This window comes from Pleuronectes platessa, chromosome 12 (genome assembly GCF_947347685.1).
Source record: "Pleuronectes platessa chromosome 12, fPlePla1.1, whole genome shotgun sequence".
Classification (NCBI taxonomy): domain Eukaryota; kingdom Metazoa; phylum Chordata; class Actinopteri; order Pleuronectiformes; family Pleuronectidae; genus Pleuronectes; species Pleuronectes platessa.
In genome coordinates this window covers 22,096,125-22,158,211 of record NC_070637.1, presented here as the reverse complement: position 1 = coordinate 22,158,211, position 62,087 = coordinate 22,096,125, and the positions used below count along the sequence as shown (strand labels likewise).

Genomic DNA, 62,087 nt, shown 5'->3' with positions numbered 1-62,087 from the left:
ACATGCTTATTATGAGGGAATTATTCTGACCCGGACTAGAATGTGAAGGCATGAAATATGAACAGTATGAACGGGTCAATCCGCACAATGTACCAATAAACTAACCCAGTGATATAATATAAAACAGAGCGGGACAGGCTGATGAATGCATTGATCATAATGTTATGATCAGTGTTGAAATTGTGGAGTCATGTTTAAACTACAGATGTGTGTGTGTGTATGCGTTTGTGTGTGTGTGTGTTTGTGTGTGTGTGTGTGTGTGTCTCACACAAACAAACAAGGGAATAACTTTGCATATAAGCCTTATATTTAGGGAGGAGATATCATTGCTATATCTCTGATTGGAGACATTTTTACTACTGCATTATTACTTTTATTTATCATTTGTATGCATGGTTGCAGTGAACTGAGATGTGGACCAGGTGCTCAAACACACACTGAATAATCTGCTCACTCACTCACTCGCACACGCACACACACAAACTGACACAGAGTGTTGGCCAATCAGAGGCAGGATAGGAAACGGACTAACGAGAAACTTCTTTTTACTTTCGGTTTAATCTCGATCCGTCTGAAAACTGACTCAGTCGTAGAAATAGAATCGTCTTTAAACTCTGAACTCTAAATAAATGTGCTGTGATATATATTTTAAATGATTCGAATTTAAATCAGGCACAGACACGAAGAGCTGAGGAACCATCGGTGCCTGGTGATTTTGACGCCGGACGGAGAAGGGCGGTGCCGCGCTAACGGAGGTTCGTACTTCCACAGAAAAGAATCTTCATCAGCGGAAGGAAACTCAGGGAGTGCCCGCCTCACAGCTCGTTTTCTGAGGCATATTTGAAGTTTGAGTCGCTCCGGTTCCGAGTCGCGGACATGGATGGACACTCGAGTTCCGGGCCCGTCACGGTGCTGCTGCTCGCCGCCCTCACGAGCTCCGCGCTGGGCCAAGGTTCACTTTACTTCGAGGAAGGAAAACCCCTGGTCCTGACTCCTCCGAAGCACGGAACCGCCATCACCGGCGTAGTGTGGCAGTTCAACGGGAACCTGGTGCTGGAGTGGGCGAATATGAATGACATTGTGTTCTTCGGCTCGTTTAAAGGACGGACCGAACTGGACCAGAGCACCGCACAACTGACCGTCAACAACGCCAAGCAAATCGACGGGGGAGATTACAAGGTGGAGATCAACGGCGAAATGCAGAGTCAAGTGTACACGGTTAGAGTGATCAAGAAGGTGCCCAAGCCCAAGGTGGAGGTGAGGACCCCGTCATGTGACCACACGTCCAGCCAATGTACCCTCACCTGTCAGGGAGACACCTCCGGGACTCATCCCCTCACCTACAGCTGGAGGAAGGACTCAGATGAGTGGGGGCCGGAGCAGCAGAGCATGGACTACATCATCTACAATGACGAGAAGATGAAGCATGTAAAACAAATCTCGTGCATGATGAAGAACTCTGTCAGCGAAGAGGAGAGCGACCCTCTTGATAACCCAATGCATGATGGGGGTTTGCCTCCAGGCGTGCTGGCAGGAATCGGCGTCGCTTGTGCTGGGTCAGTGGGTGTAGCTGCACTTTTATATTGGAAGCGAGAAGTCATCAAGAAAAGGTTCTGTGCAGCTTCAGGGGTTGTTTAGTGGAGGTCTGGAGTTCTGCTTTAAGTGAAAGAGATGGAAGTCCATCTGTTAATCGACCCCTGAATGAAAAGCCAAATTAGAGAGATTTACATTCCTCAACCAAGGCCATCAGTCTGTCTCACTATGAAACACAGAGCAGAAGAAAAAATGCTAGATTATACCCCAAAATGAACTGAGCTCTTCTTTAAGTCGTGCCCCCGCCCTCCTCTAATCTTCAAAGGACTCTGTTCGGTGGTTTCTTCGTTTTTCTGCTAAGGAGCAAACGCAGGTAAAACCACGACCTCCGTCCAGCTGATGAAGCTCCAGCATCACATCTGGTCTCTGGTGCTTTGAAAAACTCATCTATTCATTCCTGAATTCTTCCTGCTGCAGAGCTCTTTTCATTTTTTTTTTTGTGATAAAATCAGAACCTTAGAGTTGAGGGCAGAAGCAAAAAATTTAAAAATCTGACTATATTGTGTTTTTTTTTTTTTAAGTAACCAACTCTGTACAGGCTGTAGCTGTATGGTATTAAAAATATGAGACGGGTGAGAAAAAATAATTCAGTGACTGTCTCAATTCATAGTATGACAGTGGTGGAAGAAATAACGCTTCTTTTTTTTTAAACCAAAGAAGTAAAAACAGTTTTGAAACATTATTTAACTATTATATGTAAAGTCAGGGAATCAAAATGAACTTGAGCTGCTTTCAGACCTTCACTTAACTGCTATTCAGATGAAATATTCTGGAAGTTCTGTATGTGAGAACAAATGTCTGAGCCAGTGTCTCCATGCAGCCTCTGAGTAAAATGTATTCAAAAATAATTTGGTATGAAATGTTGATGTTTGAGGAAGAGTTAATTTTAATGACATCACATGCTTCAGCTTGTGAATTCATATCTTAGCAGACACGTTTCCATGGACACCAATATTCTGACCTTTACCAGAATAAGACAATCAGAATAAGGCACTGCATGTAAAGGGCATGTTCTGATGAATTGAGCCTGAATGAGATCATACTCAGACTAATCAATTATCAAACTAAGAACAATGGAGTATTCTGCCTTTAGCCTCATTATGTTTATGTGTTAATCTCATTATAATGTCCCATTGGAGGTTTCACAGCATTTTTTGCTAGGGACAGGCAACAGTTACCAACTGATGACAATGTGTGTCCTGGATTTGAGTGTAAACAAGATTAAAAAAAAACAGCATTGTAAAGTTTGTTTAAACCAGACAGAAAATTCTCAGAAGGGTAAATTACAGAAGCGGACATTCAATAATTCCAGTTTGGAGTTTTAAAATTCTAGTGGGAATGTAAGAGGAATGATATAATGGACTCAATGTTGACATGTGACATCATCAGTGTAACAAGTTACCAGGATTATGAAATATTCGATTAGCTATTTGTTTCAAAATTATATTCATATTATTTTCTTATTCTGAAAAAAGGCCAATAGTAATTTTTTGGTGTCCATGTAGACGCAAGTACTGATATTATAACTTCCTAAATAATTTGTTGATGAAGTATTATTGTGATGGAAACTGGAATAAGTAATTCAAAGTTGACCTCCTCAGTAACTGATCTTCATTACCTTCCACCGCTGCACAACTATGACTGAACCATGTACACTGAAGGTGAAAATAGTTCCTGGCTCATTGTATGCTATCTTATGTATGTTGTTAACTAATGTTTCTTAATTTTATCATTTTTTATCCTTCACTTGCGGCAGTATAATTGAATGTATTTTTTTCTGACTCACGCAGCTTTTCGTACAGTGTCAATGTCAAACATTAAGATGCATGTGTGTGTTTAAATTCCACAACCAAGTCATACTCTAACTATCACCATGTCTTATGCACTGACGGCTTCTGTGTATTTAAAGTTAATCCCTGTCTGCTGTGAAAAACAACTTCCTCTCTTTGCAAAATGGAAATCTGTTATGAAAACCTCCATTTTGTCTGTGTTATTGATAGTTTCTCACATTTCAAATGTTTGACGCTGTAGAGTTGTGTGCCTTGAAATAAAATTTATTTTGTTCAAAGTATAAAGTGTAGTGTTTATTTCACTTGAACTCGTGGGATTCAGGAGGGAAACGAACCCGGAAATACACGGAGGTAACCCTCCCACGTTCCGTCGGTAATGAACTTTAGCTCCCGGTACCGGAGGCCCGGGGATGGACGTGGACGCAGCCTTCCTGGTGGTCGGGGAGCTCGGGCCGTACCAGAAACGGGCGGTGGCGGTTCTGGTCGTGACTCAGGTCAGTGAAGCTCGAACTGTTGTTGTTTTTTATAAAAGAAGAAGAAAAAGAAGAGGAGTCCATGTTGGAGGCGGCAGAACGACGTGGCTCTAAGGTTCTACTGCTGGTTCATATTTCACCGTTTCACCGGGGCCATTCAACTTTATATTCAACTTATATTAATGAATTGAACTTCGGACACTTTTGTGAAGTTAAGCTAGCGCCACAAGTGCGTCCTTACAGGGTTGATAACACCAGACCTCATTCAAATAACGTTCAAGAATAGATTTAACTTACTTATCCTCTAGCTTTAAAATAACTCAACCCATAATATAATGTACAATAGTAATGTATGTGAGCTAATAGTGAATTCGGCCGATAGCAGAAACATTTAAACACGAGTTAAAACCATTTAAGTCTTATTCTAGCACAGCATGTTGGCTAAAACAACAGCTCCGCCCCGGACTCCTGCCTTGACGAGCATCTGCGTAACATCTCAACAGAATGCACATTTATGAAAGGAAGTAACACACATGGGCGTCAAACATATGCCGAATTCATCCTGACAGCCTCTTTATTCATATATGTCGTAGATGTTTCGCCCTTCGCTGTGTGTTGTCTCCAGTGTGACGTTTAATGTCAGTATCCACATCGGTAAATGAGGCTCGTCATTGTACGCAGTGAGGTTTAGCCAATCCCGTTAGCTGGTTAAACGTCACTAAACTAGTTGACTGAAGTTCCTACAAACACATTAATAACATTTTCTTCATTCCTCTTGTTTGAACTCATCAACATGTTTTTAACTTCTACATTATATCACATGACTTTAAAAACCTGTTGATCCAAAACTCTGAGAAACCAGCCTGAGGGAAGGAGCTGCTCAAAGCCTCTTCAGTTAGTTTCAAAGCTTTAGATTTCATCAATAATAATAATAATAATAAATAATACAGAACCTCAGACACATAGAATTTAAAAGAAAGATTCACGATATTTGCTTAATAACTCAGGGCATAGATGTGACGGGCAGATAAAGGATATGAAACGTGCACTTAAACCATAAAAATGTCTGTGCTGGATCAAATGTGCTGTTAGGAGCTTGTGAGAGGTGAACAAACAGTTTGAAGGGAAGTTCACATTAAAAAATTCTAATTCGAGTGGAATGTAAAATTATGTTAATTGGTTATTAAGTGATGATGTGTTTGGGACTTTCCGAGTTCCTGTTCCGATTTGAGATAGTGTTCATTTGAATTTCATGTCAATCATGACACATGGACGTTTGAACAAACATCAATGTGATAAGAAGAACTACTTCAACGTCTACTCTGATTTTCTTTTAGTTTGGTGCATGTCCTGTTTGCTAACATGGAGGAGGTGGGGTTTATACTGCACCCAGCCACCAGGGGACGATCAAGATGATTTGCCTTCACTGTCAGTGAGCCGTCATGTCGTCCATCTCTATTCACAGTGTGTGTGTTACAGTTGTGTTCTGTGTGTTTCAGGTGTACATGGCGTTTCAGGCCATGCTGATTGTTCTGGTTGGTTCTACATCCGAGTACCACATCGAGCAGCAGGACGACGCCGCGGCCGGACACCAGGAGCTGCACCAACAAGTCACCTTCACTGAGGACATCGACTCCATCGTGACCGAGGTGAAGGAGATAACATTCACAGTCGCTCTTACTGACCCGACGCCTCTGGATTCCTCGTGTGTGCTCGTTTAGATCTCTATCTTCAATGTACAGAAACAAAATTGGTTTGTGTGTCTGTCCCTTGTCGCTCCTCAGTGGTTTCTGGTCAAGCAGCAGGCCTATAAGGTCAGTCTCGCTGGATTGCTGTTCTTCTGGTGGGAAACATCGTCTTTGGGCCGCTCTCCGACAAGATCGGGAGGAGACCGGTCTACTTGACGGGTGAGAGACACCACAGAGCATTGATAGACGAGCAATGTTTGTCCTGGGAACAGTGGAAATTATCTCTGTCTGGAAAATTCTGAAAAAAATAGCTTTTCTTTAAAAACTGGACTTTATTCAGTTAATTCACAAAAGATTTTAATATTTTTTTTCTCGTCTGCTACTGGCAGTAATGTTATGTTAATGTTATGTTATACAATGATTGTGTGTCAGAGTATTGACTGCTGGGAGACACCACAAGTATCAACTAGAACTGGGAATATCCCGCGGGTGTGTTACGCTGCAGGAGACCTTTTTTTTCTTTTTCTTTGTTGTGTAACAGGTATTATCTTTGTTATTTAAAAAAGTTTTTCACTACATTGGTTGAATCTGTAGAAACCCTATTGATATCTTTTCAGAAGAGTTGTGGTTTATATAGATTTAATTCGTAGCCTGAAAAGAAAGTGTGTGTTTACCTGGAGCTGTAAGGGATCATTGGTTTGTGCCATTAGGATAATTCAGCCTAATCACTTATTCATTCAGTTTTCCCATGAATCCATAATGATCGTCTCTCTCCCTCCCAGGTCTGTTGTTTGAGGTGGTCTTTTGTTACATGACGGCGTTAGCCCCAAACTACAAGATCTTCGCCGTGTCCCGTCTTCTGGTGGGACTGATGAACGGCGGCATCGGCCTGGTCTGCTTCGTCCTCACTCAGGAGTACGTGGGCAAGTCCTACTGGGCCACGACAGTCAAGACGACACCACAGAAAAATTGTCATTCTCCGTTTTCTACGCTGTCTTGGTTTAGACCACCTGCCTCTGCACCATGTTCATCCCTGAAAACTCAGGTGAGAGTGATGCAGCTGTCATGGTGGGAAGCAACCATAGACTGTGTATATATGTGGACATAGTGTCCGTGACGTCACCCGTTTGTTTCTGAAAAGTGACAATGAGGCTCGCAGTGGGCGTTCACCTGGCGCCCTCTTGCCGGTTCTGACTCCTCCTAGTTACTGGCTAACCAATAAATGAGCAAAGAGGAGGAACCTGAGTGAAGACTGACAGCTGAGCCACGCACGCAGAGCTCAATGTTACCTGGTTAGCTCAGGCTCAGGAGCTAGGCTGACGCTGCGGTGATGTTGCTTCTGGATTGTCGCAGTCTTTACAACGAACTCACTAGAAGGTCAGTAATTTTTTAACTATACAGCAAAACCTATTGCTTTATCTACTGTCATGATCACGTGCTTACATGCCTCAAGTGGTTTTTAATATGTAATTGTTATAAGTTACCGTTAATTTAAAACGTCTAATGAGCATATTGAACCAAATTAACAACATTACTACAGAGATGGTTTTGGGTTGTGACTTGAAAGAGTAGAAAGACATTTAACTATTTGTACGATGTTTTATTTCTTTCAGTACATTACATTTCATTTAGCTGACTCTTTTATCCAAAGAGATTTACAATATGTGCATTCAGCCATAAGGGTACAAACCCAGACCCCAGTACATCGGTTCTATCTGAATCTGTGGTGCTTCCACCTGCTGAGCACAGAATAAACTGTAAGAACCAGTCTTGGCTGGAACATGCACAACATAAAACATTTCTTATAGGGAGTTTCTTCTTTTCCTTACATGAAGAACTGCAGCAGCTCATGTCCTCAGCAGCAACATGGTGGAGATCGGCAGCTTCAGGCTGGTCAACATGAGCACGACCTGCACTAGCTTCATCTGCACAACACTTGATGTTTTCCTCCCTTAACTAAAGCTCGCTCAAAACTGTTTAGAGTTGGCAGTCATTGCTAAGTGTCAGGGATAATAGAGTTCATTTCTATATTCATTATGGTTGGTTAAAAAAAAATGAAACCCTAACCCATCAGAACAATGATTATCTTTTACTTTATGACTTGATACACTTTAGATATATACAAAGTGTTTTATTTTTCTTCTTTGCCATAAGAGACAGAACATGGTCAGCACAGCTGTGTCCTTCAGGCTCGTCAGTCCCTGATAAAATGACAGGGAACATAAAAGTATGGCATTATTGTAGAGGAAGTGTTACTCATGAACAAAGTTTGTGTGGTGGGAATTTGTATTGAATTCCCTGGTGAGGAAATAAACCATCAGACTGAGTGATCAATTCAATGATATCAAAGTATTTAATTAATGGTCAAGAAACAATTTACAGTGAATAGATTTGAACACAAACAGAGTTACTGAGCAAACACTTGGCCGAGCTGGACAGAATCCTCAACACCACTGCAGGTATCAAGGATCTGACAAGTGGTGAGTGAGAAGTGCCAGCCTTTATGCACAGCTCAAGAGTTCCACGTCTTTTCGATATCATGCAGGCGGGACGTGTCCAGTGGTCAGACTTTGTCAGAGAAGGGGCCAATGCCCCTCTCTCTCCTGAGTGTATTTAGACACTGGGCAGAACATCAAGTAGTCACAAGGGCATTTTGGCTCAAACTAACTAACATTTCCTGATATCAGGCAAATGCAAACATTAAGTAGAATTTATATAATGATGTTTTTTCAGGTCAATCCAACTGAACTTTCAGCATAGCTGTCAGGACAGGAGGATCTCTTAAATTTCAGAAGTGGACAGTTAGATTCAATAATTTCCAGGACAGTTTGTATCTTTATTTTCTGTGGATATTCAACTATGTATTTGAATATGGTTTTGGTTTAAACAGTGCACTACCAAGACAATGAATGTACAGTATGGAGTTCTTCCACATTAAAAGTATTGCATATATAATTCAACGCATTATGTATTATGTGCAATTCTTTGCTTTGATTGTTTGTAAGTTTTGAAAACAGGTCTATACCTGGAGTCAATGTTGAAGTGATGACTCACTCCACAGTTGTGTCTCATGTTGGACATCCACAGATGCAGGCTGTCTGAGTCACCTAGAGGAATATTCATCACAAATACACATATGTTAAGTCATACATGTGCCAGGTTAACTCCTTAACAGACTTTTACATGGTAAAAATAAAAGTGTATTACTTCAAAGCTCGTCAGATCATTATCAATTCACTTCAGGTTCAGCTTCAACTTCAAAAATGAAAAAAATGTAACTTCAGCTACCGAAATAGTTGGTGGACATCAGCCTCAGGTTCACTATGTGACTGTCTATTTTAGTAAAGTTACACTTCCTATAATTTATTTATATTCGACCCAAAAATAAATTATTCTGCATGTCCACTTATACCATAATTCAGGGAAGTCTGCCTAAGATTAACAATGTAAAAACTGAATGTAGCAGACAAGTTTAGTTTACACTGTAACACGTTACAACAACTCACCAATACTTTGAATAAAGAGCTTTAGGAGACGTAATGCTGCTTTAAACAGCTGCTCTTAAAATAAATATGTAAATTTAAATATTCATGTTTCAGTTGATCAGAGTAAATCTGTTTCTGCAGAATAATAATCTTTGTGGTACAAATGTAAACTGTTTGAATTCAAGTTTACATTACAGCCACAATAACAAAGTTCAGCTCAACCAGTTTCCCACTGCAGCAGCTGCACTGACGTTATTGTACAATAATCTAATATGACATTAATACTGAAGTTACTAATAATAACGTAGTCAAGTCAAATGGGATGGCAAGTGAAACAACTTTACATAACATTAGATATCTAACGTGGTGGAGCTTATTCTCCAAACACACACAGTCTCCTGTCTCAGTTCAAATGATTCTTCCTCATGAACTCTAACGCTGCTCTTTGCTGTGTGGACCGGTTCATGTCGGTTTAATAAATCCCGTACGTGCCTGGCTTGTTGCCTTGGCTCCGCATTGGCCTCATCAGTCAGCCCAGGTCGTTGTTGACCGTTCTTCTGATTGGCTCATCATGATACTCACCAGACCCAATCAGACAGGAGGCCACACTGTCGGCCAATGGGCGGAGAAGGGCTCTGAGGCATAAATGAAGTTAGAGACACTCCGGTTCCGAGTCGCGGACATGGATGGACACTCGAGTTCCGGGCCCGTCACGGTGCTGCTGCTCGCCGCCCTCACGAGCTCCGCGCTTGGCCAAGGTTCACTGTACTTCGAGGAGGGAAAACCCCTGGTCCTGACTCCTCCGAGGCAAGGATCTGTCATCACCAGCGTCGTGTGGCAGGTCAACGGGAACCTGGTGCTGGAGTGGGTGAATATTAATGACATTGAGTTCTTCGGCTCGTTTAAAGGACGGACCGAACTGAACCAGAGCACCGCACAACTGACCGTCAACAACGCCAAGCAAAGCGACGGGGGAGAATACAGAGTGGAGATCAACAACCAGCAGCAGAGTCAAGTGTACACGGCTAAAGTGATCAAGAGGGTGACCAAGCCTAAAGTGGTGGTGAGGACCCCGTCATGCGACCCCACATCCCAAGAATGTACCCTCACCTGTCAGGGAGACCCCGCCGGGACTCATCCCCTCACCTACAGCTGGAGGAAGGACTCAGGTGAGTGGGAGCCGGAGCAGCAGAGCATGGACTACATCATCTCCAATGACGAGAAGACGAAGGGTGTAAAACATATCTCGTGCATGATGAAGAACTCTGTCAGCGAAGAGGAGAGCGACCCTCTTGATAACCCAATATACTTGGAGGGCGCGGGATATTTCTCTCCAGGTGGGCTGGCTGCAGTTATCACCTCCTCCGTCTTAGCTGGGGTCTTGATTGGAGCTGGAGTTTGGAACCGAGAAGCCATCAAGAAATTGTTCTCTGCAGATTCAGGGCCTGAACCTTCTTCAGAGGAAGAGCCGTACAGGTAGAAGACGAAGACGTCAACTTGGAAAGATGAGGAGGTTCGAGAGCTTTGGGTGATGAGGGCTTTAAAGTAACAAAAGTACCTTTTACTTTGAATTGAAATGTTGATGTGTGGGGTAGAGTTAATTTTAATGACATCACATGCTTCAACTTAGCCTGTGAATTAATATCTTAGCAGACACGTTTCCATGGACACCAATAATCTGACATTAACCAGAATAAGACAATCTGAATAAGGCACTGCATGTAAAGGGCATGTTCTGATGAATTGAGCCTGAATGAGATCATACTCAGACTAATCAATTATCAAACTAAGAACTATGGAGTATTCTGACTTTAGTCTCATTGTGTTTATGTGCTTATCTCATTATAATGTCCCATTGGAGGTTTCACAGCATTTTTTGCCATGGACATGCAACAGTTACCAACTGATGACAACATGTGTCCTGGATTTGAGTGTAAACAAGATTAAAAAACATAGAGCATTGTAAAATTTGTTAAAACCAGACATTAAACTCTCAGAAGGTTAAATGACAGAATCGGGCATTAAATAATTCCAGTTTGGAGTTCTAAAATTCTAGTGGGAATGTCAGACGAATGACATAGTGGACTTAATGTTGACATGTGACATCATCAGTGTAACAAGTCACCAGGATTATGAAGGGAATATTCTATTAGCAATGTGTGTCAACATAATATTCATATTTTCTTATTCTGAAAAAGGCCAATAGTCAATTTTTTAGTGTCCATGTAAACGCAAGTACTAATATAACTTCCTAAATCATTTCTTGATGAAGTATTATTGAGATGGAAACTGGAATAAGTACTTCAGAGTTGTACACCTGAGTAAATCATCTTCATTACCGCTGCACAACTGACTAAACCATGTAAACAGAAGGTGATAATAGTTCCTGGCTCATTATATGCAATCTTATGTATGTTGTTAACTAATGTTTCTTCATTTTATAATTTTTTATCCTTCGATCAAGGCAGAATAATTTAATGTATTTTTTTAAACGCAGCTTGTTGTGTGTCAGAATCATTTTTCTGATTATTTTCCCCACAATATGCACGTACAGGGTCAATGTGAAACATTAAGACGCATGTGTGTGTTTAAATTCCACAACCAAGTCATACTCTAACTATCACCATGTTTTATGCACTGACTGCTTCTGTGTATTTAAAGTTAATCCCTGTCTGCTGTGAAAAACAACTTCCTCTCTTTGCAAAATGGAAATCTGTTATGAAAACCTCCATTTTGTCTTTGTTATTGATAGTTTCTCACATTTTAAATGTTTGACGCTGTGGAGTTGTGTGCCTTGAAATAAAATTTATTTTGTTCAAAGTATAAAGTGTAGTGTTTATTTCACTTGAACTCGTGGGATTCAGGAGGGAAACGAACCCGGAAATACACGGAGGTAACCCTCCTACGTTCCATCGGTAATGAACTTTATCTCCCGGTACCGGAGGCCCGGGGATGGACGTGGACGCAGCCTTCCTGGTGGTCGGGGAGTTCGGGCCGTACCAGAAACGGGCGGTGGCGGTTCTGGTCGTGACTCAGGTCAGTGAAGCTCGAACTGTTGTTGTTTTTTATAAAAGAAGAAGAAAAAGAAGAGGAGTCCATGTTGGATGCGGCAGAACGACGTGGCTCTAAGGTTCTACTGCTGGTTCATGTTTCACCGGAGCCATTCAACTTTATATTCAACTTATATTAATGAATTGAACTTCGGACACTTTTGTGAAGTTAAGCTAGCGCCACAAGTGCGTCCTTACAGGGTTGATAACACCAGACCTCATTCAAATAACGTTCAAGAATAGATTTAACTTACTTATCCTCTAGCTTTAAAATAACTCAACCCATAATATAATGTACAATAGTAATGTATGTGAGCTAATAGTGAATTCGGCCGATAGCAGAAACATTTAAACACGAGTTAAAACCATTTAAGTCTTATTCTAGCACAGCATGTTGGCTAAAACAACAGCTCCGCCCCGGACTCCTGCCTTGACGAGCATCTGCGTAACATCTCAACAATTTGCACATTTATGAAAGGAAGTAGCCCACATGGGCGTCAAACATATGCCGAATTAATCCTGACAGCCTCTTTATTCATATATGTCGTAGATGTTTTGCCCTTCGCTGTGTGTTGTCTCCAGTGTGACGTTTAATGTCAGTGTCCACATCGGTAAATGAGGTTTGTCATTGTACGCAGTGAGGTTAAGCCAATCCCGTTAACTGATTAAACGTCACTAAACTAGTTGACTGAAGTTCCTACAAACACATTAATAACATTTTCTTCATTCCTCTTGTTTGAACTCATCAACATGTTTTTAACTTCTACATTATATCACATGACTTTAAAAACCTGTTGATCCAAAACTCTGAGAAACCAGCCTGAGGGAAGGAGCTGCTCAAAGCCTCTTCAGTTAGTTTCAAAGCTTTAGATTTCATCAATAATAATAAATAATACAGAAACTCAGACACGTAGAATTTAAAAGAAAGATACACTAAAGATTAAAAGTCAACATTAAACAAGGTCGGTGCAGTCGCTGATGTGTTGGAATACTGAGTTTTAATAGAAACATGATTGAGAAGGGTTCTAATTGGCAGGAGGGTAGAGGATGTGTTTAAAACATGGACGTTGTGATCGACATGTTGAAACTCCAACTAGACGACTCTTTATAATATTTACTTAATAACTCAGGGCATAGAAAAGGATCAGATGTGACGTGCAGATAAAGGATGTGAAAGGTGCACTTAATCCTTAAAAATGTCTGTGCTGGATCAAATGTGCTGGTAGGAGCTTGTGAGAGTTGAACAAACAGTTTGAAGGGAAGTTCACATTAAAAGATTCTAATTCGAGTGGAATGTAAAATTATGTTAATTGGTTATTAAGTGATGATGTGTTTGGGACTTTCCGAGTTCCTGTTCCGATTTGAGATAGTGTTCATTTTAATTTCATGTCAATCATTACACATGGACGTTTGAACAAACATCAGTTTGATGAGAACTACTTTAAGTGACAGAAACCATCTTTGAAAAAACATTTATTTAACGTCTACTCTGATTTTCTTTTAGTTTGGTGCCTGTCCTGTTTGCTAACATGGAGGAGGTGGGGTTTATTCTGCAGCCAGCCACCAGGGGGTGATCAAGATGATTTGCCTTCACTGTTAGTGAGCCGTCATGTCGTCCATCTCTATTCACAGTGTGTGTGTTACAGTTGTGTTCTGTGTGTTTCAGGTGTACATGGCGTTTCAGGCCATGCTGATTGTTCTGGTTGGTTCTACACCCGAGTACCACATCGAGCAGCAGGACGACGCCGCGGCCGGACACCAGGAGCTGCACCAACAAGTCACCTTCACTGAGGACATCGACTCCATCGTGACCGAGGTGAAGGAGATAACATTCACAGTCGCTCTTACTGACCCGACGCCTCTGGATTCCTCGTGTCTGCTCGTTTAGATCTCTGCATCTTAAATGTACAGAAACAAAATTGGTTTGTGTGTCTGTCCCTTGTCGCTCCTCAGTGGTTTCTGGTCAAGCAGCAGGCCTATAAGGTCAGTCTCGCTGGATCGCTGTTCTTCGCCGGCCTTTTGGTGGGAAACATCGTCTTTGGGCCGCTCTCCGACAAGATCGGGAGGAGACCGGTCTACTTGACAGGTGAGGGACACCAGAGAGCATTGATAGACGGGCACTGTTTGTACTGGGAACAGTGGAAATTATCTCTTTCTGGAAAATTCTGAAAAAAATAACTTTACTGGGCTTTTAAACAGTTAATTCACAGAATATTTGAATATATTTTTGCTTTGTGCCATTAAAATAATTCCGCCATATCACTTACTCATTCAGTTCTCCCATAAATCCATAATGATCGTCTCTCTCCCTCCCAGGTCTGTTTTTTGAGGTGGTCTTTGGCTACATGACGGCGTCAGCCCCCAACTACGAGGTCTTCGCCTTGTCCCGTCTTCTGGTGGGACTGATGAACGGCGGCATCGGCCTGGTCAGCTTCGTCCTCACTCAGGAGTACGTGGGCAAGTCCTACTGGGCCATGACAGGCAAGACGACACAACGGAGACATTGTCATTCACCGTTTTCTAAGCTGACTTGGTTTAGACCTGCTGTTAAATTATTGGCAGTGAAATTGTTTGTTCATCAGGTGAAGTTCAGGTTTTTGTGGGTGGGATGGATTTGTAGCATCGGACACTAAAGCCGTTTTCAGATATGACCTCCAGGTAAAATCCGGAGGCGAATATCTCCTCCAGAGAAAATACGGAATATCTGAAAGCAGCTTAAATGACCCTGTTCTCACTTCTTTGTTTCTTCAGGGACATTGACCAGTATGACTTTTGCGATCGGTATTGCTCTATTCGGAGCTCTGGGATACTTCATCCGGCCGTGGAGGAGTCTCGCCACGGCAGCCAACTCGCTTGGCGTCCTGTTCTTCCTTTTGTCCGTGTGAGTGTTTACCCTCAGAGTCAAGTCTCTGTCTGCATCCACAGCAAACCAAAACAAATACAACAGAGTGGGGGTTGGTTTTTGGAACTCACAGAACAAGGTGTATTTATCATTTACCATGGGTTTCTATTGTCTATTTCTACAAATAACATATCATGACTTCTAAATATAGAGCACATATCCACTTCCTCCCGTTGTACAAAAATGAAGTTAATGTACCTCAGGTACGAATCTTGTGTTCTTAACGTAATATTGAGGCAGACCTTGTGCAAACTAACTTTAATTAAAGTTAATGGAAGTTTCTAAGATTAAGTCTGTCACAATTTTCAAAAAATTAAACTATGTGGGTAAAATTATATTTCCTCTCTTGTCATCTCCAGAACTCTTCCAGAGTCTCCTCGTTGGCTGTTTTGTCAGGGTCAGACAGAGCGAGCTGAAGAGGTGAATGTTTTAATACAGATGTTGTTCTTGAGTTGACCTAGTGTCAGTTTATTCATTTTTTTTCATCTCCAGTTCAACAACAGAGTTAAATGAGTGGTCAAAAACATGCTTCTTGTTTTTTAAGATTTGACCTCAGTGGAAAATCTAAATGACAAATAATGTTTGAGAAAGAAAACCAAAGTTTCATACACAATGTCCATCTGAAACATATTTATAAATATTGTCATGGAGAGGAATCATGGAGCAGTAATCTTCAATTTCGTGGAGTTAATAATATTCCAAAAAACACTATTACTCTGAAATGTCATGGTTAATAAATGGATACATCATTAAATGAAGTCAGAAGCTGCTCTGGTGTTCACTCGTCTCTGTCTGTAACTGTGCTGTCTTCTGATTGGAGGTTCTGCGCTACATGGCGCTGAGAAACGGTAACTCTGCCAACCACCTGGTGCTGAAGCGAGTCGGCACCGCTAAAGCTGCTAACCATGGCAAGACGGGCACGGGTGTCTTGCAACTGGTCCTCCATCCGGTCCTGCGAATGAGGACCATGGTGCTCATGTATGTCTGGTGAGTGTACCACTTGTTGATGGTTGCTGGTTCAAATCCTGCTCCTACCACAGATTCAGTCATTTCTGCTTGTTCTGCAGCTACTGTAGTATTACTATTACTACAACTACATCTTCAGGTTCTGTTAATTCTCTAAATCTTATGATAAAGAAATGAATGTTTCCTGAAGATCAAATTGTAAATATTTGTGTCTACGTATTTTGTGTGAAGGTCATTTTAATACAGACGAATTGATCTGGTGAGTTCTCTATCTAAAAATAACTATTTGACTTCTTAAAATACAGGAATGAATTTATTGCAATTAAGTTAAATTAAAGTGTGTGTGTTTTGCAGGTATGCGTGCAGTCTGGTGTACTATGGTCTGACTCTTGGGGCCAGTCAAACCTCTGGTAACCGTTACGTTAATGTGGCCATGTACGGTTTGGTGGAGCTGCCTGCATACCCGCTCTGTATATACTTCATCAACAAACACTGGTGAGACACACAAACACATACAAAACACACGTGTGTGAAGAGTATCAGTTCATTCCTGAGTTTTGTGTTGTACAGGGCTGGGAGGAGAAAAAGCATGGCTGGTTTCCTGTGTCTGGCCGGTACCGCCTGCCTCTGCACCACGTTCATCCCTGAAAACACAGGTGAGAGTGATGCAGCGGTCGTGGTGGGAAGCAACAGTCTGAATTCGGATGTTTTGATATTTGACTGTTTTCAGTGATGGCGAAGCTGAAACGTTTTTTTATCTTGTGTCTGCAGGGACGTTGCTGAGCGTCACGTCGTTGGCACTTCTGGGGAAACTGATGGTCAGCGCTGCGTTCAACATCGCCTACATCTACACGTCGGAGCTCTACCCAACAGTTATCAGGTGAACTGCATGTTGTAGCGAGCGTTAACTCTGTAGCGAGGATTTTAATAAAGTTTTGATCTAAAAGAGTTTTCACTGTTTTATATTGTAATCGTGTGTGTTTCAGGAACGCTGGTTTGGGGGTGTGTTCAATGTCGTGCAGAGTTGGAGGAATTCTAGCACCTTTTGTTCCGTCCATGGTAAGTGTGTGGGTGTGTGTGTGTGTGTGTGAGAAACAGATTAAACAAAAAATCTGTGTCTCAATTGCCCCCTGGTGGCTGGGTGTAGTGTAGGTCATAAACTCCTCCTCCATAGATGTTTTAAGACCTGACCAGCAGGTAAAATCAGAAAAAGAGTTTGTGTTTCAGACATAAGCAACAAACAAGCTGGTTTCTGCACTATTCAGGTGAGAGGTGGAGCAGCCGGGTGAAGCAGACAGAGACAGGAAGGGATTATTAACTTCACTGCGGAGATCACATGCTTTTATAAACATCATCCTTGTGTCAGCTCTTATCTCCACAAACTCTCTTGACATCTTCTTCTGTGTCTTCTAAGGGTAGGTTGCACTTTTTCACCATGCAATACTTGATTTATCTTCGTTTTTTTTTTTCACTTTTCCTTCTGCTGCACGTTACAAGCGCCATCAAGAACTCACTCCTTACCGACTCACAACTATGTCGAGGGGAAGTAAATGGTGATAAAATTTTAAAACAACAGAAAAAACTGCTTGTGCGGTGTCATCCAGTTGTCCACTTGTATTTATTTATATGTATCTCATGAGCAGACTTGGGAGTGTAAATTAGAGATTAGATTTAAAACTATAATTTCACATATTTTCATTGTTTCCTTAAAATTAAAGCTCAACAGTAACTCCTTTATGTTTTTAGTATAGTTCATGTGATATGAATGTGTAATGATGTTTTTGTGACGCAAAGAAATCTACATTATTGATATTTTGTGTGTGTGTGTGTGTTGCAGCGGGCCATCCACACTTCCATGCCCTTCACTCTGTTCTGTCTCAGCGGCCTCTCTGCAGGCTACCTCGGCCTCTTGCTTCCTGAGACCCTCAACGGACCCGTAGCCGAAACTCTGGAGGAGCTCGACAGCATGACACGCAGCCGAGTGCTGGAGAGCAAGGTGACACAACGCACATCTGTAACACACCTGTGGACTGAGGAAGTTACATAGATGATGACTTAAGCCAGTATAAAGGGCCTAAGGGGAGGGAGTTGAGACCTTTGGTGAGAAACAAGAGCAGGCACACAGACAGTTGATTGACAGATTAACACGTGATGGGTCAGGTAGGTGTATCGGATTGTATGACATCATCAGCACAAGGGGCTGTGTAGTATCGATCGGGTGATGAAGCCGTTGTGTTAAGGTCTAATACGACCAATCAGCTGTCAATCATTTCTCAGCACGTTTTTGAGATTTTGAGAAGAATTTATTCATTGTTTACTTCATCTGCTAACATGGAGGAGGTGGGGTTTATCACCAGTAGTAGAGTCAGCTAACGGCTTTGGTGGGCTATCGTGTCGTCCATCGTTTATTTACAATCTGTCATCCACACCTACATATAAAAAAAGAATAATTTCATTTATATAGTCATATCACAATCCATAATCATCAAACTGTCTTCTATCAAATTCGTATGATTAATTGATGCTGAAAACACTGGTTCATTAACATCCATACAGACTGAGTGAATTCATGGGACAGATTGATGATGGCTGATGAATTAGATATTAACATCAGTGTCTGTGTGAATCAGTCATTTACTGTAAAGTCAGTCTTCAACAGCAGCAGAGCCGGTCCACAGGTTGAACCCATGAAAGAAACTCTCGGCTTTGAAAATGTTCATGGATTGAAGGTTAAAATAAATTACTTGATTTTACTGTGGCTGTTCATCCTGTTCACAAAAAGAGAATGAAAATAGCAGAAAGGAGAAGCTCTTTATCTCCGACAGCTGCGGTTTGATGTCCGTTTGGAGCTGAATTTATCTTTATTCACTTGTGTCTTTTCGTCTCTTGACTCCAGGCTCTTTTGTACGAGGACAACAAATGGAAATCAAACCACAAATGAAGGTTTCGGTCTTCATCGCAGCTGCAGCTCAGAGCAGCGAGACAGGACTGTCCACGCCTAATTCCTTATGGAACTGTTTGCCTTTAAACCTTTGAAGGGCCCCTTCATTAACTCGAAGGACATTTCAAACAGGGTGGTGCCACGGACACTCTGAGATTCCCCCTGTTTATTTATCTATAGGCCAGTAGAAACTCTGCCTTGATTCAATATCCTTGAATGACCTTGTGTTGTTGGTGCCTTTATTTGGTGATAGTTGATCCGACAGGATGGATATGTGACGCTTGTTAAGCTTCAGGAGAAGCTGCTTAAAAAAAGAGTGAGTGAAAAATACTGGATTATTAAAAGCAAACGAGATGAAAAACACATCACACACTCGCTGAGTTTAATCACATTCCTCAAAAGACACTTCATTTCCAGTTTGTGCACGTGTGTGCGCATGTGTGCATGGTGGCGTGGGGGTCATCAGGATTTAATGTTGGGGAGATGCAGCTTTACAGCATCAGAACAGACTGAGGTCAGATTATGCATTTTTTAAGTCAGAGTTTTATGAGACTGAAACTATATCTCTTTATGATCTGATGTGTACAGGATGTTTCTGCCTCTCGCCCAGTGTTAGCTGGGATTGACCATAGCCAAAAAGAGTGATGGACTGCCCCCCCTCCCCTCCACCACAAAGTGATATAATTTAAGATTTAATGTCTTTGCCTTCTGTGCCTTTTCTTGTGTCATCTTTATTACCGATGAATCTACACTTTGCACCTCAATTGTTTGAAAGAGAAAAATATGATTCCTTGTTTATATTCATGTAATTAAAGAATTAAGAAAACAAATGTTGCACAAGATGTTTTATGGCCAGTCATTTTATATGGAGTGTTGTGTGGATATGTTCCCTGTGTGATTATGCAGGGAAGGTCCTGTGGTGTTTTCTTCACCATCACTCAAGTTCACATCAGCCAGTAGAAACAGATAAAGGGCTTGTGAGCCTGTTTAAAAGTATTACTTAAATATCAATCAGTCAAAATGTATTTGTTCTGTCTCATATTCACAAATCACAGTTTGTCTCATAGATCTGAACAAGGTGCAACATCCTCGGTTCTTAACCCTCAACTAGAGTAAAACTACCAAAGATGGTAGTTAGATGGTGCATGTTACTGAGCACATCAACAAAATAACAGTTAACATTAACATTAATTGGAAGAAGCTGCCTGTAACCATGTTTAAAGTATTTACACATAAGAAAATGTTTGATAGAGATGAAGGGAGCAGCAATGACAAATGAATTGAGGAGTTATTGTCAGGAATGGTAGAATATGTGTCTTGTGATCATAGTAAACGATCAGCTACCACCACGATCAGGATCCATCTTCATGATCTATAAATACATGATAAATAAAGTGTATTCATTAATTGATCATGGCCCTAAATAAATCCAATTACTTATTAACTTATGTATTTATATGAATATAATTGATAACGTTTTGAATAGTGCTGTATTATAAAGTTAAATAAAACCAAGAATAAAAAACTCAACACTTATTATTGTATTTTGAAGAAACTGCTGCAGTTACAGGAAGTGACCAGCAGGCGTCAGTGCGAACCGCTCAGCGAATCACAGCAAAGAGAGGCGCCGACGTCATTGTTGGGGTATTTTCAAGATGGCGGCGGACTGAGGCTGCAGCTCCGCAGCTGAGCGCTGAGGGATTTAATCAATCTTCACCGCATCACTCACCGGGAATGAGCGCTGTTCTCCCGGTGTTCTCCGGGCAACACTGCGGCACCTCCGGCTAAAATGCTGGCCCCTTCCTCCCGGAACATCAGAACCTGCTGCTACGGAGCTCGGCCCACCGGGCAGGGGCACTCGTCGCGGGATCTTACGCCCGAGGCCGAGGCTCTGTTGACTGACTGAGCGGACATGGAGGAGACTGGAGGAGGGTCGCTTTGCTTCGATTTAAACGACGAGGCCGGAGGAGTGAGAGCGGGGCTCGGGGCTCTGACAGACCGCAGTATCGCACTGCTAGCCGGTGTCAGTGGGGGTCAGGGAGCCGGGAAGGGCCATTTTTATGTGACCGGTAACGGAAGGAATGTAAACACGGACGCGTCGGTACATCCGCCCCCGGTACAGAGGGAGTTGATGTTGGTGGAGAGGAGCCTAACAGACCGCCTGACCGACAGGTGTGTGGTGTCGGGGGATGTCGGTGACCACCGCGGCCTGAACGGATTCACTGAGTCACTGTGTCAGGAGGAGCCGGCCATGGTGGCCCTGGAGGAGGGAGGAGCAGCGGGCAGCCGCGGCCTCGCAGGGGCCGAAGCCGCTTTCTTTCCGGCTGTGCTCGGGACTCGGGTTCCAGTGGAGACGGGTCCGCAGATGCTGCAGCAATCTGCGGGGGAGAGCACGGGGGAAATCCCGGATGTAACCGTGGGAGGAGAGGAGCCGATGGGCGGTGGTGCGGTTATCGGGGGTGTGAGGACTTGTCTCCCCCTCGAGCGGCTGCCAAGCCCGGGGAAGAAGCAGGGGAATTGCGCATTGGACATGTCCAACGGGGTAGTGGACAGTGAGGAACCCGAGGTGGACACCGCTTGTAACCCGACAGCAGTGTTTTCCAGACCCGCTGTGTGCGACGTGGACTGCGGGGAAGTGAAATTAGCCAACGGTGGTTTACACATCGTGAACAGCTCCAGAGCAACATGTGACTCTTCAGACTCAGACAGCGACATTCATGTGGACCCGAGGGCAGGGCGAGAGGACTACATCGGGGAAGAGGTCACTCAGTGCCCCGGGGAGGATGCGCCTGCTTCCGCTGAGCCCCCTCCCTCCCCCGAGCTCTCCCCCACCCCAGATTCAAGTGCCAAACTCCCCTCACCCAGCCCGTCGTCCCCCAGCAAACCGAACGGTGACAGCCCGCTCTCAGAGCCCGAGTCCGAGGAGGACGAGGCGGGTTTCGGTGACCTGAGTTTACCCGTCAGGCCGCAGAGCCTGAGGACTAACCCCGGTATCCCGGTGTCCCTGAGCTGCGACGCCACCCCGTTGTCCCCGCGCGAGGATGGGGGCTTTTATTTTGGAGACGACGGGTACATGGTGGAGTGTCGGGGCGCGTTGGAGGCGGCGGGTCGGAGACAGAGCGCCCCGGACAAACTCCCGGACCTGACCGACCACACGGACTGCTCAGACGGCAAACTGATGCCAAAGAGGTTCGGCATCGCTGACTTCTTCACCAGGTAAATATATAGTGACCAGACATGTTCCCCATCCCACCACCATAAATAGATAAAGAACTAAACGTATTAGTTTTCACTGCACAACACAGCTGCTTTCACAAACGCCTGAACTCCGGAGAATCTCCAGACATTCTCAAGAGGGGATGAATGTGCGAACGCAAATGTTTCAGTCAGATTATCCGGACTTTATCCGAAGTTCCTCCAGCCAATAACCCAGTAAAAAGTTAGGAGACTGTCTGGATGAGCTGATGGAGATTATTGGGAGATTTCACCGCCAGTGAGTTAAACACTTTGTGAAGAGCAGCCAGAACACACTAAGTCTTACTCTCATAGTTTTAAACAGAGAACACCTATTCTTACAGCATGGTCTCACACACATGGTCTACACACAAGGTGTCTCACACACACTCACACACACCTGGTCTCACACACGGTCTTACACACACATGGACTCACAAACATGAACTCACACACACGTGAGATGTTTTCAATGAAAGTGTATAGGTGGTGTTTCAGTTGATGTTACATAAAGTTGTGACCAAACCTGACCCAACCCCTCAAGTCCCGTCAAACCTTGTGGGGACTTTGGACGGGTGTCTGACACACATTCAGACCCACCAGTGCCGTTAACACCAATCGATATCTAAAATATAAAACCACATATTGTGGTTTTATACCACATATACGAAGCAGCGTCTGGGTACCACAGCAACTCAGATTTGGAAAGTTCTCAGTTAATTCAAATATTCTTTATTCAGCTGAAGGAAGGACCCAACTGATATTTACACATTGACCCTCATTCGCATGCCAAGCGGCTTCTCTCCCATTCCCCTAACAAGGTAAATCGAGAGCAGAGGCTGGCAGCAGTGGACCAATCACAACAGAGGGGACCAGCAGACTGTGGGTCTGAAAGAGACAGGAGCTAAAAACCAAGTGTTTGAGACAGAGGCTGAAAAGAGGAGCTGCAGCGATGGAAATTCTGGAAGTGGACATTTTACAGTCAGAACATTAATTAAAGTGATGGATGTGAAATTGAACAGGATCTGTCTCCTTTCAGAGGACGTGATCTTGACGACTGGACCATTTGAGTTATATTTGTCTTTTCATAGGATCTCACAGCTTCAGTCTTGAGCCTGTGTAACTGCTCACATGTTAATCACGCCCCAGTTGAGTATGTGAGCCGTCAGTGATACAGCAGGACTAAATGAGCATCGACTCTGTGCAGCCTCTTTCCTCAGGGCCTAGCCCACATTCACAGCTCCCTCTGCCTTCTGTCTCTGAAGCCGAGTCGACCATCGTGCCGATTCGTCACGTTGTTTAGCCGCCGCGACAAAGAGACGCTGAGCCTGTCGGGTTCTCGGTTCCTGAAAAGCTGCCATTTCTGACACGTCAGGTTTCAACAGCCACACTCACAGGTGCACGAGTTAAGATTCTCTCATCACATGTATTTAAAAATAAAGTATTTAAAAATGAAAAAGGGAAATTAAATGACAGTGAGGAACTAAATAATTGATCATTTATATAATAAATAGTATATAAAGCAAAATATCTATAAATGATTAATTTGCTAGTCTCCAGCCGTTACCTTTTATTATCAACACATAAATAAACAAATTAAACAGTTTCCATCTCAAACATTAAACTGCTCGGTGAAAGAAATTCACAATGACGTCTTGGTCTTCTACGTGGGCGGCTGTGTCTGAGGGATAGAGTGGTCGTCGTCCTCCAACCTGAAGGTCGGCGGTTCGATCCCCAGTCTGACCCATCTGCAAGTGTCCTTGGGCAAGATGCTGAACCCTGTATGGCCCCCCCATAGAATATCAAAGTGCTGCGATTAGATGCACTGTATGAATGTATGTGTGTGATTGGGTGAATGTGAAAATGTACTGTAAAGCTCTTTGAGTGGTCATCAAGACCAGAAAAGTACTATATAAAAACAAAACCATTTACCATCTTTTTCATCATGAGATATTTGTGTTCTTCCAGTTTCACGTCCGTCAGGTGTTAGAAACCTCATCAACACGTCCACTCGCTCACTGGGAAGTTTCCAGACCTTTTCTTGCTGTAATCTCACCTGGACTCACTCTGCCACTATTCTGAGTTTTTACCAGGGGGCAGCATGAAGAACTCCAGATATTGTCCGGAGCAACTGACTCAAACATTTGCATTCTTGTATACAGAACCTCTGGATACTTTCAGGTGAAAAAACGTCTTGGTTGAGCGTCTGTTTATAGAGGAGAGGTCAGATCATAAGACAGAACCATGAACATGATGTCAGACTAGATATCAAGAGTATTTGGTTTTTGTAAATCACTCTGACTTTAAGTCTACATGACTTTAATGCAGCTGTAGGTTTTACAGCTGAAAGAAAATGTCGTCATCAGACTGTGTGGCTGCAGTATCTGTGAGGATGTCGTAAATCGTAAAGTCTGTCCCTGCACCCTGACATCATTCCTGTGTGAGGAGGTAAAAAGGTTAAATATTTAATAATTCAGTACAGGGAGCAGTCCGCAGCCTGAGGGGCAAATCGTTCTCTGTTTGTCTACAGAGAAAATCCTGTCCGACTGGCAGGTGGAGGAAAATCTGTGTTTTTTAAATCTCCGTCAGTGTGAGCCGGGTTTTGGACTCGGGCCTCGACGGCTGGCTGGAGCGTCCCGGCGTCTCAGAGGAAATCCAGACAGACGGAGCAGTGCTGGAAACTGTCCACGCTGGCTGTTTGTTTCATAGCTTAGCTGAGGACAGGACGGGGAGGATCAAATAGAAGCAGGAATGTTTCTTTATTCAAATGAGCAACTCGCTGCCTGAAGATTGTTTCTCTCTAATGCTTTTGACCTTTTCATGGTTCAATTTATCCTCCTGTAAAATCAGGGAAATTACAAGAACCAACTCACAACCTATGTTTCAAATTAGTGGAATTATTGGAATGATGGATTTTGTCTTGTAAAATATTTACTTCACAATTCACTCGCCATCCTCTGCTGTGATTCGTGAACTGAACCCCGTTTAACTTTAGAGAATTGGAGAGAAGTAGTTACAGACATTGGCTGAAAACTATCGGCTACATGTTCTATCTTCGGTCTCCCTCATGCAGCAAGTGAAAGAACAAACCAGAAATAAAAAGAGGAAGTTGTTTTCTCCATGGTTCGTCACTGTGGTCTGGTCTCACCACGGCTGCTCTCTGACTCTGCTTTATTCTACCTGTCAGTGGAAGCTTTGGTGAAACTGGTTTAAAAAAAATAAGAAAATGCATGAAAACAAAAAAACGGGGCCCTGTGAGGTTTCAGCTTCTCAGCTTCATCTTCTGCAAATTAACAAATAAACAGATCTTTATTGAAGAAGACGAGGAGCTGACAGAGCTGGTGAGTAAGAGACAACAGGTCAGGTCGTCTCGATTCAAACGAGAGAGAAATAAAACACGAAGCTTCACAATGTGTCGGTTTCATCAAACTGTGCCTGGGATGAGAAGAAGCCTTGTTCTCTGCTGACACCTGAGCAGCACCTGTAGCTGTGTGTGTGTGTCTGTGTGTGTGTTTGTGTGTGTGTGGTTGCTTCACACTTCCTCTCCTTCCCTTTGTCTCCTCCTCCTCCTCAGACTGTCGACCTGGCAGCTTCTTTTTTTTCCCTCTGTCGTCGTCAGAATCTGCTGCAGTTGCACGATGGTGGTCAGAATGATGATGAGGATGAATTTACCTCATTACGTCTCCCAGTGTTTTTCGCTGGATTTTCTCCTGCGTTCGTTTGAGGAACTGAAACCGTTTCTCTGCAGCATCTGGCATCAGCAACTTTAAGGTTTAGAGGAAAACAGCTGTTCATCGTAAACCATGGAAACAGATTTACAAAAACAATTCCAGCTTTGGTTTTGTCCAGAGAATCTTTCGAGAAAGTAAATACATTCAAACACCATTTCACCAACTTTAGTGTGAGCCCATCATCACAAATCCTGAGTCTTTCTTCTCATTTCCCTTTCAGGAGCCTATTTTCTAGGAAATCCAAAGAGCCAAAGGCACCGACCCATAATGCAGCAGGATGGCGACTGTTCGGCAAGACAGGAGCCAGAGGGGCGGATCCAACTCAAGACCCAGCCTCCACAGTGTCCAATCAGCAGGTTGGTTCTTCACGTCCACATCATTTTGCTGTTGGTCTGAACCAGTGTCTCCACCCTGTGAGAGCCTCCATGTTGAGTTATTGATTTTACTGCTTCGGTAAACAGTTGAATATGAGGTGCAGGTGAAGATGACTGACGTGTGGTTGGTCCGATCGTTTAGTTGTGTGTCAGTATGAATCTTCAGAGACTGCGACGAGTAACGCTGTCAGCCTGAGTCTGTTTACACACAACCGCTGGAATTAGACTGTAAAATAGATTGTGTGTGAGTGTGTAATCATCTGCGTCTCCAGCTGCAGACTGTGTGAGGAATTTGCCTAGCGAACACACACACACACACAATTTACCCATGTAAGTCCCACTTGTTGTGTTGTATAAGGCTCAGACATGCACACGCACACACAGCTGTTCATCTTCCATCTAGAGCAGGTGCTTTCCTGGACACACACAGACACACACACGTTCTGGCTGAATTTAATTTTCACATCAGTGAAACCTGTCAGGCAGCAGCTGTGTCCCTGTCGTCTCATCCATTAGTGGCACGTTCCCACTTTGCTAAAGTGCCTTTGAGCAAGAGGCCAAATCTCAGCTGTCTTTGCTGTTGTTGTGACCCCTGAGCTTTCGGAAGATGCAGACCCAGGCCCGGCAACGCTAAGAGCAAAAGCGTCTGACAGCCGCCAGCCCCCGCGCTCGCTCTGCTCACATGACCGCTGCCAGATTCAGATGATTCATCAGGGAAAGGAGTGAACCACATGTGGTTTGGCTTCAGCTGGTTGACACGTCAGATACACAACGGAGGAGGAGAAAGGAGGGGGAGGAGGAGGGAGAAGAGGAGGAATGACTGACCTCATCTAATGGTCACTGTGATCATCTGCAGTAATCTTCTTAATCAGTCATCAACAGGCTTTTGTTGTGGCCTGAAGTCGGCGTCTTTACACCTGTGGTGAAACCCTCCAAACCTAATGTACATGGTCAATTTATTTAAAAAAAAGACCATTAGCCCCAGTTCAAAGTTCAGCTGACAACAGACCAGATGAAGAGGAACCTTTTGGATCCACTCAGGTATCAAACAGACATGAGAGCAGCGCTATTTATGAAATGATAGATGTTTGGCGTTGATTTAAACGTGGAGCAGTAACTGGTCAAAGTCTGAAGCTCACTGGTCTCGTGTCGGCAGCTGTGATGATTCTCTTCAGATTATTTACAGTACGAGACATTAGTGCTTGAGCTATTTAATGTAACTGTTTAAATTCAGTTCCAAACTGTTATTAAAAAGTTCAGTTGTTCCATTATGATTTTTAAAAAGCAGCAGTTAGATCATGTTGGTGGAAATCTCCATGGATAGGGTGACCTCTATACTTGACTTGTATAATAACTATAATACAATGTAATTCTGTATCACAGATTGTTTTTATATGTTATGAAGCAGCTTTCATGATAGAGTTTTTTTCTGAAATCTCTGGATCAGTCACATGATTTAATACATGAGGCTCAACTCCTGGTGAAGCTGTCAGAGCCTCAGTCTGAGGGAAGTCGTCTCCCCCTGCTGGCGACACTCAGACCTCTGTTTATAAAGGGCTTGTTGTCTTGTTGACCCACAGCTGCTCTGTTCCTGTGAATGAACTGTTTGTTGTGCAGAGCACACACACAAACACACTGCAGTGCTTCGACCGTTAGACTCACATACATGGACACAAGTCTTGACATTCATTAAGTGGCAGCCATATGTAAATATACAGACACAAAATGAGAGACACACAAACACACACCTGTATTTGTCAGCTTTGATGGTGCATGTGCAAGTGTGAGGACACACACACACAAACGCACACGCACACACACACACAGATGGAGCTCTCTTCAGACTCCAACTGTCGTCATCCAACAAGGGTTCTGATTGTGTGTGTGTGTTTGTGTGTGTGGGGGGGTGTTAAATTATTTTAATTACACAAAAACTGATCTCACTGTCTGTTCAGTAGTTGTCAATCCTATTGAACGTTTAACACATTCTACAGTTATATTTCATCCAGGTGTTGTTGCATTGCAGATGTTTGATCCTCCATTTTTTCGGAGTTTTCGTCCTGATCGGCTTTTATCAAGAACTACTTGATTTTCAGGAATTTAAATCAAAACAACGTTCAGTCGCTGCTCTGTAAGAAGCACTGAGAGACTTAGAGACACATTTTTTTCTGAATTGTAGTGTCCACATGAGGAGGAGGAGGAGGAGGAGGAGGAGGAAGAGGAGGAGTTGAAGGACTCAGATGTGTCCCCGAGTCGGGAGCGCCCCCCAGCTGCAGGGAGGAGGAAGAACCTGGAGTTTGAGCCTCTCTCCACCACAGCTCTCATCCTGGAGGATCGACCAGCGTGAGTAACAGTTGTGATCGTCTTAGCAGCAGCGAGCATCTGGTGAAAGACGCAGGAGGAAGACGAGGACACACAGAAAGAGAGAAGGAGTCCCCATCTGTCCATCCATCCATCTTTCCTTCTGTTCATCCATCCGTCCATTCGTCTGTCTGATTCTCTTTCTCTCTCCTCCAGGAACCTTCCGGCCAAATCTGAAGAGGAAACTCAGCGACACAAACTGGAATATGAGGAGATGGTTTTAGGAGCCAAGAGGAGAGGTGAACACACACACACAGGCTGAAATGTCCTCAGTACAGTGGTTTAAAACTAAAACTGGTCCCCACAAAGACAGATGTTCAGTGTGAGTGTGTGTGTCCTTCGCTCAGAGTTGAAAGAAGCGCAGAGGAAGAAGCGTCAGATGAAGGAGAGACACCGGCAGGAGGACAGCATCTCCAACGCCATGGTCATCTGGAACACTGAGATCCTGCCTCACTGGGACACCATGTACGTCTGCTCTGCTCCGTGTGTGTGTTTAATACAGTGTGTGTGTGTGTCTGCACCACTCGTATATTTAGCTCACTGTGTGTGTGTGTGTGTGTGTGTGTGTGTGTGTGTGTAGGAAGGGGACGAGGCGGGTGAGGGACCTGTGGTGGCAGGGACTTCCTCCCAGCGTCAGAGGTCGAGTTTGGAGTCTCGCCATCGGCAACGAGCTCAACATCACGGCAGGTGCGATCTGACGGACTCACACATTGTTTGATTCACTCTCTCTAGATTAATGTCCCTTGTGAGGTGTTTTAAAAAGATGTTACGATTTAGGCTTGATCCTGGTTTGACGTGTTTTTCTGTTCTGGTGCAGAGCTGTACGAGATCTTTCTGTCCAGAGCCAAAGAGAAGTGGAGGAGCTACAGCGAGACCAGCTCAGTGAACGACAACGAGAGCGGTAAGACTCGGCCACGGCCTGAAACAAGTCTCTGCTGCTCTCGAACCAACAGAACTGGAAACTAAACCTCTCTTTGTGTGTGTGTGTGTGTGTGTTTGTGTGTGTGTGTCGCTGGCAGATGGAGGAGCGTCTCTGGCCGACAGAGAGTCCAGTCTGGACCTCATCAAATTGGACATTTCCAGAACCTTCCCCTCTCTTTTCATCTTCCAGAAGGTAACTCATCTGCTCGTGTGTTTCTGTCACTTCTAGAACTGTTGAAGGTGAAGGGACGATATTACAGAAAAAAAAAACACTGACACCAGTATGTATCCCTCCGTATTTTTTAAATGAAACTTCACAATTTTGTAAATCAAGTAGTGAAGTGAAGAGTTTTGATATTTTAGGTTTCACAGGAGACAAAGTAAAACTGTGACGACGCTAAATGATGCGATCTCCTCTCTCCTCTCTCCTCTCTCCTCTCTCATCATCTCCTCTCTCCTCTCTCCTCTCTCCTCTCTCCTCTCTCATCATCTCCTCTCTCTTCTCTCTCCTCAGGGCGGTCCGTACCACGACCTCCTCCACAGTGTTCTCGGAGCTTACACCTGTTACAGGCCAGACATCGGCTACGTGAGTTTGATTTTCCTCCTCCACCCTCAGAGTGATGATATTCGGTGATTAACAGACTCGGGGGCATCGCAATTGTTGGGGACCCTGAGCTGAGAGGGTTCATCAACATGAACAACGAGGCTCCATGTCACTAACCTTCTTCTAAAAGCCTCTTATCTTTAGAGGTTTGGTTGAAATGTAGAATGTTTAAATGCGTGTGCCTCTAAAAGAGTGGATTGTGGGAATTGTGTGTGTATTTTAAAGATGAAACAGGTGAAACAAAACACGTATGTGACGTGTGTGTTTGTGTGTTTTCAGGTTCAGGGGATGTCGTTCATCGCTGCTGTTCTGATCCTCAACCTGGAGGAGGCCGAGGCTTTCATCACCTTCGCCAACCTGCTCAATAAACCCTGTCAGATGGCGTTCTTCAGAGTCGACCACGAGCTGGTACGTCAGTTGTCCCCTCACTTGTCTTGCTCTTCTGTTTTATCTGTCGTCTGATCTTTGTTTTTCGCCTCCTTTTCTTCCCTTCGTCAGATGTTGAAATACTTTGCAGCCTTTGAGGTTTTCTTTGAGGAGAATCTTCCTCGTCTCTTCAGCCACTTCCAGTTGAACAGCCTGACCCCTGACCTCTATCTCATCGACTGGTGAGTCTGGTGTCTTCCACTGAACAGCTGATGGTATCATTCTGATTCCTCATTCAGAGCAACAGTGAACAACACCTGAGTAATCTCAAGTGTCCGTCTGTGCAGGATCTTCACGCTGTACAGTAAGTCCCTCCCGCTGGACGTGGCGTGTCGAGTGTGGGACGTCTTCTGTCGGGACGGGGAGGAGAGCCTGTTCCGGACGGGGCTGGGTATCCTGCGTCTGTTCGAGGAAGTCCTGCTGCAGATGGACTTCATCCACATCGCCCAGTTCCTCACGCGCCTGCCAGACGACCTGCAGTCGCACACGCTCTTCGTGGCCATGGCCAACACGCACATGATGAGCAGGAACCGCCGCTGGGCTCAGGTCAGTTGCTGAGGAAGAGTTTTCTCTTCACTTATTATTTCTAGAAAGATGTTAAATTAAATCAGATGAGATTTTATGTTCTGATTCACAAGGGACTCAGATGACATTTTAATTTGTTCTGTTTTGTTTCAGGTGTTTTCTGCTTTGACGAAGGACGGAATCAGAGAGTCGGATAAAAACACCAGCCCGGCGCTGAGAAGTTAACTGCTGCTGCCGAGCGCTGCTGTGGAGGAGGAAGGAGCTGGCGTCAGGCGGCCGGGGACTTCAGAGGTGAATGTGAGCTCGTCCTGTCGGCACTGAGGAGAACACCTGAGGCTGCGTGGCTTCAAGCTAAACTCTTCACTCCCACGCTCCAAGCATCAAGAGGCTGAGGTCAGAGGAACCGTCAGCTTGAGCCTCCAGGTCCCCCCACCCCCCCACCCCCTGCTCCCTGGGAGTCTGCGCCGGGACCAGAGCGGTCGGTCAAACCTCCACAGCCACTGTCAGTATTTCACGTAGAGATTTAGTTTTGATGAAGCAGCAGCGTCATGTTTCACCAGCGTATCAGACTTTCAGCCGCTGGCCGGGTGCAAACACTTGATCCTGGCCTTTGATTGGTTTGTGGTGATCCTGTCTCTCCCCCGTGTCGGGACGTGAACGCCACTAAGAGCGAGTATTTCTCCGTGTGTAATTCTCAGCCTCCAGCTCTAATGTTTCGGTGCTAATCAATTTCTGAAGGCTTTGACTCGTCTGTGGTTTAATAATTAACTTTGGTCTTCGTGGTTTTTTTGTTTTTTTTTATCTCGTGCTGTCGTTTCATTTGCTGCTTTTTCAGCTCGAACCAGACGATTGATAAGACTCCGACTTTAAACTGTAACCTTTAAACTTAAAATCTCTTGACAAATAGAAAATAACATGATAAGAATCTTAAAGACATTTTGTACAACGTAGATTTTCCAAATCATAAGCGATGAATACGTGGAATCATTGATCCTCATTGAGTAAAAAACTAAAGAATAACATATTCTGTTTTTTACAAGACACTAATTATTCAACTGGAATCAACAATTATTTCCTCTTTGTATTAAATCATTTGAAATCATCTCCTGAATCTAAAAAGCTCCGATGATGCCTTTAATTCATTTTTTTTAAGTTAAAATCTGGTGGAACAACTTTGAATGTAGGACGACGCAGTTTACAATTAGCGTTCAATTAAGATTTTCTGTCAGAACACTTTATACCTGCAGCACCGACGTGTCATCATGAACGTTCATCATGTGACTCATCAGCTCATTGTCCATCAAACAATCCAAACTCATCGATGTTCAGTGTCGACGAAACGTTTATGCTATAAAAAGCCCTTTTCAGCATTTTAGCTTGAGAACGATGAATCGATTGTTAAAATAGTTTTATTTGTTGTTCGAGGCAAAACATTTTGTCATAATCGAACATTTAATATTATAAACTGTTTGAATGGCATCGAGTCATATGGACACACAAAGGTTAGCGCTAAAATAATAACCACAGCAACAACGATCAATGCTAGAAACTCAGCAATTTATCCAAATCGTTATCTTTCACACAGGACGCCCCCTGCAGGCCCGTCTGTTTTTAACACTCCTCGGATTTAAACACTATTAAATATAAACCTCAGCGCCAGTTCATCTCTAACTCCACACACACACACACACACACACACACACACACACACACACACACCTACCTCTGTAAATGTCACCTAACAGCAGAGGATGAAGGAAGATGAGCTTCGTTCTTAATAACAACATTTTCATCCTTTTCTTTTTCTGACTTGCTTATGATCATAACGACCAGATTCTTCCTAAATTTTTAAAACGTCAAACCAGAAGGAAGAACAGAAACACACACTGACGTCGTAAAGATTAAAACATGTGTCACTGCTGTCAAGTAAATTCATCTTTTCATATTTCAGCAACAAAATCTTTTTCCCTCCGACCTCTCCCTCGCCTTGTTTTCTGCTCTTACACCAAATCACTCCACCAATAAGACTCCGCTGTTGTTGTTGTTCATCAGCCAATCAGGAGCCAGGGCTTGACACTGAAACCATGACAGCGTGGTTCATGAACGTCACATGATCTCTGACATCACACTAACTCTCAGCAGCGCACGCTTGTTTTTTCAAAAGTTGTAAAAAAAGCACTTTACAATAAAAAGACTGGAGATGAAGTTTGAATATGAATCAAAAGTAATAGTTTCCACTACGAGTCCGTGACAGATCGTCGGATAAAGATAGAAAAACGTTTTCAGATTCTCTTCATCGAAACGATGGTCGTGATGTTTCAGGTGCAACGTTCCTCTGCTCACCAACACTCCTCCGTCAACACTCAGACTGACGCCTGATGTTTTACAGCTCAGATACTTCTTCTGTTTGAGAAATCATTCCTCCTTCATTCATGTCCAAGTCATTTAGCAGCATTTCAAAACTAAACCGGTTTGTCTGGATGTTTGTCGTCCGGTAGATTCATAAAAAAAAATCCACTCAACTGTTTAAAAGACTCCGTTACATTCCACATGAAATGCAGTCATTCACAGTAAAACAACAGATTAAAGGTTTCTGGTAATAATTCATATTTAATTGATATGCAATATAAATAAACACAGTCAGAGGTGATCCTCGCTCATTCTCACATGACGGGGAATCATCCGCTGTCGTCGTTGAGGTTTAAAACAACGTGAATCTCAAAACCCGGACGTGTTGAAGGTAAAAGACGCTGATTATTCTTTTGTGATTGTGCTCAAACTCATTTGGAAAATATAATATGTGCAATATGGTTTAGATAGAGATGAATAATCCAAAAACCTGAGCAGCGTTCGCTTCACTCCAGATTATCGATGAAACACTCAAAGAGCCTCAGAGCGAAGACGCCTTTAATAATGTGAGATTATTTTTTTCCTCCCACATGTTCCAAACATTCATTTTATTTAAGTTTTATCATTTGTGTTTTATACTTCCATGTAAATTCATTTAGCTTTGTTCCGTTTAAGTGTGCTATTGTTTTTCTGTTTTTTTCAATGTAGATTTTTATTCGCAATGCCTTACAGGTGATGTAAATAAACTGTAAAAATTGTCTTTCTTTTCATATAATGGCCACTAGTTAAATGTGTAAATAAATATCTTAGCAAACGGAATATTGTTGTGTTATGTTTTTTTCTTTTCATTTAATCTGAGGAGGAACTCTGCTCATATCTGCTGCGAATTTCAAATTTGTCATAATTGTTTTTTGTGACAGGAAATTAACATTGAGGTGGGTTTCTTTATAAAAAATTAAATTAAGCTGTAGAGATCAAAATGAAAGGATGAAAAAATGAGCACGGGAGAAAGTGGAGGTAAAGAAAATTGATATTATCTGAAGATGTTATTTATCAGGGTCACACTTTAAGACATGTAAGTAACAGACGTAAAAGCAGCTTGATATATTTCTGTATCAAATTTTTTAATAATTTCATGATTATTGTTGATGTATTGTCATGTGAGGCGATTTCAACATGATTCCTTCTAAAATATTTTAAATATGAATTCTAGAAAATACTTTTTTTTTACAATATTTGAGTAAATGCACTTGCCACGGCTGACCAGCAGGAGGACATCTGATCCAGTGGCATGTGTCATGTACACATTAGACCACGAGGTGGCGTGCTATGATCAGTTTTATCACGGAAACTGTTGGTTTTCACGGATCATTTATGAAACATGTCAAAATATGTTTAAAACCATGAATATGAGAAATGCCATTAATTCAAAGCACCATGTACTCTTGGAGATTAATACGTGTATTTCCTCAAATATCTTTTATTTTTATTTTATCAAGATTTAGCAACAACACAGGTCTGGAGCCCCTCTCACGAAGCATCATGGGAAATGTAGTCAAACCATAATATTGTCAGATTATTGACAGAAAACAACTTTTTTGTTTTTGGTTTTCAGAGACAATTATTTAAATAAGAAAGATTCTCATGGAAGATCCTGTCAAAAGAATTACTGTATTTTCTTCTTCCCTTTCAGATGTGAAGCTTCTAACATGGACGCTCGATCGCAGTCGCTTGTCGATGCTTCTATCTGGTCTCGGGTCAGTTTTACGTCTCAGATCAGACGGAGTCAGTTTCCAGAAGGAACCTGATTCAAAGCGTGTGTGAAGATCTTGTCTGTGCAGCTTCAGCAGCAGATGATCCTCAGTCAGGGGGCTCAGGTATTTCCGAGGCCTGCGGTGGAGGAGAGGCGAGGCCGCGAGGGGCCTCCCGCCGCCTCAGAGCGAGGGGAAGAATCCGTGGAGGTATTTGGAGCCAGTCTGGGGGCTTTCCTGTGGAGGTGGGGGCTGCAGGGGAAGAAGGAGGCTGGTGCCCCGGGGGCCTCTGGGATACCACAGCGGGAGGTGGGGAGGCCGAGGTCACAGGAGGCGGCGTGGAGGAGAATGGACGAGTGTTTAAAGAGGAGGAAGAAAACACCAGCAGCAGCAAAGTGAAAATATCATTTAAATTAAGTTAAAGTTCAAATTAATTAAATATCGATCAGCCACTGACGGACGATGTCACAAAGGAAATAAACATTAAGAAAAAAAGCTGTTATAGTTTACTCCATTAAATGTTTGTTAACTGTCACAGAATCAAAAGATATAAAAACTAACTGGATATTTATAAATTAATTAGTTTAATTCAGTGATTTAATAACGTCACCTTAATTTAGGCTATGGAGGCCAAATGTTGCCAAAACATTATCAATCGATTAAAATCTAATCCTCTTGCTTCTGTTTTTTTTAATCTTAAATCCTTGGGAAAATTGGAAAAAAGTCTTTATTTACAAATTTTACATCAAATTTTCTTCCCTGTCTAATATTTTTACTACATTTATAAAGCTTAATTTGTTATTTGTGATTACAAAATGGTAAATATAAGTATATAAAAATGAAGTAAATAACGAATATTAAATAAACCCTGTGTGTATTTAATATATACAGTTACATTTTGTATGGCAAGTTTCTGCATTTATTCATACATTTATTAAAATTATTAAAAAGTTAATTTCCAGCAGGTGAATAATCTAAATAGAAAATAATTTGATGATTAAAAAAGTAGAAACCTTGTTATTGTTTATTGTGATGCAGACGTAAACCCAAGGGTGACATCACTGGTGGGTGTGGTCACAGGTGCCGGCATCTGGGTTAAAGTAAAGTTAAATAAAACAAATGTCACAATTAGGCTCCTTAAATCTTTTTTTAAGTCAGATTAAACTTAATTATTTTATTTTTTTTCTGCAGTAAATGATCTCATGGTTGTTTTATTTTAGAAAATATTAACGTGTAACAACTTTTTCTTGGTTTACTCAGAAAGAAATTGTAACTTAAAGAACCATTAACCAACAGTTTTCCCATTAAATATCTAGTTCTCTATAAACTGGAAAAATGAAACCTAATAATTTAAAACCAGTCATGTAAATTATTTCCCTGAACTCCAAAGTTAAAATGATGAGAAATCGAAACGTTAAATGAATGATTTTTAAAATCCTTCATCACGTCCCTGGTATTCAACCAGATTAATCTTTTCAGTTTTTTACGCCCTCGATGCCTCGAGAAGTTTGAATGATGAAAATAAATATTTACGTCCTCATTCATTTCAGTGGGGAGGAAAAGAAAAGAGGGAGTAATCGGAGGTGAGAGAGGAGGACGGAGGTGAAGCCGAAGGGTCAACACACTGTTTCCTGTCCTCTGGGACGTCTGATCACTCATCTCTCCTCCTGCACTCTTTCATCTCTGCCTTCGCTCTCTCCCTCTTCCTCCTCTCATCACTCCATCACCACAGGCTGTTTGCTTTCAGTCCACGGTGACCTGCCGAGGACCAGCCCACCAGCACAACCGCAGCGTCTGATTGGCAGGTAGAAAATGGTCACCTGTCAGCGAGCGGGAGGACACTTCAGATAAAGCTCGTGGGACTGTACGTTAAATATTAACGACAAATTAGAAAGAATTATGAGCCACATTTAAAATGTTAGTTCAATTAAATTATGTTGAATAATTAGTTCAAGTTGTAGAAAGCTGCTGAAACAAAACTTCAGGGAAGAAAATGAAAAAAACTCAAAGTTGAATCAACAAGTGTTTAGTTTCACTGATGAACATTTGTTGGAAAAGTTTTGTCTGAAGTTAGAAAACTTTGTGTTGTATAAAAATATACATATATACACCTGTCAGCGAGCAGCGAGGACACTTGAAATAAAGCTCGTGGGACTGTACGTTAAATATCAACGACAAATTGTATTGAATTATTAATAAAGTTGTAGAAACCTGCTGAAACAAAACTCAAGATTCGAAGTTGAATCAACAAGTGTTTAGTTTCACTGATGAACATTTGTGGGAAATGTTTTGTCTGAAGTTAGAAAACTTTGTGTTACATAAAAATATACATATAAACGTATATATGCTCTGATATATCAGCAGATATATAAATAACAGCCTCCAGAAATCCACTTTGTTTGGTCTCTGGTTATTTTACTTTGTGTTTAAAGTTATTTATTAACATTACTGAATCCCGTCTTAACAAAATTCATACTTTCTCTCGTTTTTTGAGACTTTAAATTTATGCTTGGAAACATGTAATTCAAACAATTAATTTACCCGATGAGTTTTTTCTTTTACAGGACACAAAAATGGTCACGAACAAAGTTGAGTAATTTGAAATCTCCAGGTTTCCTCTCTGACCCGGGACGTCCCACCTGTGGAAATCCTCCGACCTCCAGCGGCGGCAGAAAACTCACCCGAGCTGCTTTCCTTCCCATTAGGTCAGTGGTCGCCCCCAGAGGCCAATTCTCTTTAGCTCCCCTTTCACTCCCCGCACAGCGAATACCACCGGGTCAGACGGAGGGAAAGCCGCTAGGCGCCGAGTTGCAATTAGATGCTCCATTATATAAAGGCATATTCAGATAACAGGGGCACCAATGAGGTCAGTACGTGCCTTTTGTTGTGGGATTAATGAGATTTTTAATAAAACAAAAAAATGCCTCCTTCCTTATTGTAATGACCTAATGAGTGTGCCGGTGGCGCCGGGCCATGTTGGTGGGAAAGTCCCGCGGTCGGACCCGTCTCTCGGTGCCCCCCCCCACCCCACTCCACTTCATCCCTCCATCCTTTTCCTTGCACCTGCATCACCCCCCCAGTGCCGCCCCGTGCTTTCCGGGCCCCCCCCTCCAGTGTTTGTATTCAAAGCGAGGAACCAAACGAGTGTTTAATTACCATAAAATGCTATCGGCATTTAGCCCTCTGACACAATGAATGGCAACATAGAGCTCATTGAGGTTATCAACAAGGGGACCACTGGTCAATTGGGTCATTGATTTGGATTGTTTGACAGACCCGGAGCCAAGGCCGCAGGAGCAAGCAAAGTTCAAAAATCCCCCTCAGTTGAATCGAGAAGTTTGTCACAGAATCTGTTGGAAGGGGCTGTCAGGAGCGATTAGGGGGCATGAAAGGCCTCAGCGATCAAACGGGGCCTGTCCCAACGCTGCACATTTAATTAGAATTTGCATGTCTTTGTCCCTGACCCCTCAGCAGGCATGATCTGATTACAAGGGTGAACAGTTAGCACCGGGGGAACGGGGAACTCGCAGCGAACCACCGCACTTATTTATCTTAACGAAACCCGTCGGCTGTTCAGGACCACGACAGGTCCTCGGCCTCGCGGCGTCTCAGGGCGGTCGGACCACGAAGGAGGTCGGACGCAGCCGCTCGCCCGGACACGAAGTTCAAGTTCCGCTGCTCACGTTCCATTTTTCCTGCTGCTTCGTTTTCATCTCCCACTGAATTGTGGGAGTTTGGGATTGGAAGAGGGGGGGTTGGGGGGCTGAGGCGCTCGCTGGCTCATTAATTGGAAGGCACAGCGACCTTTGACCCCAATGATGCAGGGTGACAGGGCAAATGACGAGAGGCGATTGGCTGGCAGCTTCAGCGGTTGAACGTGCCACCAGTGGTGTTCCAGAGTGGAAAAGGGCAGCGAGGAACAAAACACGGCTCCACTCGTTCTCTCCTTTCTTTTCTTTCTTCTCTCCTTTCTTTGTTCTTCTCCATTTTACCTGTCGCGGCTTTTTCTCGTCTTTTCTTTTGTATTTCATTTTTTTTACCCGAAGGTTGAAAGTGAAATAATTATGAGGGGATTGTTTTTTTTTAAATAACAAATTTGATTTAATCTTAACCTTGAGAATCTAATTTGTAATTTAATTTAATATTCAAATAAAATATTATTTGCAGTTATATTTGAATTGAAAGATTTAAATTGAACACAGATTATATGGAAAAGTTATTAATTTATTTCATCATGGAAAAACTCAATGTGAAAACTGCATCAGGAGCAAATCTGAACAATCTTATAAGAAATAAGACAAATCAAAAAAATTGGTTTAAAATTTTCAAGGATCTAGAAACAATTCATTTTTGAGTTAATGTTAGAAAAATTTGATTTTCATTTGTATTTTAACAAGAAAAAAACTTAAATATTTTCCGTTTGTTAATCAAAATTAAACGTTATTTTGAATTATACTTTTTAATGCAAAATTACACTTCTATACAAAAGTCAGTTTAAATTAGATTTTTTATTGAATCAGAATTAATTATGAAAATTGTGTCAATTAATATAAATTAATAAAGTTGTGATAATGATCATTTGTGACAAAAACAACAATAATAATAATAATAACAATAATTATTATTATTATTACACATATTAGATTTAGATTCGGATACTTCTTAATAACAGTATTCATCTGGTTTGAAACATTTATTTTCATTAGTTTATCTTCAGCATTTGAATTTACAGTTTTATTTTGTTTAATAAAATCCAGAAAAAAATCCTTTAATTTTCACACTAATGAATCTGTGACAGTAAAACTGATTTGATGAGATGGTTTCATGCGTTTGGACAGGATGTGTGTGTCTGTGTGTGTGTGTGTGTGTGTGTGAGAGAGTCGGAGGTTCGTTAGTGTGTGTGTTTGCATGTCGTCTCCTCTCTCGTCTTTGTTGAAATGTCTCCAGTGTGTCTGGGATGGAGACACGCACTCTGTCCTGCTCCCACATCTCTTCACCTCCTCCTCTTTTCTCTTCATCCGGCTTCTCTCCTCTTTTCTTTACGTCCACTCCTCCTTTTTTTCATTCTGTCACTTCTCCTCTTCCACTTTCTCTTCATCGGCCTTTTTCTGCCTCTGGTCTTCTGACTTCACATCTGATTCCTTTGCTTTATGGTTTCACTTTCATCAGCGTCTCTGACCAATCAGAGGTCGGGGCTGTGTCCATGCAGCTGACATCATTTTACACAGAGGACGTAAAACTGGATTCTACATTTAAAATAGTTTACAGTAACGTCTTCAGCTGCTTTCGTCCTTTTTAATTCACAGTTCTGACATCAGCCGAGCTCTGATTGGTCAAAAGTTTGTCATCCAGAATCTCCCTGAAGGTCTCACGTCTAACGCTGGATTATGGGAAGTTGAATAAACTGGTTTTTGAACTGTGTTTGTTTGTGAGTTCTTGAAAAACCTGATTTGACCCTTTTTAAACAGAATGATCAGGAACACACAGGTTTATAAATGTGGGTAAAGCAGGTGATTGACTCCTTTTAGAAGAAGAGTCTCTGTTTCTGTTAAGTTCAAGGTCACAGGTACTGGGAACTGAAGCGCTCTCTCACCTCGCTGTCTCAGTGGTGACCAGACAACTGAGTCTACACTGCCAACACTCAGAGCGTTCTTCAGGGTGTCATGTTTCACCACTGCCCATCAGAGCCGATACGAATCTGTGTCTATTCACATTAGAGACTAAAGTGATTTTTAACCGTGGGGAAAGAGGCTCAACAGTGTAAAATGTTGAGGTTATTTTAATCCATATTTTAAAAACATTGCTCCATCCGCTGTTTTCAGACCTGCACTGAAGTCTGGACATGTTCCTAAAATGTTCTGGAGGTTCTGTACGTGAGAACACAAATATCCAAGTCAGGTGCTCTGGACATTTTCAGGCTCTCTGAGGTTTCTAAGTTCCTTCTTCCTGTTGAGGGTAAAGAACATGAAGAGGTTTCTAACACGTGACGGACGTGAAACAGGAAGAACACAAGTATCTCAGGATGAAGAAGAGGAGGAGTCGTACACGTAGAAACACGAGGAGGTTCCAGACCGACGCTGGTGTGTGGATGAGCTGTGAACAACAACACTGATGAATTTATACATCATGTCCATCCTATTTTATTTCTCCACTCGTTCCTCCTCTTCCTCTTTGGTTCTTCATCAGCTGATTGTGTTGCTGATCAATCACGATCATTAACTTTCGGGACCAAAACGTTGGAGATCATCCAAACCCGGTGGCGTTCAGATTTACGTGTTTCTTCACGCCATGCGTTGAAGCATCTCCCCATGCGTCACGCTCTGTGTTCAGACAGTTTGGCTCCATGTTGCTCTGGAGCTTCTCATTATCGGCTCCTCTTCGCTCTGATGCTGAAAAAACTGACGCAGGCGCTTACGTACGTGAATCTTACTCGGTCTCCGCTGCGTCACGTATATGTTTGATCGTGTTGTTTTGTTTTATGAACGTTTCAAAGACGCAGCGTCCTGGGAATCGCTTTATCGCCGCTCATTTTCCAAATGACAGGGGCTGACGTTGGAATGACGAACGTTGAAATGATATGATTTCGCTCGCCGAGCTCGGTGCAGCCGGGCGGAAAACGGGCTCCTTGTGCTTGGCCGTGGTTTCTGTACTCCCTGAACCCTGAAATAATGACCCTTCCTTGTTCATTAGTGTCTACTCGGTCAATCATAACACATCAGAAATGAGTTTAGCATTCAGGCGCAGGACAATTGACCTTGTGTGTGCCCTTCCTCACCAGCGAGCTGTCACAGGGCTTCATCCAAATTGAGGCAATTAGCTGCGATGTGTCTCCCCCATTAAAGCTGAGTGTTTCCACTGTGTCCTAATGACAGCAGCAGGACATGGTCTAATCAGCCGCGGCGTTTCCCCAGAGTTCACATCCACTCCGAGCCGGCACACCCAGGGCGAGCCGACGGTACGAGAGACAAAAAGCAAACGGCAGCGGTGACGCCACAGGAGGAATCGACCCGAGGACACAGGTAAACAAGTGGAGGCGTCTGATATAAAGATGCTTGAACTCTTTGTGCAATAAAAAAACATACAATTCTTGCAGGTAATGAAATTCAACGCTGAGTTTTTAAAATAGTTTTTCAAAAGTCCCAAACACCAGTCTATCTCTTTATCTGCTCTCAGACACTGAACTCCTCAGCTCCTCTGTGTTTTCTCTGGAGGAGGTGAACGTAAATGTCCCAGTGAGACACTCCACAGATTCTACAGAGTTTCTCCTCCTGTATAAAGGGACACATCCAGGAGAGGTGGATGTGTGAACACAGCACACGCCTCACTTCCTGTCTCTGTCGGCTGCACCCGGCTGCTCCACCTCTCACCTGTCGAACGAGTCTGTGCAGAAAACCTCCGGCTGTGTTGTTCAAGTGTGAAACACAAACTCTGGAGAAACTCCGGAGAAAATTCATGTCGGAAAAATATTGTAAACACGTTCCAAACGTCTCGCTGCAACGTGACTGAGAGTTCGGGACAAACTCATTTTATTAAAAAAAAACTGATTCTGTTGAATATAAACTTTTTATTCCTCTCAACCTCGTCTTTTCTTTTTATTGATAACATTTGCTTTTAAAGCTTTTAAACTCAATTAAAGGAAAAGTACTGAACCGACTTGACGGGGGGGGGGGGGGGACATTTTGGAGCAGATCCAGACAAACAGGCAGATGTAGGATTACATTTCTATGTTCTTTAACTTGAGTGGCGCCGTGAGTCGATTCCTCAAACTCTGGACCTTCCTCTCACTGTCTACGTGAAATGTCCCAATTAAAGTGAAGAAGTCAAGAAGTCAATGGTTCCACCTCCTTCCATCACGACACCAGAGAGAAACAAATCTTCTTTCCGAGTTGACGTCTTCGTCTTCTACGTGTACGGCTCCTCCTCTTCTTCATCCTGAGGTACTTGTGTTCTTCCAGTTTCACGTCCGTCACGTGTTAGAAACCTCATCAACACGTCCACTCGCTCACTGGGGATTTTCCAGACATTTCTTTCCTGATTTTAAGTTTTTATTTAATTTAAAAACTGTATTTTTCCAGTTATTTATTGAGGTGAAAATGTTAAATAGAAACTTGAGACATTCTCCTGTTAATAATCCCACTAACACTGAACTGGATCATCTCTCTAAACATCATATTTAAAAGGCTCCGAACAGATCAGTAGAAATACATGGTCCAGATTCTTTGCATCAACAGAGGGATTTGAACTGGCGTCACAGACCCGCTCCTGTAACCTCCAGGTCGCCGCCTGAGCGCCCAAACGGGATCGGCGCTGATGAGATTCCTGTCCAGTTGACCTCCCCCTGTCCTCGTTCAGATGAAACATCCCATAATACAGCCTGTTTGTCCTGACCTCACATGGTCTGAGGTTGTCGGGTTATGTAAGCTCCCTGGACTGAATCTACACAAACAGATTCTTCACCGAGCGCCAGAGGACTGAATACGTTTAAAGACGTATCACAACACAGACGGCATCAACACACACACACACACACACACACACACACACACACACACACACACACACACACACACACACACACACACACACAGAATCTAAGTGCGTAGTGGAACTTACTTAAATGAAAGATATGTTTTATTTACCACATTTTAGTCGACTTGCAGCAGAGAGGTGCTGATCAATGTTAGTTTTTAAACACTTCTCAACACATCACTGTGAATCACTGTCTGTGAGACTCAGAGCTCGTCAACGATTAAAACAACTTCTTCTTTAACAAATCATCACCTGGTTTGTTCAGTTTGACTCTTCACAGTTTTCAAATAGCAGATATTTCACAAACTCATTTTAATATACAGAGAAGATTTGTCAGTTTTCATGTGTTTCCCTTCTTTCCTGTGGTTTTCATCCAGCAGCAGCACATTGCTCTGTCTACACTCTTTCTCCAACCACAGATTTTATACCAAGCTTAACCTCATTTAGAAAAACCTCCACAGCGCCACCAGCAGGCTAACAGGATCTTTTTCCTGTTTTACAAGGAAGATGCTCAGTGGAGGAACAACCTGCATATGGAAATCAGGAGGTCAAGCTGCTTGACCTCAACCAAGTTGAACTTTCATTTGAACTAAACCTGTAAATGAGACTCCAGAGAAAACGTTCATAGATGTCAAAGATCACATTCATCTACAACATCACACAACCAATCACATTCATCCACAACATAACAGAACCCATCACATTCATTCACATCACAGAAGCAATCACATTCATCCATAACATCACATCACATAACCAATAACATTCATCCACAACATTACAGAACCAATCACATTCATCCACAACATCACAGAACCAATCACATTCATCCACAACATTACAGAACCAATCACATTCATCCACAACATCACAGAACCAATCATATTCATCCACAACATCACAGAACCAATCACATTCATCCACAACATTACAGAACCAATCACATTCATCCTCAACTTCACAGAACCAATCACATTCATCCAAAACATCACATAACCAATCACATTCATTCACAACATCACAGAACCAATCACATTCATCCACAACATCACAGAACCAATCACATTCATCCACAACATCACAGAACCAATCACATTCATCCACAACATCACAGAACCAATCACATTCATCCACAACATTACAGAACCAATCACATTCATCCTCAACTTCAGAGAACCAATCACATTCATCCAAAACATCACATAACCAATCACATTCATTCACAACATCACAGAACCAATCACATTCATCCATAACATCACATAACCAATCACATTCATCCACAACATCACAGAACCAATCACATTCATCCATAACATCACATAACCAATCACATTCATCCACAACATCACAGAACCAATCACATTCATTCACAACATCACAGAACCAATCACATTCATCCACAACATCACAGAACCAATCACATTCATCCACAACATCACAGAACCAATCACATTCATCCACAACATCACAGAACCAATCACATTCATCCACAACATTACAGAACCAATCACATTCATCGACAGCATCACAGAACCAATCACATTCATCCTCAACTTTACAGAACCAACCACATTCATCCACAACATTACAGAACCAATCACATTCATCCACAACATCACAGAACCAATCACATTCATCCACAACATTACAGAACCAATCACATTCATCCACAACATCACAGAACCAATCACATTCATCCACAACATCACAGAACCAATCACATTCATCCACAACATCACAGAACCAATCACATTCATCCTCAACTTCACAGAACCAATCACATTCATCCAAAACATCACATAACCAATCACATTCATTCACAACATCACAGAACCAATCACATTCATCCACAACATCACAGAACCAATCACATTCATCCACAACATCACAGAACCAATCACATTCATCCACAACATCACAGAACCAATCACATTCATCCAAAACATCACATAACCAATCACATTCATTCACAACATCACAGAACCAATCACATTCATCCATAACATCACATAACCAATCACATTCATCCACAACATCACAGAACCAATCACATTCATTCACAACATCACAGAACCAATCACATTCATCCACAACATCACAGAACCAATCACATTCATCCACAACATCACAGAACCAATTACATTCATCCACAACATCACAGAACCAATCACATTCATGCACAACATTACAGAACCAATCACATTCATCGACAGCATCACAGAACCAATCACATTCATCCTCAACTTTACAGAACCAACCACATTCATCCACAACATCACAGACCCAATCATATTCATCCAAAGAACCAATCACGCCCACTATCCCAGTACAGGTAGACGCAGCCCACGGAGGTGATGACGACAGGACGTACGTTTGTCAGACAAAATTCTTTAATCCCTTAATTACAACGTGAAACCAAAACTAATATGAAATCAACTGAAACTGGAACAAACACATGAAGTTTGTTCAGACTCTCAGCTGAGAACATGTTCAGTTGTTGTAGCAGCGACTTTTAATTAGTTTTTCTTGTAATTCAAATTACAAGTTTTACAAACTTTGCAAATTTGCCTTAAAGTACGTATCATACCTCAGCAAAATCTCCTTCAACCAAAGAGTCATTCAACAAACTGCAGTACCCATGATACCTTGCAGTCATTAGAGCATTTTAACTCCATTGCACCAATCAGAGAGGTCAAGACGTTCCTCTCACGTCAGGAGGTGAAGCAAAGAGCGGATTAAAAACGTGAAATACTTCAAAATGAAAAGATGAATGACAGAAGAACAATGCGAGTCAGCGAGCTGGTTGGGGAACAAGCGTTCGTGCCGGCCCAGCCTGTGTGCATGTGTGTGTGTCTCTTTCTGTGAATGAAATAAAAGCTTGTCTTGTTTAGCAAGCCTCTAACAGCGCAAAAGGCTAATAGGGCTGACCCGCCGCTCACCCCGCAGCAGCAGAGGCAGAATGAGAAAGAAAAACAGAGGGAAGAGGAGCCGGTATTCTTCTTGTGCATGAACGAGAAGGGTGAACGAGGGAACGAAGCAACCCCGGGTGGCAGATTAGTGCAGGTTGTGCCCCTCTGAAGAATGGACGGAGAGACGGAGGAGGGAGGAGAGATGGAGGGATGGAGGGATGGAGAGGTGCAGGGAGGGGGGGGCAGGCGCCTGATGAGAACAGAGAGAAGAGGAAACGTCTGCGTGTGTTTCATTTGACGAGCAGAAAGGAGGTTTAAAATAACCTTCGAACAAATATACATTTATAGACATTTATATAGAGAACTTGAACAGTGAGATGAGAACTAAAGGCTTCACCTTTGGGAGCAGCCACGTCGTCCATCTTTATTTATGCAACCTGTTTGTTTACATTCAACCAAAACGTCCATCTTTACCAAACTTTAACCAAAGTGCTTCTGCCACACACTGCCTACACACACACACACACACACACACACACACACACACACACACACACACATACACGCACACACACACACACACATGCACACTTTCTGTTCGTCTGTTATCACTTTTTAGATGTTGGGGCGGGTCACTGTCAGAAGGAGGATGAACTCATACACACACTCATAACATGTAATATGAGACACTGAGGCCACACACACACACACACACACACACACACACACACACACACACACACACCAGGGGGCGCTGATGTAGAGTTGGGTCACCTTGATTTTAGAGTTCAACCTCCCTGTCTCTCTCTTCTTCTAATGGCGTCCGTGTGCTGATGACGACACTGTGATGAGGTCGAAAGCTCCAGAACGTGTTGGTTTATTTGACTCTGTCGTCTTTACTACTGATTCTCAAACATTGTTGTGTTGCTGATGACCTCGACAGTAACTCTGCGATGTCTGCAGGTGAAAGTTGTCGGAGGTTCAGAGGTCAGAGGTCACAGGACCAGTCTGACTCGGAGGAGCAGTGATGGATGCAACAGGAGGTTCACGTCCGACCTCCACACGAAGCTGACGAGACTTCCTGCAGCCGTTGTGTGTTTGTTGTTGACGACTCACCGCAGCTCGGAGGAGGTGATTGGCGCACAACAGATCCCTTCCTCCTGTAAACCGTCCGGTGGCCGAAAACCAGGATGTGGCACCTTCTAAAAATCCCTGATGTGTTGTTGGGGAAACAAGCTGCAGCGATTAGTGGCTGTCCCGGATTTCATCAGCTACAAGACGGAGAGAGAGACGAGGTACCCGCTACTGACAGAGCAGGGACAGGCTGAGTGTGTGTGTGTGTGTGTGTGTGTTGAGGCTCTACTTTAAAACAAAAATAAAGGCCTTATCTTAGCTAATGTGAGTGTGGACAGAGTCAATGTCCGAGCTGCAGCCTCCTGTCTTTACTACACACACACACACACAAACACACACAAGAACACACACACACACACACACACAACCACACACACACACACACACACACACACACACACACACACACAAACTCGTGAATCGCTCCTGGACAAATCCCATCACATGAGGGAAACTGGGCTGAATTTCAAACCATAAACTGTCTGATTTTAAATATCTTTGTGTTTTTCCAGCTAACGTGTCGATAGCTCTGCCAAAGTGAAGGATTTACACACACACACACAAACACACACACACACACACACACACACACACACACACACACAGTGGTTAGTGGTTACCAGTCGGGCTCACTGGTGCGGAACAGAGGAGCAGTAAGGAGCTCTGAGATGTTAACTGACAGCTCCAGTGTCTGACTGGGTGCGGGTGGTGTCGGGGGGTTGGAGTAGGTGGAGGGGCGGGCGGGGGGGAGTGTTCTTATTAGGCAGCGCTGTGTGGGCTTTGACCTCTCACACACTTCATGAGTTCACTTCATGAAGCTCACAACCTCCACGCTCACATGTGTGATACAGTTTGTCGTGTTTTTTTCTGTTTCTGTTTGTTTGTTTTGTTGCGTGTTGTTGTCGACTTGTCGCAGATCTGAGGAGGTGATACAAACAAACGTGTCACAGCTGCGTCTTTCAAACTTTATTATCAAACTTCATCCACGTCTTTCCAAAAGGCCTCAGCTTCACCGGCTGTGGTGTCATCAGTGAGCAGGTCGTGACTCTTCGGACCCATTCACACCAGGTTTGGTTCACACCAGGTTTGGTTCACACCAGGTTTGGTTCACACCTGGTTTGGTTCAGACCTCTTCAGTTCAGTCTGGTCGGTCGACTGTTTCTCGTCTGTTTCTTGGCGTCAGGCTAATGTCAGATTAACATTAATTTCTGTTGTGTATTAAAAAGGAATTAGCAGCGTTCCAGCTCTCTGCGTCTTCAGATACATGGACACCACCCACCTCCTGACCCCCCCCACCCACCCACACACACACACACACAGCTGCCTCACTGAGCTTGAACACTCGAGGATCATTAAGATCATGGACCAGAGGTTTTAAGACTCATTTACACTGAATGAATATTATCCAAAGATTAAAACTTTAAATTTCTAAAACACATATATTAGAAAGTTGTAAGATTATGCTTGTGTTTGGTGAGTGGTCAGAAATAAACTGAGACATTATATTGACTTTGAGGGACTGTTGTTGGACGTCTCGTTGCAATAATGTGACTGACACCTGTCTTCTGTGTAACAATCAGCAGGGGGCGACAGTAAACATTGTCCGAAGGAGTTCACGTCCCAATCTCTAGTTTCTAGTCTTGTACCCCACTTCGATTGACAGGTATTACCGTCCAATGGGTGCTGGCGGCAGGTGTTGGTGGGCGTGCAGTGTCCTGGAGCTCTTGGTCAGACTCCGCCCACTTCTCCTCCATAAAAAAAAAATCTAGATGTCAAACTGAGGCTTCACAACAGCAGATGCTTGATCCAGCGTCTGATCGGGTTAAACCTGTGAAATCAAAAGTGTTGTAACATGACAGGAATGTTTCATCCTCGCCAGCTCTAGTAAATCTACTTTGGTAGATGTGTTGTTGGGGGGGGGGGGGGGGGGTGTAACCGCTGCCGATCAGTGATTATAAAATATCAGCTGTTGCACAACGTCTGGATCACCTGAGAGCAGAAGCGCCAGTCGAGCCACAAACAAGTGAAGGGTCAGATAAACTTTATTGATCCCACACAGATCGCCTTCCACAGGTGAACAGGACGCGCTCCTCCAGCCGCCTCTCCGAACACAACACCTTTATTTGTCCATATACCTTTATTTGTTGATGCCGTTCCTCCCTCTGATTGGCTGCCGGATCGCTCTGGGTGGTTTCTGATGCACGCCGACATCAAAAGCTGCTGAACTCTACGTGCACTCAGACATTTATGTTGATTAAATGGTATAGCTCTCGTGCACATGGAGGCTGGAACAGGAGGATTGATTTAATTTTCATCCCTCAGCTATTCTGTGTGTGTGTGTGTGTGTGTGTGTGCGCATGTGTGTGTGTGTTATTTGCCTCCTGGCTACAGGTGTGAACTGCTCTGACTCCTTAGTTGTGTAATAAAGTTGTATGGAAAAAAAGAAGGCCTGTGTGTGTGTGTGTGTGTGTGTGTGTGTAGTGAAAGAAGTGAAATCCTTTAATTACAGGTAGCAGCTCACATCATTTAACAGACGTGGTTTACACAAGTCTGAAAACTACACCAGGTGTAATCATAGCAACAGTGATGAGGTTTAAAAGCAGGCCGTCTCAGTGTGGGCGGAGCCTAAGACTGAAGCAGGTTATCTTTGTTAAAAGAACAGAATTAGCATCAGTTTGCATGAGACTGGGTTTTTATTTGCTGTTGGATTATTGTTAAAGCTGCATGTTTGTGTTTGTGCTTACCTCTCAGTGTGTGTGTGTGTGTGTGTGTGTGTCAACAGGGTTTCCATCCCCACCCCCTCGAGGGATTTCATTTTCTAGGTCTTCAGACTGACCAATAGGTTTCAGGCTCAAATCCCACCTTGACCTTTGACCCCGACACTAATTAGCTACGGCCTGAGCGCTGACGGCTATAACACACCCGCCGCGGCTGAATAGAGAGCCTCCCAAGGTTGTCTACAAAAGACCGAGGAAGCTGAGGAGGCCCGAGACGCCTTGAACCTTTAAGCCGTGACTGAGGTGATCAGGGGGCGGATGGAGGCGTTTCCCGAAGCTTCAACGTGACCTTTGTTCGGCTCTAATCCTTCACACAAATAATAAGTTGTCAGTGATGAGGTGACGTTTGGGAAAGTGGGTGATGATTGTTGAGGTTCACAGACTTTGGGGCCAATTCTTAGGGCCTCGAAAAACAAAAAGTCCCCGTTTCATCAAACCCACTGTTCAAACATAATGAAGTTGACGTCATCATCTGCGTCTTCTTCTCCGGGAAAAATCTGTTTGCATAAGACAACTTTTAAAAATCTTTTATTATTCGTTTTATTTGATCGAATTTTATTTGATCTAACTATTTTCTCACCTTTAGCATTTAATAGTTATATTTAAGCTCCAATATTCTTCAGTTTTTTGCTCCTAACTCTTCTACTCAATTTGTTTATTGTATCCCTGCTTGTGATTATATATGAAACGTTTTATTTCATTTAGTCTTGTGGGATGTTCCTGGTTGGATAAAATTATGATAAATATAAATATAGTCCCTTAATCTCAAACGTATGAAATAAAAAATAACTGCATGGATTCAGAGAAACGCACAAACTGTATCTGAACTCCCTCAGACTGACAACAGAAGGAATCAGTGGTTGTCGTCCAGTGTGGGTGTGACACACTAACACTAACAAGTCGTAACAATAGTTCATAAGGAAACAGACCCAGGTGTCAAAAGCTTTCACGTGACATTAGCTCAGTGAGAATGAAAGACGGGCTCCAAAGTCAACACAGGACGACAGTTGGAAAGACGAGGAGGAGGAGGAGGAGAGAAAACGGAGATGAAGAAAGGATTGAAGACTCAGGCCGAGCGCAGGATAATTCCCCCGCCTCAGTTATGGCACCTCACAGCAGAACGATGGGAGGGGCGGGGCGGCCTGCGATAAAGGTCACCACCTCATTGATGCTCATTTTATGTCTTAACCTGCTTGAGTATGTGAGTGATATTTTTATGGGTTGACTCAAAGCTGCGTTTCATCATGTGCTCGTTTCGAGAAAAATGAATTATGATTGATCCGCTGTGTGGGCGAGAATCCGCCCTGCCCAGGATTCATGACGTTTTGAACCGTGCAGCTCACAACGTTTCTACATTTAATCCTCTGATCGTCCACTGTTGAATCTTTGGTTGACAATGGTTTGTGATTTCCAGATGTGTTTTAACTTTAAATATCTGGTTGAACGTGTTGTTGCTGCACCTTTAATAAACAGCAGCAGCTCGGACCTTTAGCTTCATCTCAGAATGTTCAATGTAAATCAAATTTGACGACGCATCAGCAGTCCCGCCTCCTGCTGCTCTACAGGCTCCGCCCCTCGCCTGAATGTTCCCCACATGTTCCTGTTGCTGTGAACGGAGTCTGACCCGGAAAACAATCTCCTGCTGCTGTTTCACAGGAGAAAACACAAAGTTCATCTCTGAGAACGACAACAGTGTTTTCAGCTCTGAGCAGAAAATCCTCTGACAAACTGAAACCTTCTGCGTGGAGCCTGACAGACGAGGCCCAGGGCGAAACAACCACATCACACATGTTTGTGCTCATGTTTGTGAAAACAGAAAAATTTATGGACGAAAAATAAACTGAAACTGTTGAACTGGGGGAAGAGACAGAGTCAATTATACCTTTATACCAAAAGTATGTGACACGTATTTGTTTTGCGTGTTTAAGTTAATTGTATGAAAGTATGCTGAAAGTATGTCGGAGCTGTGTGTGTGTGTGTGTGTGTGTGTGTGTGTGTAGCATCCTGCAATATCACTGTTTGCAAAACACGCCTCCCACAGCAGGTATGTGTCTCCTGCACCCACAAACAGGTAAGAACAAATCTGCAGCGTCCAGAGGAGATGGTGCTGCCTCCTCGAGAGGATCCTTCACATTCTTTCCTTTGTAGTGACTGAGAGACAGAAATTTCGGCGTTAAATCACGTCTGCATCGACTGAGCTGCGTCTTTTGTTTGGCAACAAATATTAGAACCTAAAATATTTAGATAAGCGTGTTTTAGTCCTAATGGGACGTGTTGAGTGAGGCTGCAGACACCACAGGCATTTCATGTGTCACCACCGTGTCGTCACTTTAACACCACACATACTGATGGAGGTTGCCAGAGGAAACAAGGAGCCTCAGGAGGCGTTTTTTTCTTTGGTTTGTTTGTGAAGAAATGACCAAACTGGTGCAGAGATGTTTAAAGACAGTATCTGTTTATAGAGACCATCAGCGACTGAAAATAAAGACCAACAACACGTCTCTAGTTCCTCTCATTGAACAAGAATGAGGCCGAAATATTTAGTATGAGTCAGAGACCGTGTTTTACTGATCAAAGGGAAGCCACGCCCATACACCCATCCCACCAATCATGAGTCACTCTCAGCTGTGAATCATCACATCTCAGCCCGTTTGATATATCATCAAATGATTAATTAGAACCAAACTGATCAGAACGACCTGAAATGACAGAAACCTTCTTTGACAAACATTTATTTAACGTTTACTTTTAGTTTTTAGTTCGGTTTATGTCCCATCCGCTAACATGGAGGAGGAGGTTTTATGCCCTATACTGCAGCAAGACACAAGGGGGCGATAGTGACATTTTGGTTCAACTTCCGGGAGCCGTCATGTCGTCCATCTTTATTTACAGACTGTGGTCATGGACCAGGTGTGTCACCACGTCTACATGCCAACATGTCAGACTCCATCCATTGTCTCCCATTACATTTTGTGTATATAGTTTTGTTAAATCAGATCCCAGCTCTGTGTTTCCTTATTTAATCAGCTGATGAATGTCATGGTTCCTGTTCATTAACGGCCACAGAAATAAACAAATACTCTTCACTTCCCTCCAGCATCAGTGCAGAACCAGAGAGGATCCATCCCCGGACCAGTGCACCGAGCCGGCCTTACGTCACCCGGTACCTAACCCAACCTTAACCACTGACCCAAAAATCATCCTTCTTCCAATTGAGAACAAGTCTTTTGTCTCCGATGGGATGAGTTGTCCCCAATTAACCGGTCTTTAGTCTGAAATCTGTCCCCGAAGGTGGCCTACGACAGACACATTCACACACACCCTCAGTGCTCTGCTAATCAGCGTTAGCCCACTGTCGCCTGTTGCTAATTGAACAGTTTGTTGTGTAAACACTTCAACACAACCGGCCTGATTTAGACACAGTCTCCTCCCTCCCTCTCCCGCTCCCTGTTCCCTCACCTCCTCACCTTCACTCCTTTCCTTCCTTACTGTTAGCATCCATGTTAGCGACGGCGTGTGTCAGGGTCGTTGGTGCAGAATCTCTCAAACCAGGTCGAGTCTGAGGAGACAGGAGACGTGTTCGACCAGATGCTTCAACCTTCCAATAACGCTCTTCCACCACAAGGTGGCGCTCATTGTTTCCAACAACAATCTGAACGAAATAAACCTGGTTAATTGAAAAATTATTTTCTTTGATTTTATGGTTTTGGCATTTCAATGAGAACAGAAAATACACAAATGAAATAATCAGTAAACAGGGATTTAAAAAAAATATATTTACTCATATTAGTTTGAATGTGGCCTCATATAAACTTTTACATTGTAAAGCAACAATAAAAAACTTCATGAACCTGCCAATCATATCCCAAAATATTTGAATGATTTATTATATCTGTGGTTCAGTTCATGTCTGGAAAAAGGGTTTGGAATCAACAGAAACTCATTTAAATCTCGAACTTTTATCTGAAAACACGTCTTGAAAAGTTTAAATAAAAACTTTTAAAAGTTTATTATGTAGATGACTAAGTTTGGATTGTACAGACTTAGTGTTTCTACATAAGACTTTTAAATTTTGAGCTCAGTTACAGTTTGTGTGTGTGTTCGTGTGTGTGTGTGTGTTTGTGTGTTTGTGTTCATGTGTGTTACATTCAGGGAACTCAGATAATTACATTCATTCCACACACTGATAACAGCACTGCAGTGAATTTAACTTTCTTCATCTCACGTTGGTTAAAATCAGATTCTGAGTTAAATCTCTCTCTGTCACTTGTCAAACAAAACCACCAGGAGATTAACAGAAGCCATAGAAAAACCGTCTCCTGTAATGATTGTGTGTTTGTGTATTTGTGTGTTATCAGTGGCGGAGCAGTTAGCGAGCTGATAGTGCCGACGATCGCCTGCTGTCTGCGTTTACTCTCCATCCTGAGCTGCAGATAACAGCAGATCACATCCAGACAACACCGTCCCCGAGCCGCTGGCTGCGACAACAGAGCAGGGATGTCGAACAGCGGGGGGGGGGGGGGGGGGCGAAATCACTCAGCGCTCGTCCAGGAGAAGAGCTCAAAGAAGTGAAACTGAAGGAGAAGAATCTGCTGAAATCTGTTCCACAATAACATCTGACATGGAAATTACACATTTCATGAGTTTGTAGTTGTTTTCAGACCTGAACTGAACCACAGACATGTTCCTGACATGTTCTGCAGGTTCTCTACTTGAGAACACGAATGTCCGAGTCGTCTGACCGGGACAATCCCCTGCTGCTTCTTCAGACGTGGAGGACAGTCTCCGGAAAATGTTGGACACACCTTTTACCTCCAGTATCCAAAACATTCCTGTCTTTCGAAAACCATCTCCTACTCTCTCACTCCACTTCCTGTGTCTCAGGAACTAGTTACCAAAGTCTCATCTGGGTTTTAATCTCTTAACGTGATGAATGAGCTTCGTATGAATGAGAAAAAAAAACGACGCGTCAGGCTCAGCTGGAGGAAACCTGCATGTCATCTTCAGATTAAGAGTGAAAGTTTCCTTCATCTCAGCGCTAACAAGTCCAACTCAGAGTTTTTTCACTAAACCCAGTTTCTGGAAGGAGGCCCAGGTGTATCTGTAGCCGGGGTCACTGTGCCTTCGTCTGAATCAACACGCTGCAAACACAGCCGGAGGCGGCAGCACAAGATATGTCGAGTAATTGCTTGTAATTAGGGTCATTAGTGTGTGAAGATATGTGTGTGTGTGTGTGTGTGTGTTGTGGTTTTGGGGTTACACACAGGTGAGAGAGGGGTGTGTAAGCTTTACAACTTTTAACATCTGCGGCCAGTCGACTGGAACCAAGTCAACTGTCTGCTGTCTACCTGTGTGTGTGTGTGTGTGTGTGTGTGTGTGTGTGTGTGTCATTAGATGACTGTATATGTGCTTTTAAAACTTTCTCTTGGTTTTCCCATTTCTAAACTTATCATGTCTTTACTCTCCATGAATTTCTTCACTTGCAACACACGTCATTCCTGTTCTAGAAATGTCCTCGCTCTTCAATAATGTCTTTACTAAGCAAACTATCGTCATTTTCTAAATAAGGACTTGCTTTGAAAACAGTCATTTTCAGAAAAGTTCTCCCTTTGCTACAAATATTCCCAATCTCTAGCAATGTCCTTCCCTCGAAGCCTGGCGTCTTGTCTCGTCTTACTTTCAATAAATGTCCTTTCATTGACTAAAACTCTAGCTGGTCCTCACATTGATGGAAAAGTGAGTCCACACACACACAGTGTGAGTTAATGGTACCTGAGGCAGTTTCCCTCCCGATCCCTCCGTCTGAAGACGTAACCGTCCTGCTGTTATCATGTCTCTCCACATTAATCTGCAGTTTGTCTGATCAGACCTACTGTAATTATCAGATCAGGTTCACAGAGGCCGTGGGAAGAGCGAGAGAGAGAAAGAGAGAGACAGGTTAGAATATACAGAAAGCACAATAACTCCCTCCCACTGATGGACATTAATGCATGTTGAGAATAAACGGAGGGATGAATGGAGCGTCTACCTCTGATGACCTCGTCCACAGGGAACGTGCAGAGGAAGCCTCCCTGAAAACCACCGCAGAGGATCCGATCAGGGCTTTTAATGTCATTCAAGCTTTTAACGAGTTTTGTAATCGACTAAATGTCAGTTTGTGTTTTTGTTAGGCAAACTGTACAATTACCAATGACATGTTTCAGAAGTTGCAGATAAACCCGTCAAACTTCAAGGCTGAAAATCACTCACTTGGTTAGATCCATACAAAGAGCAGCGGAATCTTTGAGGACAATGACGACCGTCCGTTTGTCCACAGACTGAAGAACGATGACGACACGTCTATACATCCCCCCCTGAGATTAAAAATCTTGAATACGGGCGACGCCATCTTTCACTTAACGTCTTTTTCAGTCCCAATCTGTGGAGCAGTGATCGTGGAGTCGTGGCATTTAGATCCCGCCCATTCAAACACTCGACCAATCGAGAGACAGCTTGTTTTGATATCATATAATAACTAATTCAAACCAAACTGATAAGAAAGATGAACACTTGAACAAACATCAGTGAGATACGAACTACCTGAAATCACAGAACACTCAGACAAACATTTATTTAACGTCTACTTTGAGTTTAGTTTGGTCTAGTCCCATTAACATGGAGGAGGCAGTGTTTACTGGTTTACTGCAGGCAGTCACCAGGGGGCACTTTGGATTTGTATTTGGGAGCCGTCACGATGTTCATCTTTTAACTATTGAATTTCCAACCTATTTGAAATTATGCTGATTTTGGTCGTGAGTGCTTTTGTTTATTATTGTCAAATTAGTTACAATGCTAAAAACAGGTTGGGTTGTATTAGCAGTGAAGCAATGTAACCAGGAAACTTAAAACTCAGAATGTGAACAACTCCTAAACTACTACAACTTTTTCAAAACAAATAAAATGTAGAAGTTTAATGAATTTGACAGAATAAAATGTCAATCTATAACTAAACGACTCTTGACCAACAAATAGTTGTATTTAACAAATATAAATGATAAAAAGAGGTTAAAACCCAGAGTGATTTGACAGTACAGCCTCCCAGCGGTCGCTCGGCGGTGGAGGTGACTGTTTTTGCTCGCAGCGCTCGGCGGGAGCGGATCTGAGCGCTGAACCGAAGCAAAGCAGAGTAATTGTCTCTTTCCTCCTTAACAGGATTAGAGCCCAGCGGTGTGGCGGGTTCAGGCCTCCAGTCAACCGTGCGGGTTGGAAGCCGCCCGAGGCTGCCAGCTGGACAACCGCTAACGTTAGCCCGGGTCGCTGAGCTCCTCCAGGTTCTGGACGTCCACAGGAGAGAAAGTGAAGGAGGAGAAACTAAGTTTAGATGCTCAGTCAACTTATATATATAAAGACTTAAATAAAATGTATGGCATGTTACCAGAGAAGAGTAGGAGGAGGTTGTGGAAATATACGATCAAGAGAATTGTGACGGCCTGTCTTTTCTATGTATTACGGTAATATTTATGTTGTTTCATATCACAGTGAAGAACAATATCTTGCTTCCATGTTTGTCCTGTTTCTCTGGAAGTGATAATAAAGGAGTTGAACTCCAGTTTGTTTTTTTATTAGTTATTTGATGATATAAAAACGGGCTGAGATGTCATGATTGACAGCTGACACTGCAAATGACATCATCACCACGAGATGGCAGTGTTCGTATCCGGGGAGATATGTCGTCCATCTTTATGCTCATTGGATCTAATGAACCAATCATTATAATTATCATGAGTTTATATTTCTTATTTGTAAACTCACCTGATTGGAGGTAACAAACACACACACGGTGACGCAGGCCTGACCTGTGTGGACTCACATCCACCTGGTGAATGAAAAGAAAAGGGTGGAGGTGTGTTTTTTTTGCCGGAGACAGACAGAAGGTGAAGTCTGAAGACACGAGCGTCTCTAATCACCTCTTGTCACAACTCTGGGTTTGGTTTCAAAAGCTTCAGCGTGTTGCTGCATCAGCCTCAGTGATCTCTGGCTCAACTCGGCTCAGCTTCAAAGATCCGCTCTCCCTCCGATTGTGGAGGTGTCTCTAAGACGGCGTTATCTCTGCCGCATCATCCAGGCCTGCAGGGCGTAGATTCTCCACTTGTGAAAGTCTTTTGTGAAGAAAAAAATGTAGTTGAGTGTGTGTTTAACAGCACAGAAGAAGAGTATATATTTCAGTGCAGTGCAGGTTTGGGTCTGTGTGTGTTTGTCTTTTTCTTTGAAGCGTTTGCCTTGATTGAGACAGACTCGTGATCATGATCAGATAAAAGGACACATATGATGCTGTGTTCTGTTTTTAAAGTTTGACGAGCGTTTGAAAAATGTTTAGATCAAATACAAGTTGATTTATTGGAGGTAAAATCTAAAGCAATCATCTGAACAAGAGGCAGCATGTGTACGGAAAATAAAAGGGGGCCAAAAATAGAACCTTGAGGGACACCAAAACTGAACTGAGCCAATCAGGAGGTTTATGTTATTGAGGGAAAAAGAAAAAGTTCAGTCTGAGAATTCAAGGGTGTTTTATCTGATTCCTTTATGAGCTCTGTTGACAGCCTGAGACAGAAGCACGTCAGCCAGGATCCTTCAATCATCTCAGCAGACACTGGGTGAGAGGCAGGTTTACACTGATCTGTCGACAGCCATTATATATTCTAATGAAACTCAAATTAATCTGTTATACACAGTCAGATCATAAAGAATTAAGTTCCTCATGGGAACAAATATCAACTAATAACATAGATCATTAAGCCGAGGCCACGTCATGGGGGTGAGGCTATGGTTAGTTTTAGGGAAGTGGTAATTATGGATAAAGTAAAAGTAGTTTTTAGAGAAATTACTGTGTGTGAGAGTGTGTGTGAGTGTGTGTGTGTGTGTGTGTGAGAGCGAGAGCGAGAGAGAGAGAGAGAGAGAGAGAGAGAGAGAGAGTGAGATGGAGAACAGAGGGGGACGGCACCCATGGTGCACATTGTTAGAATGATTGACAGCTTCAGGAACCCAACTGGCAAAGAAGTGCCAGCCACACACACACACACACACACACACACACACACACACACACACACACTTGTCTGGACCTCTCTGGAAGGACAGTGGGCAGAGTGTCAATCAAACGTGTGTGTCACATTCATCTGGTCTTGCATCTGTAGCTCTGGGCACACACACACACACACACACACACACACACACACACGCACACGCACACGCACACACACACACACACACACACACACACACACACACACACACACACTTATAGCACTAGCTCGATGCTAAACCAATTAGCAGGCAGTAGTCATATTTCTCGTTGAGAAGGCGGCGGTCGTCCCCGAGCGGCTCATTAATCATCAGGCCTGACGTGGCGGCTCATGATGAAAGCTTCCTGTCACACTGTCCGCCTCTGACGGTCACTTTAACTTCTGCCCTGCCTCTTTCTTCTTCTTCTCCCTCTCTCCTTCTGTCTTCTCCACTTTCTCCGCTCGCTCTTTTCTTCCCCGGGTTTTTGTTTTCTCAAGCCGCAGCAGCGCCGACCCCCCCCGCCTCACCTCCAGCCTCCTCCCATCAGAAGAAAAGAAATGAGAGAAAGACAGAAGCTCAGGGGGAAGGAAGGAATGCATTGAGTGAGTGTATGATTGACCCCGTCAGTGGATCTTTGTTGCCTTTCAGGAGCTGCATGTGTCAGCAGAGTCCATGTGAAGAGAAGAAGAAAAAAACGAAACGTCGCCGAAGAAGCTGCAGCAGAATCTGCAACTCGGCTTGTTTTTCTTTCTCGTACGTGAACTGAGCGTTGACCCGGCCGTCGGCCTGTTGAGTGAGTTCTGTGACCCGATCAGACCTGTTCAACCCCCCCCCGAGGCCCCGCAGCCAGAAAGTGCACTTTGTAGTTGGTGCTGCGGAGATGTGAGGTTTTCATCACAGACAAGAGGAAACTCTTTATTTCTCCCTTCTTCTGTTTCTTCTCCTTCTTTAGGGGAAACTTTCATTTCTGCTGAAGTGGTCCCACATTTCACCTGGAGTCTCTGAAACAACAGAACTGTCAGAACGCCGGGCCTCATGTAAAGAACCTTCGTACGAGCAGAGTGGTTCTGAAGTTGTACGTACGAGTGATTCAATCCAATTCACAAACCACTGACCTGTTACATGTGAAATGAGTCTGCTGTTATTAAATAAAGTTTTTCACTAGTGGATTGTATATCTCATTAGTTTGAAGCAGTTATACATGAATATATAAATTACACCTCATAATACTATAATGTTGACATTATTCAATCGTTTTTCACTCATAACTTCTCATTTTCAGAAAATGTTAAACCTATCATCATTGTTTCCTCTTCTCGTCTCTTCTTCAAAATGTTGATATTCTCATTTTTATACTGAACATGATCTTGGCGAATTTTTGTGTTTCAATAGATCATATTTAAGATTCAGTCTCTATGTTTCTTTGATCCGTAGAAAATCAATAGTGCGACCAGCTCAGTTTGTTCACTATCACTGTTTACCACCATAAGAACCCAGGTGGATCAACAACATTGAAATCACAGGTAATAAATCACTGCTGTTTCCAAAATGTCCCTTTACTCTGATTGATTATCAATCATGATCAATATTTTCTGATATTGTCCCTGTTCAGTTTCCTGATACCAGAGATGTTGAATACAGATGTGTACAGGTTGGATTAAGATGTGTCCAGGTGGGATACAGATGTGTCCAGGTGTACCAGATGGTCACACACAGCACCAGTGCTCATCTCGGTCTCAGATCAGACATCAGACCCGGAGACGAGCAGAGACGTCAGGTGACTCCAGAGAATCAGACTCATTTAACTGATACGTACAGATTTAAGGGGTGGGGGGGGTCAGGTCTGAGGTCGACGCGGATACGACTGTGGTCAAGAACCGGTCGCGTCTGATGGCAGCAGAATCCTTTGAGCGGAAGGTCAGAGGAGTTTTCTTTAGGTTTGACCTCTGACCTCTGCCTCCTCAGACAGCCGCCCACATGCTGAAGGTCTGAACAAACAAAAATGGCCGCTCAGCACGGTTGTTGTGATTAGAGGTTTGCAAAGAGCTGATGATCACTCGTCTTCTTTCTGTGATTTGACTTTTGTTCTCTTTATTTCTGGTCGGGCTCATCATATAACATTAAATTTATATTCTTACATTACATTCATCTTTTTCTATGTTTCCTCTTCATTTCCATCATGTACTTTCCTCCCAGCTTAATTCAGCTGCAGTTGAATCGGTTGAATCAGTAAAACCTGTCTTTGTGTTCGACTGATCCTCCAGCTCTGAACCTAATGTCTTTTTTAACTTTGTCCGACAGGCGATTCATCAGCCTGCTTCTTAACCACGTTACAGCCGAGTGGAGCCAGAGGTGAGGCCGAGCGGCGACTCCTCCGAGCATCTGATCTAATGGAGGCTTTTATCCAGAACACCTCACGGTCCCATGAGTGCAGGCGCCCAGACTACAGAGGCCCCAGAGGGACATGAACCATCAGATCCTGACGTTACTGAACTGATCTGAAAACAATCACAGAGTCGTCGACCGTCA

The 62,087-nt window shown here is 43.1% G+C and overlaps 3 protein-coding genes and 1 long non-coding RNA gene across 9 annotated transcripts; all 4 read left to right on the top strand.

The window, feature by feature from the left end:
- The first annotated feature begins 488 nt into the window (after positions 1-488).
- On the top strand, positions 489-3,668 carry LOC128453789 (SLAM family member 7). The gene has a single exon (XM_053436879.1). It carries the CDS (start codon positions 877-879, stop codon positions 1,636-1,638), a length of 762 nt encoding a protein of 253 aa, XP_053292854.1. The 5' UTR covers positions 489-876; the 3' UTR covers positions 1,639-3,668.
- An 8,258-nt stretch (positions 3,669-11,926) lies between these two features.
- Positions 11,927-19,718, top strand: slc22a15 (solute carrier family 22 member 15). Of its 5 annotated transcripts, none has more exons than XM_053436876.1 (14): positions 11,933-12,065; positions 13,584-13,649; positions 13,746-13,895; positions 14,033-14,165; positions 14,396-14,560; positions 14,831-14,960; positions 15,341-15,401; positions 15,802-15,968; positions 16,302-16,442; positions 16,518-16,603; positions 16,719-16,827; positions 16,934-17,006; positions 17,785-17,943; positions 18,844-19,718. In XM_053436876.1, exons 3-14 carry the CDS (start codon positions 13,752-13,754, stop codon positions 18,886-18,888), a joined length of 1,413 nt encoding a protein of 470 aa, XP_053292851.1. In that variant the 5' UTR covers positions 11,933-12,065; positions 13,584-13,649; positions 13,746-13,751; the 3' UTR covers positions 18,889-19,718. The 5 variants fall into 5 exon arrangements, 4 of the variants coding, with proteins under 4 accessions (XP_053292849.1, XP_053292851.1, XP_053292850.1 ...); XM_053436875.1 differs by having other exon boundaries at positions 13,584-13,674; XR_008341548.1 differs by lacking the exons at positions 13,584-13,649; positions 18,844-19,718 and adding an exon at positions 17,213-17,362 and having other exon boundaries at positions 11,927-12,065; positions 17,785-17,926.
- An 824-nt stretch (positions 19,719-20,542) lies between these two features.
- On the top strand, positions 20,543-31,492 carry LOC128453561 (TBC1 domain family member 12). Of its 2 annotated transcripts, none has more exons than XM_053436528.1 (13): positions 20,543-22,104; positions 26,074-26,209; positions 28,407-28,570; positions 28,745-28,827; positions 28,936-29,053; positions 29,169-29,275; positions 29,406-29,489; positions 29,608-29,702; positions 30,024-30,095; positions 30,393-30,521; positions 30,612-30,721; positions 30,827-31,085; positions 31,218-31,492. In XM_053436528.1, exons 1-13 carry the CDS (start codon positions 20,801-20,803, stop codon positions 31,287-31,289), a joined length of 2,733 nt encoding a protein of 910 aa, XP_053292503.1. In that variant the 5' UTR covers positions 20,543-20,800; the 3' UTR covers positions 31,290-31,492. The 2 variants fall into 2 exon arrangements, with proteins under 2 accessions (XP_053292503.1, XP_053292504.1); XM_053436529.1 differs by lacking the exon at positions 20,543-22,104 and adding an exon at positions 25,870-25,987 and having other exon boundaries at positions 31,218-31,486.
- A 2-nt stretch (positions 31,493-31,494) lies between these two features.
- On the top strand, positions 31,495-34,232 carry LOC128453562 (uncharacterized). The gene is made up of 2 exons (XR_008341521.1): positions 31,495-33,553; positions 33,711-34,232. It is a non-coding gene; the product is annotated as an uncharacterized LOC128453562 (long non-coding RNA).
- The last annotated feature ends 27,855 nt before the right edge of the window (positions 34,233-62,087 follow it).

What these genes read in the sequence shown, in the direction of transcription:
- LOC128453789 (XM_053436879.1), top strand. Translation starts at nt 877, where the DNA reads ATGGATGGACACTCGAGTTCCGGGCCCGTCACGGTGCTGCTGCTCGCC.
- slc22a15 (XM_053436874.1), top strand. Translation starts at nt 11,982, where the DNA reads ATGGACGTGGACGCAGCCTTCCTGGTGGTCGGGGAGTTCGGGCCGTAC. An exon ending in GTCCTACTGGGCCATGACAG is followed by an intron (nt 14,561 to 14,830) that starts GCAAGACGACAC and finishes TTGTTTCTTCAG; the next exon opens with GGACATTGACCAGTATGACT. An exon ending in TACTTCATCAACAAACACTG is followed by an intron (nt 16,443 to 16,517) that starts GTGAGACACACA and finishes TGTGTTGTACAG; the next exon opens with GGCTGGGAGGAGAAAAAGCA.
- LOC128453561 (XM_053436528.1), top strand. Translation starts at nt 20,801, where the DNA reads ATGGAGGAGACTGGAGGAGGGTCGCTTTGCTTCGATTTAAACGACGAG. An exon ending in ATCCTGGAGGATCGACCAGC is followed by an intron (nt 28,571 to 28,744) that starts GTGAGTAACAGT and finishes TCTCTCCTCCAG; the next exon opens with GAACCTTCCGGCCAAATCTG. An exon ending in CTCTTTTCATCTTCCAGAAG is followed by an intron (nt 29,703 to 30,023) that starts GTAACTCATCTG and finishes CTCTCTCCTCAG; the next exon opens with GGCGGTCCGTACCACGACCT.